The sequence below is a fragment of the Homo sapiens genome, chromosome 12 (genome assembly GCF_000001405.40).
Source record: "Homo sapiens chromosome 12, GRCh38.p14 Primary Assembly".
NCBI lineage: Eukaryota > Metazoa > Chordata > Mammalia > Primates > Hominidae > Homo > Homo sapiens.
In genome coordinates this window covers 52799544-52861077 of record NC_000012.12, presented here as the reverse complement: position 1 = coordinate 52861077, position 61534 = coordinate 52799544, and the positions used below count along the sequence as shown (strand labels likewise).

Here is a 61534-nt window from a genome sequence, read left to right as displayed (position 1 = left end):
GTGGGCTTCAGGGAAGAGCACATCAGCGGGTTTAGGGATTAGATTAGATATTAAGAGAATTTCCTCTCCCTTCCAGGATAGATTGGGAGAGATGCCTCAGTTTCTTGTTTCCCTTTTCTAACTCTGCTTTTCATTACTTCTCTCCTTTGGAAAAGTTTCCCAGACTAAACCTCTATGTTCTATCCCCAAGTCCTGACACCTAACGCTGCTCCTGTTTCTGGTCTTATTTTCTTGGGTTTGTGTGTGTTTGGGTGTGGGTACCACTTCCTCTGTCAGGGAATTTCTGAAACTTTTTTTGAACAGTGATCTCTAATAATAAATTCATTTTATATTACAGTTCTGCATGCGCGCACACACACACACACCCCAAACAAAATTTCATGGTGCAATATTACCCTTACTACCTGTGATGCACACTCATGTGCTGGTAAAGACTCATGCAATTGATTTCACAATCCACTAGTGGGTTGTAGCTTGCAGTTTTGAAAATACAGATCTCCTCTCAGATGGAAGTTCCTTGAAGACGGGCAGAACCTTACTTCCAACACCCAGGGCACAGCACTCAGATGGCCATGGGAGAGATGCTGGCGAGATGGTTGAGTGGGAGGGAGCTGGTCCATGTAATCCCCCACCCTGTCTCCCAGTCCGGGAGTTCCTGCTGCAGCTTCGACTGAACATCCTCAGGGTGTAAGAATCTTGGCAACTTTCCCCTGGAAGTTGCTCTTCACCCTCTGGGGTATTGGGAGGCTGTCCTTAGTAACAGGCCTCATAATATTTGCCAAATCAGGAGCTGTTGCTAGCAGCAGGGCACCCAACTGGCTGAACCTGATTGGGTCAGGGTTGCAGTGGCTGGGTACTAAGCCCTGGATGGGTGTGTCTGGACTCTCAACTCAAGTTCTTGTCTGAACACTTCCCTCTTCCCCTCTCAGGGTCCCCCAGAGTTGGAAGCTTTGTCCAATCCCCTTCCTCTCTCAGGCACCAGCAGTTTGTTCCTGGATGTGTGTTCCTGACTCCCAGCCTGGGACAGTCTCCCTTTCTTCACCCCTGGCCCATGGTGTGCTGGGCCTGCTTGAGCAAACTCAGGAGACCTGATTGTGTGCATCTCTTCCCAGCTCTGCATTCAGTGACATCATGGTGGCAGCTTGAAATCAGCCATGGAATATTTGCACCACGGAAAATGGCAAACACTACAGAACAGACTTATCTTCCCTCCCTGACAGAGAGCCCCTTGTGTAACAATAACACGCCACTGCCCCATCCCTGAGCAGAGTGCTGTGTGTTGCAGCAGAGTGGGAGCGGGTGTCCTCTCCCTTGGGCTCTCCCCATAGCCCCCAGCACCAGGGAAGCTTCTGGTCTCTTTGTTATACAGGAAACATGTACATATACATACTACATGAAGGCTGTACAGTGTTCCTGGGAAGACTATTGGGGCGGTGTATGTTTAGAAGATCTGGGTTTTCATCCTAACTTGGCCTCTTTCCATCTTTGAGATCTTGGACAATTGCTTTATTTCTGTGTCTGTAGAGCAAGGAAAAATAATACCCACATCTCAGATTGTGGTGAAGATAAAAGAAGATGAAGGATCTGCACAGGCCCAGCACAGTGATTGGCACTCAGAGAGTTCTCAATAGTATTTTTATTTATTTATTTATTTGAGATGGAGTCTCACTCTGTTGCCCAGGCTGGAGTGCAGTGGCGTGATCTCTGCTCACTGCAACCTCCACCTCTGGGGTTCGAGTGATTCTCCTGCCTCAGCCTCCTGAATAGCTGGGATTAGAGGTATGCGCCATCACACCCAGCTAATTTTGTGTTTTTAGTAGAGATGGGGTTTCACCATGTTTGCCATGCTGGTCTTGAACTCCTGGTCTCAAGTGATCTGCCCTCTTTGGCCTCCCAAAGTGCTGGGATAACAGACGTGAACCACTGCGCCCGGCCCCCAATAGTATTTTTTAAAGTGTGTTGTAGAACATGATCATGTTAGCCACCATGGGTAAAAGGGCCATTATTATTCCAAAGTTTGGCATCATCCCTCACTCCCACCCTCAACTTGGAACTTGGAGACATATACTTCAGTTCTGGACTCCCAGGCAATGTTTTGCTAATCCTTTCTCTCCAGGGTTTCTGCCTTAGGAATGCCCTCCTTGTAGGTTTCGGGGCCTCTCTACCTGGGCATGGGGGAGCTGCAGAGGCAGCAGCTTGGCTTACCTGTGGGGCACCCTTTCCCTGTTGCAGTGAACCCATTGCCTGGGTGGGTGCCACTTTCCTTCACTGCCAGTTCAGTGAGGGGAGCGGGGGCTACCTGCTGCAGCCCAGCAGGCAGGAGGGTACCGGGGCAGAGAATGCAAGAGTGTGCTCTGCCTGGGTATGGGGTAGAGAAGGGGTGCACTCTGTAATCTGCTCCCTCCTTTCTCTCTTGCCTGACAGGCCAAGATTGGTGCTAGAAGTCAGGGAATAGCCACATTCATCTTTGCCCTTCCTGGCTTTGGAGGAACTTAGAGCCCTTCCTCAAGGGTTTTTAGTAGAGAGTACTCAAGGGTACTGTGTAAGCCACTGAAGAAACACAAGATGGACTCAGATGGCACAAAGAAAAACGACTTACATTTTTTTTTTTTTTTTTGAGATGGAGTTTTGCTCTTGTTGCCCAGGCTGGAGTGCAATGGCGTGATCTTGGCTCACTGCAAACTCTGCCTCCCGGGTTCAAGCGATTCTCCTGCCTCAGCCTCGCTAGTAGGTGGGATTACAGGCATGCTAATTTTGTATTTGTTTTTAGTAGAGATGGGGTTTCTCCATGTTGGTCAGGCTGGTCTCGAACTCCTGACCTCAGGTGATCTGCCCTCCTCGGCCTCCCAAAGTGCTGGGATTACAGGCATGAGCCACCGCGCCAGGCCTTTTTTTTATTTTGAGATGGAGTTTCACTCTGTTGCCCAGGCTGGATTGCAATGGCATGATCTCTGCTCGCCACAACCTCCGCCTCCCAGGTTCAAGCAATTCTCTTGCCTCAGCCTCCCGAGGAGCTGGGATTACAGGCATGCGCCACCATGCCTGGCTAGTTTTGTATTTTTAGTAGAGATGGGGTTTCTCCATGTTGGTCAGACTGGTCTTGAACTCCCGACCTCAGGTGATCCACGCACCTTGGCCTCCCAAAGTGTTGGGATTACAGGCGTGAGCCACCGCGCCCGGCCAAATGTCATACATCTTAATAGTTATGTTTTTTTTGAATATGAATTAGAGCATTAAGAATTAGCACACAGAAGCCAAGATTTCAAGGCTGTCATTGTTTAGGGTCAGGATAAGAAAAAAGTGAATGATTTAGATTTGATTTAAAGAAAAATCTTAAGTACACCTTCATACCTATGGAATGTCGATGTGGCTTGATGGTAAAGGTTGAATGCGAATGACTCATGTTCAGGATAGTCAGGATATCCTGGGTTAGAATTCAGCATGTACTTCTCAGCTGCAAAAGCCAAAAACTGAGAGAAGCTTCCATGGTGCCTGGATCAGGGAGGTCACCGGGGTGTCAATGGTGAGGGAGGGGAGGCTGACCAAAGGCAGGGACAGGACACAACAGCCTTTTCTGTGCAGTCCCTCTCAAACAACACGACAGTAGCCAAGCCCTTCATTGGCCTGTGAAAGCCAGGGGACCTGAACGCGTGTGGGTGGGCCAGCCTCCCCTTCACCCAGGTGGAGCTCCATCCTCACCTCCCAGCCTACACTCTGCTCCCTTTGTGCCTGGAGGCTCTAGACCCCAGGAGATGACTTTTGTTTTTTCTTGGAGCATGCCAAGAATAGGAATGCCTGCTGCTTCTCCTTCAAGAAAAACTGCTGCCTTCCACAGTCTCTGAATTGGTGCCTCCAACACTCTATTGCCCTTACTGGTTTTCATGTAGATTCCCCAGTTCCCCAGCCCTTCCTCTCCCTCACCAGACTGCAAGTTCCTCCAATGCGGAGACTTTGATTAATCTTCATTGAACCTGGGCTCCCATGGTGCCTGGCACTTGGTGGTGCTTACTAAATGTTGAGTGAATGATTGTTGAGGGATGAGTTTCAGTTTGGGATCTGCTGTGTGACCTTAGGTACATTGCTCCACCTCTCTGGGCTTCAGTTAGCTAAGGTATCCTTTAACACTGACATTCCTGGGTCTCTGAGAGGAGCACAGTGTGATGGTAAAGCGCAAAGACTCTGAAGCCTGCAGCATGTGTCCAAATCCTGGCTCTGCCATTTACCATTATTGTTCTCTTCGTGCCCCTTTCTGTAAGTTTCCCCTTCTGTAAGATGGTGATGATAAAGTACCTACTTCATAGGGTTGTTAGCATTAAATGTTTTAAAGTTGGAATGTAAATGTAAACACTAAATGCTTATGATATGTAAGTTCTGAGAACCGGGCCTGTCATAAAGGACCCGTTTATTGTTTGATCTTTGGATAAAATAGCTCACTGACAATGTTATCTTTTAAAAATTTTTTATTATTATACTTTATGTTCTAGGGTACATGTGTACAATGTGCAGGTATGTTACATAGGTATACATGTGCCATGATGGTTTGATGCATCATCACCTCATCATTTACATCAGGTTATTTCTCCTAAAGCTACCTCTCCCCCAGCCCCCACCCCGCAACAGGCCCTGGTATGTGATGTTCCCCTCCCTGTGTCCATGTGTTCTCATTGTTCAACTCCCACTTATGAGTGAGAACATGTGGTGTTTGGTTTTCTGTCTTTGTGATATTTTGCTGAGAATGATGGTTTCCAGCTTCATCCATGTCCCTGCAAAGGATATGAACTCATCCTTTTTTATGGCTGCATAGTATTCCATGGTGTATATGTGCCACATTTTCTTTATCCAGTCTATTATTGATGGACATTTGGGTTGGTTCCAAGTCTTTGCTATTGTGAATAGTGCCACAATACACATATGTGTGCATGTGTCTTTATAGTAGCACGATTTGTAATCCTTTGGGTATATACCCAGTAATATACCCAGTAATGGGATTGTTGGGTCAAATCGTATTTCTAGTTCTAGATCCTTGAGGAATTGCCACACTGTCTTCCACAAGGTTGAACTAGTTTACATTCCCACCAACAGTGTAAAAGTGTTCCAATTTCTCCACATCCTCTCCAGCATCTGCTGTTTCCTGACTTTTTAATGATTGCCATTCTAACTGGCATGAGATGGTATCTCATTGTGGTTTTGATTTGCATTTCTCTGATGACCAGTGACGATGAGCATTTTTTCATGTGTCTGTTGGCTTCATAAATGTCTTCTTTTGAGAAGTGTCTGTTCATATCATTTGCTCACTTTTTGATGGGATTGTTTTTTTCTTGTAAATTTGTTTAAGTTCTTTGTAGATTCTGGATATTAGCCCTTTGTCAGATGGATAGATTGCAAAAATTTTCTCCCATTCTGTAGGTTGCCTGTTCACTCTGATGATAGTTTTTTTTTGCTGTGCAGAAGCTCTTTAGTTTAATTAGATCCCATTTATCTATTTTGGCTTTTGTTGCCATTGCTTTTGGTGTTTCAGTCATGAAGTCTTTGCCCATGCCTGTGTCTTGAATGGTATTGCCTAGGTTTTATTCTAGGGTTTTTATGGTTTTAGGTCTTACATTTAAGTCTTTAATCCATCTTGAGTTAATTTTGTGTAAGGTGTAAGGAAGGGATCCAGTTTCAGCTTTCCATATATGGCTAGCCAGTTTTCCCAGCACCATTTATTAAATAGGGAATGCTTTCCCCATTGCTTGTTTTTGTCAGGTTTGTCAAAAATCAGATGGTTTTAGATGTGTGGTGTTATTTTTGAGGCCTCTGTTCTGTTCCATTGGTCTATATATCTGTGTTGGTACCAGTACCATGCTGTTTTGGTTACTGTAGCCTTGTAGTGTAGTTTGAAGTCAGGTAGTGTGATGTCTCCAGCTTTGTTCTTTTTGCTTAGGATTGTCTTGGCTATGCAGGGTCTTTTTTGGTTCCATTTGAAATTTAAAGTAGTTTTTTTTTCCAATTCTGTGAAGAAAGTCAGTGGTAGCCTGATGGGGATAGCACTGAATCTGTAAATTACTTTGGGCAGTGTGGCCATTTTCATGATATTGATTCTTCCTATCCATGAGCATGGAATGTTTTTCCATTTGTTTGTGTCCTCTCTTATTTCCTTGAGCAGTGGTTTGTAGATCTCCTTGAAGAGGTCCTTCACATCCCTTGTAAGTTGGATTCCTAGGTATTTTATTCTCTTTCTAGCAATTGTGAATGAGAGTTTACTCATGATTTGGCTGTTTGTCTGTTCTTGGTGTATAGAAATGCCTGTGATTTTTGCACATTGATTTTGTATCCTGAGACTTTGCTGAAGTTGCTTATCAGCTTAATGAGACTTTGGGCTGAGATGATGGGGTTTTCTAAATATACAATCATGTCATCTGCAAACAGACAATTTGACTTCCTCTTTTCCTAATTGAATACCCTTTATTTCTTTCTCTTGCCTGATTGCCCTGGCCAGAACTTCCAATACTATGTTGAATATGAGTGGTGAGAGAGGGCATCCTTGTCTTGTGCTGGTTTTCAAAGGGAATGCTTCCAGTTTTTGCCCATTCAGTACTGTTATCTTTTTTTTTTTTGTTTGTTTTTTTGACAGGATCTAGCTCTGTGGCCCAGACTGGAGTGGAGTGGGGTGATCGTGGCTCACTGCAAGCACCGCTTCCTGGGCTTAAGCCATCCTTCCACCTCTGTCTCCTTAGTAGCTGGAACTACAGGCGTGTGCCACCATGCCTGGCTAATTTTTGTATTTTTTGTAGAGACAGGGTTTTTCCATGTTGCCCAGGCTGGTCTTGAACTCCTGAGCTCAAGCGATCCACCTGGCTTGGCCTCCCAAAGTGCTGGGATTACAGTTGTGAGCCATGGTGCCCAGTGACAATGTTATCTTGATAGTTATTGTAGGTCAGACAGAGGCTCTCTGGGATTCAATGAGACATTTGACAAATTTTCTGATGTTCTTGAAGGCAAGATGGGAAAAATGGGATCTGGGGAAAAGTACAGCTGGGTAGATTCCCAAACAGAGGGAGAGTTTTTAAGAAGAGCACGCCACAGGGCCCTGTCCTTGCTTTTCTTCAAGACCAGGCCACTGGAGCAATAGGAACTCCCCCACCACACCAACATGCCAACTTGCAATCAGGACAGACCCTCTCAGCTCCTTCCTCCTCTTGGTTTCTGTGCTCATGTGTGTATCTTCCATGAGACTGGATACTCCTTCAGGTTGGGGAGGTGGCTTATGCATTGTGTATCTCCTGTATCTCTTAGCTGAGTGTTCAGCCAATAGTAGATGCCCAATAACACACACTCATATGCACATAGAGTAATGAAACCACATTTCCCAAATGAATGGGATGCTCCCAGCTTGGGTGGGCAGGTTGCAGGGGATGCCTATTATTTCAGAGAAGATAATTGAGAATCAGAAGGATCTCCAGAGATTGGCAGGAAATCACCAAGATGAAACTGAATGGGGATTCATTCATTCAACTAATATGTACTGAGCACCTACTGGCTGCCAGGCACCATTCTTAAGTGCAGAGAAGACAGAGGTGAGCAAAAGCAACAAAATCTCTGCCCTCATGTAGCTCACATTCTAGTGCAGGAAAGCTGCCAAACAGAATGAGTGAGTAGAATACACGGTGTATGAGGAGGCGATAGATGCCAAGTAGAAAGAAAGCAGGGAAGGGGAGAAGAGTGGCAAAGGAGGGTTGGTCTCAGGGTTGCAGTTTTGGTTTGGGGCAGCCAGAGAAGGTGGATGAAGGCCAGAAGGAGATGGGGAGCAAGCTAGGAGGGTGTCTGGGGAGGAGCATTCCAGGAAGAGGACACAGTGAGTGCCAAAGCCCTGAGGCTGGAGTGTTCTGGAGTGTTGGAGAATAAATTAGGGGATAAACTAGGTTAGCCTTCTTTTGTGCCTTATACTTTTCTTTTCCTATTGTAATTACAATTAAAGACTTGTTTCGTATCTGTTTCCCCAATAGACTCTAAGGTCTCTTAGTTCAGGGGCTGGGGCTTGGTCTCAGGTAAATTTCTGTTTTTTTTTTGTTTTTTTTTTTGAGACAAATCTCCCTGTGTTGCCCAGGCTGGAATGCAGTGGCGTGATCTTGGCTCACTGCAACTGCTGCCTCCTGGGTTCAAGCAATTCTCCTGCCTCAGCCTCCTGAGTAGCTGGGACTACAGGCACCTGCCACCATGCCTGGCTAATTTTTGTATTTTTAGTAGAGACAGCGTTTCACCATGTTGGCCAGGATAGCCTCCAACTCCTGACCTCAGGTGATCTGCCCGCCTTGGTCTCCAAAAGTGCTGGGATCACAGGCATGAGCCACCGTGCCCGGCCTGGTCTCAGGTAAATTTCTAACTCTCAGCACAGGGCCTGAAATATGGTAGGTGCTCAACCATATGTTGTTGAATAAATGAATAAATGTGAATAAATGACTTTTGGGTGAAAAGATCGACTGCACAAGCAAGAACTGGCTTGACAGCAATTAGAGAGAAAGGTTGGAGAGTTGTAACTGTGGCCAATGGTGAACTTAGGGTGGTACAACGAGAGAAGGGGCCATAGGAAAGCCACAAGAAGCTGTGCTGAGATGCTGGGCACGGTGGCTCACGCCTGTAAACTCAGCACTTTGGGAGGCTGAGGTGGGCAGTTCGCTTGAACCCAGGAGTTCAACATGGGCAACATGACGAAACCCCATCTCTACCAAAAATGCAAAAATTAACCAGGTGCGGTGGTGTGTAGCTGTAGTCCCAGCTATTCAGGAGGCTGAGGTGGGAGGATGGTTTGAGCCTGGAAAGTTGAGGCTGCAGTGAGTAAAGATTGTGCCACTGCACTCTAGCTTGGGCGACAGAGCAAGAACCTGTCAAAAAAAAAAAAAAAAAGCTGTGCTGGCAGGGGTTTTCCCATTGACAAGGGCCAAGGCTGGGAGAGGCTGCAGAGCATGAGGTGTGGTTGAGAAGGGTTAACCTGGAGCAGGGGAAACTGAGGAAAGGTATGCCCATTAGAGCCTTGACACTGCAGGATTTAATATTAAGTCCATGATGTGAGCCAATTATACTTTTGCTGCTGCATGAATTGGGATCTCTGCACACCTTTGTGTGCAAAACCAAGTCACTCAGCTGCTGAGGGGCATGGTTCAATCTCCACACTGTTTTGTCATTCTCTCCATCACTGCATGACCATCTTTCTAAGTAGGGGAATTATTTCTAAGTAGCAGCAGTATCTGTTGCAGCAGCAATTGCAGATCTGGGGATTTTGCAAGGTCCCTGTGTATAATGGTCATGGATAAAAATTCATCTCTTTAAACAAATAGTTATTGATGCCTAGTGTATGCCAGACGCTGAGCTGGATAGAGGGGTGGACAGGACATACATCATGGAGCTGTGATTCAGTGTTTAGTGGTGCTGTCTTAGAAAGTTTGAAGGGCGGGCATGTGGAACAGGGAGGAGGTTCACTGTGGGCTGCTCCATGGGGCAGTGGTCTGAGTTGCATACAGGTGGTGCCTCCAGCCTGAAGAGCTCTGTGGTTGGCCTGGAGCAAGTCCCTAAGATCACAGAGGAATGGGCCAGAGCAGACTTAGAGGTCACCTGGCAACCTCTTAGGTTGCCCAAGAGTATATTCTCTATGCCCTGCTCCACACCTATGGGGCCTCAGGGTCCTCAAGTGTAAAAAAAGGCATTGGCTCAGATGACCTTGAAGCGCCCTTCTGGCTCTATTATCTATAAAATTACAAATATGGGGAAGTTCCATGGAGATGGATTGGGCCGCATCCCAAATGTGGCCTCTGTCCTCCACCCTTAATCCTGAGAGGGAGGGATGGTAGAGTTCAGTTCACGGAGATCTTTCTCAAGCACATTTGTGAGGTCTGGAAGGCAGGCACAGAACCTTGCCCCTGCACAGTGGTCCCCAGGGGGTAGGGCTTGGATTCCCCTGAGGAATCAGCAGAATTCAATGCATTTCCCAGCCCTCTTCTGGACTCTGGGGCTGCTCCACATTGCCTCCTCTCTCCTTGTTGCACCTAATTCTCCTCCTGGGTCTTTTCTCTCCTCTTCTCTTCCTTACCTGGTCCCTTGCTCCTTGAACTCCTTTGTTCTCCCCACTGAAGGCCCTGTCTCTTCTTCCTCTTGAGGTCACCTGCCATTCAGTTTCATTCAGGCGTGCTGCCGGTTGGGGCCAGGGGAAGGAGGAAGGGGCTTTTAATCCTCTGGAGGGAGGTGAGGTGCACTCACTGCTATCTGGCTTTGGGGTGGAGTATCTGTGGGATTGTTCAAATTGCTAAGAGTGACTTCCTCATAGCACATCTCTTGAGTGTTCAGTATTCTGAGCCCTCGTTTGTCCTAGCTTTGAGTTGCATTGTCAAAGCCCCGGTGTCCTTGCTTGCAAATGCGCCAGGCTCTAGAAGAGGGGAGGGGGACAGGGAGAAATAGCCCCCTTGCCACGTAAATAAGAAATTTTAGATACTTCCCCAAATCAGAGTGGTCCAACTCTGCCGGCCAGTGGTGGAGGGGCTTAAGTGGAGTCTACTGGATGCCTTCCTTCCAGGAGTCCTGCCACTCGGGAGAGGTTGTACTGAAGTATCAGATACCCTAGAGTGCTCCTTCACCCACCAGACTTTCAGGCCAGAGGCAGAGGCTGTCCTGTGGGGAACCCCAAATGTCCTGTTTCTGCTCCCAGTCCATCAGGAGTATTTTTCTTTTCTTTTCTTTTTTTTTTTGAGACAGAGTCTCGCTCTATCACCCAGGCTGGAGTGCAGTGGCATGATCTCAGCTCACTGCAGCCTCCACCTTCTGGGATCAAGCGATTTTCCTGCCTCATCCTCCCGATTAGCTGGGATTACAGGTGCCTGCCACCACGCCTGGCTAATTTTTTGTATTTTTAAGAGACGGGGTTTTACCGTGTTAGCCAGGATGGTCTCGATCTCCTGACTTCGTGATCCACCCGCCTAGGCCTCCCAAAGTGCTGGGATTACAAGCGTGAGCCACCGTTCCCAGCTTAGGAGTATTTTCTAAATGCACCTTGCTTTTTTTTTTGAGATGGAGTCTCACTCTGTTGCCCAGGCTGGAGTGCAGTGGTACGATCTTGGCTCACTGCTCAACCTCTGCCTCCTGGGTTCAAGCAATTCTCCTGCCTCAGCCTCATATGTAGCTGGGATTACAGGTGTGCACCATCACACCTGGCCAATTTTTGTATTTTTAGTAGAGATGGGGTTTCACCATGTTGGTCAGGCTGGTCTCAAACTCCTGACCTCCAGTGACCCACCCACCTCGGTCTTCCAAAGTGCTGGGATTACAGGCGTGAGCCACTGTGCCCGGCCCTAAATGCACATTTCATTTCAGAGCCTGGGTGGCTCTGATTTGTAACCTCAGGAAGCGGAGCCTGATGGCAGGTGGATGGGCCTGGCCCCAAGTGCTTGTGGAAGGAGCAGAGCCACAGGCTGGGTCAGAAACGTGCTGTCCCATGCGATCCTGGATGGAGATGCCTGATTTCAGTGGGTGGTGCCTCATGGATGATTGCTGGGTTGGGCAAGAGGAAGGACTTGGAAACCCTGTTTTTCTGTTTCATTTCCAAATCCTGGAGTGTCTTTTAGCCAACTATGGCAATAACACCTCCACTAACCTCCTCTCTTTGTGGCGCTGCAAGTGCCTTCCTTCTCCAACTCCTTGAGGCAGATTCTCCCTTGAGAATCCAGGGCACTCTGATGCTTCCTCTGAACCCCTTCTAGCGTTCTTTCCTCTTCAACCTCCTCTCGCTTCCCTGTCTCCTTCAGGAAGCCTTCCCTGAGGGCCTCAGTGACTTTGCTCCGGCCATCCCTCCCTGTCCCTCAGCACTGACATCCCAGTCTCCTGCCTGCTTCCTTGTCTTTGGGCATGCCTATTTCTCCAACAGCCTGGGAGCTCTGAGGGCAGGGTCTGGGTTTCCTTCTCCCTTGGCTCTGCACGTGCCGGACACTTATTCTCCAGGCACGTCAGAGTAAGTCAGCTGGAGCCAAGTGACAGACACAGTCAGGTCAAGAGTATCTTGCTCTCCAAGGCCCAGCCCAGGTACGGGAGTGGATAAAAGTCTCGTGCTGGGGCCCCAGGGCAGAAACTCACACACCTTGACAATCTGTCTGTCCGTCTGCAGCTGCGTGACTGTCTGTCTCTGCCATGTCTCTCTCCCCATGCCGGGCCCAGAGGGGCTTCAGCGCTCGCTCAGCCTGTTCTGCTCGCTCAAGGGGCCGCAGCAGGGGAGGCTTCAGCAGCAGGGGCGGCTTCAGCAGCAGGAGCCTTAATTCCTTTGGGGGGTGCCTGGAAGGCTCTCGTGGGAGTACCTGGGGGTCAGGGGGTAGGCTGGGGGTGCGGTTTGGGGAGTGGAGTGGTGGGCCTGGGCTCTCCCTGTGCCCTCCGGGGGGCATCCAAGAAGTGACCATCAACCAGAATCTGCTGACCCCACTGAAGATTGAGATCGATCCCCAGTTCCAGGTGGTGCGGACGCAGGAGACCCAGGAGATCAGAACCCTCAACAACCAGTTTGCTTCCTTCATTGACAAGGTGAGGGTCAACTCAGCCAAGCCCCTGTCTCTGTGCCTCCCTTGGAGGAGCTGCTCTTGATGGACTTGGAAATGGGAAGTTTGGCCTCCTTCTACCACTTTTCTAATAACTTCTGCAGCAAAGAAGTCCCTCCTGTGGACTAACTGGACTCTCTCTGGCTATGCTGAGGCCCTGTTGTTCCATGATTGGGGCTCAGGGACAGAGAACTGCCAGCCAGCGGGGGGAAGGCCCTGCCCCATTAGTCAGTCCAGTCATTTTGTTGTGTTCAGAGTGTCATGGAAGGTCATGAGGCTTCCCCTGCCCAGGTTGGGCAGGGGGACAGGGGAAAGGTGAGGCTGATGGGAGGGTCCCTCAGGCTTTACTTTCCAGAGGCTGTGCACAGGGAGTCCCACAGGAGCCTCAGGGATCCTCTGCTTTTGCTGCAGGTGCGGTTCCTGGAGCAGCAGAACAAGGTCCTGGAGACGAAGTGGCATCTGCTGCAGCAACAGGGGTTGAGTGGCAGCCAGCAGGGCCTGGAGCCTGTCTTTGAGGCCTGCCTGGATCAGCTCAGGAAGCAGCTGGAGCAGCTCCAGGGAGAACGAGGGGCTCTGGATGCTGAGTTGAAGGCCTGCCGGGACCAGGAGGAGGAGTATAAGTCCAAGTAGGCACACTGAAATTTCCCCATGCCATGTGGGCGGGGTCTGGGATGACTCAGTTTGGGTCTGTCAGCCAGGAGGTGTCCCACATACTGAGCACCCAGAGGCACATGACTGGCCTCCCCTCTACCCCTCCGCGTCCCCATTCCCCAGGCTCTCAGGTGCCCACCTGCTACAGGTAAACGAGGTGTCCCGCAGTCCCCAAGCAGATCTGGAGAACCTTGGAGGAAAGGCAGGGAGACCGGTGTCCTACATGCCCCAGCTACAAGGGCCCATGTTTCCGGTCAAGGCTGGGAAGGGCTTATTTAAACAATGCCCCAGTGGCTTTTTTTATTCTTGAGAAATTCCTGTTCAGCGGGCTGTGGGCTAAAGTGATTCAGATGTTCTCTGGTTCCAAAGAGGGAAGGGAATCAATTTAGTGGGGCTGTCCCCAGGCCTGTGACACAATTCACAGATGGGCTGTGGTTCTGGGCTCCACGCCTAGGTCACCTGGTGGAGTGGAGAGAGCCCTGGACTAATAGGGGGCTTGGGTTGGGGCAACTGTGAGTGAGGGGTAGCTGTGCATCCTGGGCAAGGCATCTCATCTCTCCCGGACTTGGTTTCCCTTCTGTAAACTTGGGAAATGTCACCTGCCCTTCTGGCCTCCCAGGGCTATTGGGATAATGGGATGTGAGGTGGAGGAAGGAAGGTTCTGGAAGGAGCCCTGGATTGGGGTCAGAAGACCTGGGCTGGCTCTGCTTTGTCTACCTAGTCATCTGTGGGGTCTTGGTCAAATCATCTAATCTCTCTGATAAAACCCAAACTGCCTACCTCAAGTGATGGGTGTGAGTAGCAAGTGGGAAAAGGTATTCGAATGTGCCTTATAAACTGAAACAATGTGGCTGTCGTCATCAAAAGGACATGGGCTGAAAGGGTGGCACAGGTACATAGCTAGGACGTGGCAGGAAAGGAGAGAAGGGCTGGTTATTGTCTTGTTTGGGGGCATTCTAAGGCAAGGAGTCCTTTTCAGGGAGGTCATGCTCGGACATGGGGGCATGAGCTCTGACCGTGGAGCCTCAAACTGCATCCTTCTCTACTTATTTGGCAGGTATGAGGAGGAGGCCCACAGGCGTGCCACACTTGAGAACGACTTTGTGGTCCTCAAGAAGGTGAGGGTGGGGGCCAGTGCTCCACTTACGTTCTGAGCATCCACTGTGCACGGAGCCTAGTCCTAGGCTGGGAGGGAAAAGGTGGGAGGTCCTGATTTAGGACAGGCTATCACTCTACCTGCAGGGGTCCCCTGGGAAAATGGGACATCTGCCTAGACACAGGGGCCCCAAGGCAAGATCTGACTAAAGGACTGCTTGACGAGCTCTTGATGTCACTGCAGGAGAGGGCGGGGAGGGAGAGGAAGAAGCAGAACTGGTTGTGATTAATCAGGGAAGACTTCCTGAAGGTGATGTTGGGTCAATGTTGGGCAAAGGAGAGAGCAGGACAGAGTGGGGCTGGAGGAGGAAGGAGGGGGTCTTGGGAGGCATGGTGGATGGGTGTTGAGCAGTGCATGAACAGAATTCCTGAGCCAGAGTAGGGACCCCAAAGAGGAAGAGGGGGTTACGTGTTCTCTCTCCCCTTGTCTCCAGGATGTGGATGGGGTTTTCCTGAGCAAGATGGAGTTGGAGGGCAAGCTGGAGGCTCTGAGAGAGTACCTCTACTTCTTGAAGCATCTGAATGAAGAAGTGAGGCTCAACCAAAGGGCAGGCTGCAGCCAAGAGAGAGGACTGGGTGGGCAGGCTTCCTGTGGCCATGAGGAGAATGGCCAAGAGGGGAAGTCTGTTAGGGTGGCTTAGATTCTGGGTCATTCAGTCACTTGACAACCAATTACTGAAAACTTACTATGTGAATTGCTAGGTCCTGGGGATACATCAATGAATAACCAGAAAAAAATCACTACAGATAAAAAAATTGCTTTTTTTTTTTTTTGAGATGGAATCTTGCTCAGTTGCCCAGGCTGGAGTGCAGTGGTGCAATCTCAGCTCACTGCAACCTCTGCCTCCCGGCTTCAAGCAATTCTCTGCCTCAGCTTCCCAAGTAGGTGGGATTACAGGCACCCGCCACTGCGGTCAGCTAATTTTTGTATTTTTAGTAGAGATGGGGTTTCACCATCTTAGCTAGGCTGGTCTTGAACTCCTGACCTCATGATCCACCCGCCTCGGCCTCCCAAAGTGCTGGGATTACAGGCATGAGCCACCACGCCCGACTAAGTTTGCTTTCTATTGGGAGACAGACAATAAGCAACAGACTTAGTAAATAAGGAAATCATATAGTATGGAAGAAGGTGATAAACGCAATGGAAAAAAGGAAAATGAGAACAGAGAAAGGAGGATTGGGAACATGGAGCAGGTGCCAACTTCAAATCATGTGGCCAGGGTAGGCCTTATTTAGGAGATAAAATCTGAGCAAAGATTTGGAGGAGGTGAGGAAGGTCACCACGCAGGTGGGTTTCTGGGATTCCAGGCAGTGGCTGCAGCCCACAGCGGGAGTGTGCTGTCTGAGGAAATGCAGGAAGGTCGGTGTGGCCAGAGTAGTAGGAGCGAGAGGGAGAGGAGTATGATAAGAGGTCTGAAGATGGCTGGGCACGGTGGCTCATGCCTATAATCCCAGCACTTTGGGAGGCTGAGGCAGGTGGATCACCTGAGGTCAGGAGTTCGAGACCAGCCTAGTGAAACGCTGTCGCTACAAAAACACAAAAATTAGCCAGGCTTGGTGGCAGGTGCTTGTAATCCCAGCTACTAGGGAGGCTGAGGGAGAAGAATGGCTTGAACCTGGAAGGCAGAGGTTACAGTGAGCCGAGATCACACCACTGCACTCCAGCCTGGGCAACAGAGTAAGACTCCATCTTAAAAAAAAAAAAGAAGAAGAAGAAAAAAAAAAGAGGCCTGAGGAGTGATGGGGGCTGGGTGATTTTGGGCCTTGCAGGCCATTTTCCATTAATGTCCAAGCTGCAAGAGACTTCAGAGACCACCTCCTATGGCTCTCATTTTTGAATGAGGAGATCGAGTCCCATGGTGAGCAGGGCATACTCAAAGCCACCTGGGATGAATGGGGGTCATGGCATGTAAGCAGAAATTCATCATCCTGCTCAACCATCCTAGGCTTCAAGGGGAGAAGGAGCTGGGGGTGAGTGGACACTGAGTCTGTCTTCCCTGCAGGAGCTGGGCCAGCTCCAGACCCAGGCCAGCGACACGTCTGTGGTGCTGTCCATGGACAACAACCGCTACCTGGACTTCAGCAGCATCATCACTGAGGTCCGCGCCCGGTACGAGGAGATCGCCCGGAGCAGCAAGGCTGAGGCTGAGGCCTTGTACCAGACCAAGGTGGTGGGACCTGGGGGGCAGCACCATGCTGGAAATGGCTAGGTCTCCATGCCCAAACTCTAGGGTGGTCATCCACCTCGATCCCATTGGGGCAGTTCCAGTTACCTCCCTGAAGGTCTGGGGCTGGGTGGGCAGGGCCATTTCCCCTCCAGGAGGGAGGCGATGCAGAGGAACCGTGGGAGATAAGCTTGGACTTCTGGAAGTATATCCCACTGTGTCCTGGCTCAGGCGTTTAACCCACACTCCAAATAAGGAGTGAGAGGTGGCTTTTCAAACATGAGGAGATGGTCAAAGGTGGCAGTCCTCTCAACTAATGGTGTCCCCTCTGTTCCCCTCTCAGTACCAGGAACTTCAGGTGTCTGCCCAGCTTCATGGGGACAGGATGCAGGAAACGAAAGTCCAGATCTCTCAGCTACACCAAGAGATTCAGAGGCTGCAGAGTCAGACTGAGAACCTCAAGAAGCAGGTAGATTCCCAGAGACCCCCAAATGTCCTCTCATTGCCTTTGTGCCTTCAACTCACTTCCCAGTTCCTAGCTTCTCTCTCCAGTTGGGTTGCCAGTGGTTTTGTGTCGAGGACCTTGATAACTGGCTGGAGCTTTGGATAATTTGGGGAGAAGAGAACTTCAAGCCCCATCTAGGGTGAATTCAGCCTTCCTGCTGTGACTTCTAGCCACATGTTGGCTTTCGTGGGATAGTGCCACTGGATCGCACTCCCCTGGCATCGGGGAGGGGGCTGACAGCATTGTAGCCTATGTCCAGGTGTACATCTTGCTTTCAGCCCCTTGGGGAGATGGTTAATTCATCTGTTTTCTCTTTTCTTATCTTTTCCTTTTCTTTTCTTTTTCTTTTTCTTTTTTTTTTTTTTTTTGAGACAGAGTCTTACTCCACTGCCCAGGTTGGAGTTCAGTGGCGTGATCTTGGCTTACTGCAACCTCTGCCTCCGGGTTCAAGGGATTCTCCTGCCTCAGCCTCTTGAGTAGCTGGAATTACAGGCATGTGCCACCATGCTTGGCTAATTTTTGCATTTTCAGTAGGGACGGGGTTTCACCATGTTGGCCAGGCTGGTCTCAAACTCCTGACCTCAAGTGATCTGCCCGCCTTGGCCTCCCAAAGTGGTAGGATTACAGGTGTGAGCCACTGCACCCAGCCTCATTTCTTTTCTTTTTCTTTCTCTCTCTCTCTCTTTTTTTTGAGACAGAGTCTTACTCCACTGCCCAGGCTGGAGTACAGTGGCGTGATCTTGGCTCACTACAACCTCTGCCTCCGGGTTCAAGGGATTCTCCTGCCTCAGCCTACTGAGTAGCTGGAATTACAGGCACTCACCACCATGCTTGGCTAATTTTTGCATTTTTAATAGAGATGGGATTTCACCATGTTGGCCAGGCTGGTCTCAAACTCCTGACCTCAAGTGATCTGCCCGCCTCGGCCTCCCAAAGTGGTGGGATTACAGTCGTGAGCCACTGCACCCAGCTTCATCTCTTTTCTTTCTTTCTTTCTTCCTTCCTCCCTTCCCTCCCTCCCTCCCTCCCTCCCTCCCTCCCTCCCTCCTTCCTTCCTTCCTTCCTTCCTTCCTTCCTTCCTTCCTTCCTTCCTTCCTCTCTCTCTCTCTCTCTCTCTCTTTCTTTCTTTCCTTTCTTTCTTTCATGGAGTTTCACTGTTGTCAGCCCGGACTGGAGTGCAATGGCGTGATCTCGGCTTAATGCAACCTCCACCTCCCAGGTTCCAGCAATTCTGCCTCAGCCTCCCGAGTAGCTGAGATTACAGGTGCCTGCCACCACACCCGGCTAATTTTTGTATTTTTAGTAGAGACAGGGTTTCACCATGTTGGCCAAGCTGGTCTCGAACTCCTGACATCAGGTGATCCACCAGCTTCAGCCTCCCAAAGTGCTGGGATTACAGGTGTGAGCCACCATGCTCAGCCCACATCTCTTTTCTTATCTCTTCTTTTGACTCTTACTTCTCAAGCCCAGCAGGGACTTTAAGGTCAAACACTGAAGGTCCTGGTGCCCTGTGGGGGAAGTTGGGAGCCAGGGCCTCAGAGAGTAGGTGAGGTGGGCGGCAGGGTGGGGCTAACTTCTCCTTAGGTAGATGCATTACAAGGGTCAGAAATAGAGGAAGAGATTGGCAAGGGGAGGGAGGCCGTTTCCTGCTCCTCCTGCGGTGTAGAGACCTCACTTCTAGATGTGAAGTGTTATGAATTCTCAAATTGTTAAGTATTCTTGCACTCATATTTCCTAAACCCAAAATATCAATTTGGGTGTCAATGGAGGATGGAGAGCAGAGACCACAGAGTCAGGCCATTTCCTCAAGCACTACAGCTTGATTCAAAAGTCACATGTGGTCCCTTGACTCCCAAGCAGAGCCCTCTGGGGAGGGTTCTTGGAGTATCCAGAACCATCCTCCTGGTTCTTGTTTGCAATGAGAAGCAGGGCTTGAGATGAATGTGATGAATCCTCTTACTCAATTTGCTGCCACTATGTTTCACCAACAAATTTGGACCCCTTGCTTTGGAGTCCTCTGGGGTGGCTATTAAGATCCAGATTCCTGGCCTCCTGGCAGAGCTGAGGAGTCAGAATCTCTAAGGATGGGGCCCAGAAACCTGCTTTTTAAATGAGGTTGCCCAGCTGGTTCTGAAGCATGTGGTCTTGAGAGTCCAGTGGCAGCACGCAGGAGTGTGTATGTGTACTGGGTACCTGGGTCTGGGAATCACAGCTCCTCACACAGCAATGTGCCTTTCCCAGGAGAATCCCTCCTGGAGATATAGCACTGTCCCCTGCTCCTTTTCCTGCACAAACATGATGAACTGGGCTCCCCTGTGCAGGCCCACGTGGGTTAGGATCCCAGTTCTGCCACTCTTCTTTCTGAGCCTCAGTTTCTTCATCTATAGAGTAGAGATTATGTTTCTATCCACAGAGTGGGAATCGATAATAACAGCCTTTAGACAATTCCTTCTTTCCTGAGTCAGATGTGAGGGCAAATCAACTGTAAGGCTGATAAAGACAGGGATCTCATCCTTCCTCTAGCTTTCTATTGTAAGTAAAAGGATTATATTTTCTTTTTTTTTTTTTTTGAGAAGGAGTCTCACTCTGTCACCCAGGCTGGAATGCAGTGGCGCGATCTCGGCTCACTGCAACCTCCGCCTCCCGGGTTCAAGCGATTCTCCTACCTCAGCCTCCTGAGTAGCTGGGACTACAGGTGTGTGCCACCATGCCCGGCTAATTTTTTTTTTTTATTTTTAGTAGAGACAGGGTTTCGCCGTATTAGCCAGGATGGTCTCTATCTCCTGACCTAGTGATCTGCCCACCTCAGCCTCCCAAAGTGCTGGAATTACAGGCGTGAGCCACCGCGCCCGGTAGAGATTATATTTTTCAAGTCCCAAATTGAGGCATATGTTTTGATGTACTCTGACAACAGGACAAAGTATTTGAAATGGGACTGTCTGAAAAAAATGAGAACCATTGTGACCCTCAGGGGGAGCCTTGCAGATAGTGATCCATGGTACAGGAAGAGCTTTAAGCACCCTGGGAGAGGTGCCGAGGGCTGGGGGTGGGAAGAAATAGGGAAAGAGCACTTGGGGAGGTGGCACAGGAGTTGTACTAGTGTCCTAGGCCTGTCATGACAAATCACCACAAATCGGGTGGCTTAAAACAACAGAAATGTAATCTCTCCCAGTCCTGGAGCCTTGAAGTCTGAAGTCAAGGTGTTGGCGGGGCCGTGCTCCCTCTGAAGGTGCAGCGAGAGTCCTCCCTGGGTCTTGCTAGCTTCTGCAGGCTTCAGGAGCTCCTTGGCATTTTTCGTCTTATTGCTGCATCATTCCCATCTCTGCCTCTCTCTTCTTCTTTCTATTTTTTGAGATGGAGTCTTGCTCTGTTGCCAGGCTGGAGTGCAGTGGCATGATCTTGGCTCACTGCAACCTCCACCTCCCGGGTTCAAGCAATTCTCCTGCCTCAGCCTCCCGAGTAGCTGGGACTACAGGTGCGTGCCACTATGGTCAGCTAATTTTTTTATTTTTATTTTTAGTAGAGATGGGGTTTTACCGTGTTAGCCAGGATTGTCTCGAACTCCTCACCTTGTAATTCACCTGCCTCAGCCTCCTAAAGTGCTAGGATTACAGGCGTGAGCCACCATGCCCAGCCCTGCCTCTCTCTTCTGATGAGCTCTTCTCTCTGTGTCTGTCTCTGTGTTCTCTCTTCTATTCATAAGGACACCAGTCATTGGATTTAGGGCTCACCCTAAATATGGTACGATATGATCATGAGATCCTTAATTAATTATATCTGTAAAGACCCTACTTCCAATAAGATCACATTCTGGGGTTCTGGGTGGACATGAAAGTTTTGGGGGATACTCTTCAACCTACTGCAGGAGGTAAGGAAGTGAGGGAAGCAATACCTTCCCTTAGAATGAGAGGAGCCTGTTGCAGGGGTGGTGTTGGTACAGACGGCCATGGATAATTTTGAGCTCATAAGATTATGATCCGCCCCAGCCTTCAAGTGATATCCACAGTGGGTGCTTTGAGAGGCTATGTTGGACTTACAACCACCTTCTCGCTCATTTCTACCCCGCTTCCAGAACGCCAGCCTGCAGGCCGCCATCACTGATGCTGAGCAGCGTGGGGAGCTGGCCCTCAAGGACGCTCAGGCCAAGGTGGACGAGCTGGAGGCTGCTCTGAGGATGGCCAAGCAGAACCTGGCCCGGCTGCTGTGCGAGTACCAGGAGCTGACGAGCACGAAGCTTTCCCTGGATGTGGAGATTGCCACTTACCGCAGGCTGCTGGAGGGCGAGGAGTGCAGGTGAGGGAGGCTTGGAGGGACCTGGGAATATGAGTTTGGGGAGGAGGATGGGATGCCAACACAGTGAGCTGCTTGCTAAAGAGGATTCTGAGAGATTTCCTGACATTGTGAGTTGCTAAGGGCAACCGACGCTGCAGAGAGGGATTTTAAGTTGGAGACTGTGGATTTTATCTGCTGAGAGGGTGGGTGACCTGCTTTGAGGGGCTTAAAAGCTCGTGGGGATGCATTCTTTGTAGTATTCCTTAGCGCATCCCCCTCTTGTCCTTTTCCCCCTAGGATGTCTGGGGAGTGCACCAGCCAGGTCACTATCTGTGAGTATCAGGGGACTTTAGGGATGGGATCCCCATGGGGAGCTGATGACCCTGCTCTGACCCGGTGCGTTTCTTGGCAGCCTCGGTGGGAGGCAGCGCTGTCATGTCTGGAGGAGTTGGTGGAGGCTTGGGGAGCACTTGTGGACTCGGTAGTGGGAAAGGCAGCCCTGGGTCCTGCTGCACCAGCATTGTGACTGGAGGCTCCAACATCATTCTGGGCTCTGGGAAGGACCCTGTTTTGGATTCCTGCTCTGTGTCTGGCTCCAGCGCTGGCTCCAGCTGCCACACCATCCTGAAGAAGACAGTTGAGTCGAGTCTGAAGACATCCATCACCTACTGAGCGACCCAGCAGCCACCTCCTTCCTGAACACATTTGGCCCACTCCCCCCATCAGCCGGCTCTGCAAGGCCAACTCCGTGTCCGCTGCCCACAGCCCAAGCCAGCCCACAGCGGATGCTGCAAAAATCAATAAAGTCTCCCCTCCTGCTGTTCTGAATGCTCTAAGTGCTTGCACACCTCACCCAGCAAAACAAAAGCTGTGTGGCTCCCCAGCTTCCTCTCCTCGGAAGGCAATTGTGGCATATCTGTGTCCAGACGTGTTCTATTGGTATCTCACTCCACATCCCAGCCACTCTATCAAGGGATCCTTCAAGCTCTCCAGTGTGTTCCTTGGGGTGCCCTCCATCTCCCACAACTCCACTGATGTTTTAGCTGTGCTTGTAGCTCACTTCCTCATCAACTGCCTGTTTTAAGAGGTTCTAGTCCTGACTGGGGCAGCCCCCTTCCTTCTTGTTCCTCCTTCTTCCTGACTGTGCACCAAAATTTTCTCCTTTTAGGAACCTTCTCTAATTCCCATGTCTAAACTACTGGGCCCTTCCTGTCCCTGGCAGTCTGGCTGCACCTGTTGCTGTCCTGGGTGCTATGTCTGTCTGGCTCTGGTAAGGGACTCAGCTTCTCTATTAGCCTGGCACTCCTGCATCCAGGATGAGGATGTGCTCAGCTTGTGCCTGGGGGCTCTGATGGAGATTGGGGTTCAAACTCTGCCCCTACCCCCTTATCTGTTGGCTCTCATCTTATCCTTGGGCAAGTGTGAACATGAGGCTGGAAACTTCTCCTCCTTCCTCTCCTTCAGGAAGCTCTGCAGGAAGCCAGGAGTGTGGGAATCAGGTGGGGTGCCAGGAGGGGCTGGAAGGATCACCTTTTCTACACACCCCCAGCAGCCTCATGGGTGCCTGCAGTTGCTCTTTCCCCATTCTCGCTTTCCAGACCCAGGTGGGGGACCTGGCTCAACCCCAAACTCCATAGTCTGGGCTGCAGGAGGTCACACTACGCCTCTCCTTGCTTTAGAGGGAGGGCAGACCTTTCCTCAGATTCATGAATCGCTCCATCCAAATTATGCAAGAAGGCTTTTCAGCTTTGTGTGAAGGAGACCAGAGCCGGTGAGGATGTGGCTTGAATCCCAGCTCTGCTGTTTCCTAGTGGTGTGACCTTGATCAAGCAGCTTGACCTCTTCAGTTACCTCATCTGTAAAAAGAGATTAATAATAATATGTACCTCACAGGGCTGTGTGGCGACAGTGCCACTAGGATCCCAGAAGGAAACTAAATTCATCCAAGGTAGTTCAATTAAATTGACTTTTTGAAAAAGTATAATTTCCGTTTTCTTTTTTCCCCAGAGGATAGTCTTTTCTTTAGTGCTGAGGGATTCGGCCCCTTACATGGGCTTTGGCGGAGATTGTGGGCAGCACCAGCTGTTCTGACTAGGGATATGGGTGTTGGGTCCTTCTGGGCTTCACAAGGCTGCTTCCTGCCTGGCCTGCTATGAGTGACTCACCTCACATGGTAATGCAGTTTCACATACAGCCTGGGAAGCACCCAGACATCCAAGACACTCGCTTTGGAAATGTTCCTGATGGCGGTGGACTCTACCACGTTTTTCAGACTAAGACCTCCTTAATGGCCTTGCCCTCGGGCACGTGTCAGGTGGGGTTTGTGTAGTGAATAGGCTGCACGTGGTCGTGGGCGTGATTGTTGTTCCTTCTTTTCTTTGTCTTCTTGGAAGTGAGGACCTGAGAGGGCTAAATTGACTTTAAGGAAAGGATTACTTGCAGAGGTGTGGTTAGGGCTGAGGGAACAGGGATGGAGAGGCCAGGGACCAGCAATGGCGAGAAGCCGTTACCACACCTAGAGTGAGGTCCACCCTCTCAGTGTGTCCAAGACTGAGAGGACTTGCAGTGCTAAAGCTGGGCAGTCCTGAGAAAATCAGGATGGGCTGGTCGCCTTATGTAGAGCTGAAGATCAAGAGAAGCAGTGAGGTGGCAGAAGCTGTAATCATGGGGAGATGTAGCCATGTCCCCAGACAGTGGTCTGAAGTGGTTGGAAGCAGGGAGGGAGCTGGGAAGAAACATCTGACCTGTCTCCTCCCTCTGATCTCCTGCTGGTGTCTCCCTTTGGTCAACTCAACTGGAAGCCAGAGTGCCAGGGAGCAGCCCACAAGGGTCAGAGGAAGGTGGAGAATGGAGCGGGAGGGAGGCAGATGGAGCATCACCCAGTGCGGAGACTCAACATGCCATTGCAGGGAAGGCATCCAGGCCACTCTGCTGCATAGTACGTGCTCAGTAAGTGTTGACTGTAATAATGATGATAATTAGCTCAGAAAGCCCTACCCTCTTGGGGCTCCTTTGTCCCTGTAACTTTCCTATTGCTCGGCACCCGGCCTGACCCATGGTAGGTGCTAGGTTGGCAGTATCCACTCTCTTGCCCCCTCCCTTTGGTGGCAGCAACCTTCAGTCCCCTCTGCTTTTGTGTCCTGCCATCAGGGAGGGACTCTGGGCAGGTGACAGTCTCCAGAGATGGAGCCCCTCAGTAATCAGTATAGCAGTGTGCAGCAGCTCTTCCTCTCTGTGGAGGGCAGGAGGGGAGGAAACTGCTCCTCCCTGGGCTGCAGAAAGAAGGTCTGAGCGTGCATGTCCTGTCTGAAGGTAGAGTGGAGAGTAGGGGCTGGTGGAGGCAAAGTGCCCTCCCAGGCTTCTGTCTGGGCCTGGGCTGTGAACCTGGGTGGGAGGGAGGCTGTCTCCAAGCAGCAAGCCGGGAGCTCCATGAGAGTGTGCCCTGGTCCCTGTGTGCCTGTCACCAGCTCCCAGCACAAAGCGTGGCCCAGAGAGCGTGCTTGGTAAATGTGTGCAAGGGACTGGCGTGAGTGTCGTGTCTGGGGTGAGGTGAGACTTGTGTTTATCGACTGCCTCTCACTCCCACCAGCCTGGCTGCCCTGTGACTCAGAGGGCTGACAACACTTCCTTGCCCAGGGGGCCCACAGCCACATCCTGGAGGCTAGGGCCCACTCATGACTGTTTCCTCCTCCCACGCCACCCAGGGAGAGATAAGGGAGGCTGAGAAAGTGATCTCAGCCTGGGGAAAGGAGACGAAGGTCAGTGGGAAGGGGCGGCTTCATCCAGGGATCACTTTTCGAAAGGTCTTCCACGGAGGGCCCTGCTTATAGGCAGAGAAAATGGGGCTCAGAGAAGTTGCGAGTTGCCCCAGGACACACAGCTCAGTGTGGGAGACGTCTCGGCTTGGCTCCCTGAAATGCCCAGTGTCCTAACTCCAAAATCTCCTCTTGGCTATTAAGGGACTAGTTCTGCAAGTGCTCTCACTCCCATTCCTTGTGGGAGCTGGGTTCAACCTCTTCAAGCAACGGGGAGCCACTTACAGCCTCCCAGGGGCCCTAGGAGAAGATCCCACAGCTCCCTCTGGTCCTGGAGCAGGCTGTCTCTTCACTTGCTGGGCTGTGGGGAACATGGGAGGGAGGCCAAGCCTTCTCCGTGGCAGTCCCATGTCCTCTCTGTTGGGATCCTGGGGACACAGCCTGGCTGGTTGTCCTGCTCATCTGATGGGGGTGGGGAGCACAGCGATGCTGTCCTCGCTCCTTTTTTTCAGGCAAGTCTCTGTTCACTTTGAGCCCATCTTCTTGCTGAGAGAAGGGGGTGGGGAGGGCCAGTGTCTAAAGTCACCTCCTCAGTCACCCCTCGGCCCTGACAGTTGACGTCTCTGTCTTTGCTTGGGGCTGTGTTTGGTCCCAGCAGACTGAGGTGAATAGGAAGTGGGCGGCGGGGACCATATGAGGTGATTTAAGGAGCTCCCCTGGCCCCTCTGAATCAGAAACATGGGCTCCTGCATGTGGGGCAGGGGAAGATGGGAGTGACGGGGCTGCTGCGTGGGCCTCCTGGGGCTTTTTTGGAACACCTGCTTTTTGGAGCTGTGCCTGTCTCCACCCAGGGTGGTCTGTGTCCTTGACCCACCTCCAGCTCCCTCCAAAGTGGCTGAACCTTTCTGTGGGGACTCTGCTGTGGGGTAGAGGCTCAGGGATCTCAGGTATTGGTTAAATCCCCTGCCCTCTCTTCAGCCTCCATAAGAATGTCCTTTGCTCCCAGGCTTCTGGGCCCTGCCTGAGGACCCCAGGCCTTTTCTACCTCCTGATCAAGGGCCTGGGCCCCACGATTGGGCAGGGATCCTCTTTCTGTCCTTGAATTCACTTTGCCAGCATAGGCTCACTTCCCAGAAGGCTCTGCCACTGTACGGCAGAGGCACAGGCTATCCCCACTCTCGCCCTGTCACCTGTGTCACACACCCTGGACCTGGGAGGAGTGGTGGGCCGTTGGCTGGGGGTGGGATGGGAGCAGGCCTGGATGCTCTCTCTGGCAGCCCATTGCCCAATGCTCCTTCTCCTACCACCTGTACAGCCCCAGGCCCTGCAGCCTTGGCTTACAACAGGGGCCTGGGACAAACCCCGTAGAACAGAGCCCTATTGACAGTGGCCTCTGGGGCTGGGTGGGAGGACAGCAAGCCAGCCACTGGGTGGTGGGGGTGGCCATGGGAGCCCGTATCATCCTGTGCCAACCGAGGAGAGCCTGGGGGCAGGGGGAGAAGGTGGCATCCTGCCCCAGACAGTCTCGGCTCAGCCCCAGCTCTGGAGCACAGGTGATAACCGGGAGGGCCCCTCCCTCCTGCTTGGGGAGAGGGCACTCCCCGTGGCCCTAAGGACCCCTCCCTCTCCCCTTGGGGCGATGGGGCAGGAGTGTCTGTGGAGCTGGGGAGCCGGCCCAGTTGGGAAAAGATAAAAAGCCCACAGTGGCCCAGCAGCTCACGGCACTCCCTTCCTGCCCTCTCATCCTGCCCTCCGGCCCCTCTGCAGCTATGAGGTCCTCCGTCTCTCGGCAAACATACTCCACAAAAGGGGGCTTCAGCTCCAACTCTGCCAGCGGAGGGAGTGGGTCCCAGGCCCGCACCAGCTTCAGCTCAGTGACGGTGTCTCGGAGCAGTGGCAGTGGTGGCGGGGCCCACTGTGGCCCCGGCACAGGTGGCTTTGGCAGCCGAAGCCTCTATAACTTGGGGGGCCACAAGAGTATCTCTGTCAGTGTGGCCGGAGGGGCCTTGTTGGGGCGGGCTCTGGGGGGCTTTGGCTTTGGCAGCAGGGCATTTATGGGACAGGGGGCTGGCAGGCAGACGTTTGGGCCTGCTTGTCCTCCTGGGGGGATCCAGGAGGTCACTGTCAACCAGAGCCTGCTGACCCCCCTCCATGTGGAGATTGACCCCGAGATCCAGCGAGTGCGCACTCAGGAGCGGGAGCAGATCAAGACCCTCAACAACAAGTTCGCCTCCTTCATCGACAAGGTGGGCCAAGCAGGAAGGAGGAAGGGAGCTCTTGGGGAAGAAGCGGGACCTCTAATAGAGGGTGGGCTGGGCCAGGGCTGCTGTAGCCCACTTGTACTAGGGTGGTGGTTGATAGAGCTCTGGAGCTCTCCCGGTCTGAGCCTGGGATGCCGAGACGTGGGTGGCTGGAGGCGGCCTTCAGGTCTTCACCGTGCCTGTGCGGGGGGAGTCTCCAGTCTACTCATGAGTCCGGTTTGCCAAGTCCACCTTGCCCGTGTTGAAGCCTGTCCTACCACCATGATTAATACGATTGATTGCACAGTAGCCTTACCTCATCATCAAAAAATGGATTGTCCTCATAGCTCCTCTTAGTGGGGTGGCCTGCATTGCCTTTTGTCATTTTACAGCTGGGGAAACAATGCTCAGGAGTTGAAAGAGTTGTTCAAGGCTAAGAGCATGGAGCCCTGTTTGTTCCATTCTTTCAGGCTTGGAGGAGGCTTAAGGGCAAGATGTGATCAAAACACAGTTGTGTGTGGGTGGGGTCCTAGGGGTAGGCTCCCTTCCGCTTCTCCTTTTTTTACACTCTGAGTGAAGAAGCTCAATTTGGGGTGGACAATGAGGAGGGTGGTCACCAGGTCACCAAGCTCTGGGAATGTGGAATTTGACCTGTTGCCCATAGGCATGCCCTGAACCTTGCCCTTGCCTCCAGATGGATGGGAGCAACACTTGTGCTGGGATTTCCTGGTCTGTTTCGCTGGCATTGTCCACCTCGATCCTGAGCCAAGGCAGCGGGTCATGATGGGGAAGGTCTGGCAGACAAATGTACCTTGGTTCAGTGATTTGTGTGTTTCCGAAGAACATGCACATCCCTTTTCTCCTGAGGTACCCACAGTGCTTCTATGAAGACTCAGAAATGGTGATATTGTGCCCATTTTTGAGATGAGAAAATTGAGGTCTAGAGAGCTCAAGTGATTTGCCCAGGATGATACAAGGAGTTGGAGGCAGAGGCGGGACTGGGACCCAGGCCCCTGGACTCTGTGGTTCTTGGCACTAAGAGTTGTTACTGCTCACAATAGGCACACCTGCTGCATGATGCTCCCAGGGCATGTGACTGAGGCCCAGGTAGTGTGGAGATGGGACCTGGAGATATTGGATGACAGAATATGAAGCAAGCCGTCTTGCCTGCCTCCTCACCCTCTCCCCTAGTGACTTTTGGTTTTCCTGTGGGACTGTCCCAGAGGCCAAACAAGCCAAAACCTTTCTCAGGATTGCAGAATCACAGCTTGGGAGCTGGAGGTCTGAGAGATTGTCTTGGAACCCCAGCTGGGCCAAGAACTCTCGGGGGTCCTGTTAAACCCACACCGTAAGCCTCCTTCTGAGTCTATAGAGGAAGGGCTCAGACATTGGTACTTTAAAAAAAGTTTTTTTTGGGAAAAAATGTTGAATTTACAGAAAAGTTGCAAGAATAGTACAACATACTCCTGTATACTCTTTCACCCAGTTCACCAATTTTCTTAATTTATTATTATTATTTTTTGAGACAGGGTCTTGCTCTGTTTCCCAGACTGGAGTGCAGTGGTACAGTCATAGCTCACTGCAGCCTCCATCTCTTGGGCTCAAGTGATCCTCCCACTTCAGCCTCCTGAGTAGCTGGGACTACTGGTGCATGCCACTACACCTGGCTAATTGTCTTGATTTTTAGTGGAGACAGTCTTGCTATGTTGCCTAGGCTGGTCTTGAACTCCTGAGCTCAAGCACTCCTCCAGCTTCAGGCTCCCAAAGTGTGTGATTTTAAACAGTTGATTTACATTTTAAACAGATGATTTTAATGCAGAATTAGGGGTCAGAAACATAGATCTAGTCCAGTTTATGCAGGACAAGTGAGAGAGGGAGACTCAGAGAGAAATGATTCGACCAAGGTTACCAACTAGTAAATTGGTACTGCTACTGAGCTGGGCTTTTGTGCTTATTAACTTGGTAGAGTTCTTTCCATCAGATTGGACGGTCGTTTCCAGCAGTCTATTCCCCTAAGGAGTGCCTCCCCACAGCAAAGTGTAGGTGCGGCTGCAGCGTCCCTATGTTGCCCTGGCCTTGGAGGGGAGGTGGCAATGGACCCCATCCTTGGCTCCTCTGGTGACCGGAGGGTGACATCAGCCCACCCTTTCTGCTCTGGCTCAGGTGCGGTTCCTGGAGCAACAGAATAAGGTGCTGGAGACCAAGTGGGCACTGCTGCAGGAGCAGGGCCAGAACTTGGGTGTCACCAGGAACAACCTGGAGCCCCTCTTTGAGGCCTACCTGGGTAGCATGCGGAGCACGCTGGACAGACTTCAGAGCGAGCGGGGGAGGCTGGACTCAGAGCTCAGGAACGTGCAGGACCTTGTGGAGGACTTCAAGAACAAGTGAGGAGAGCAGGCCAGGCGGGGCCATGTGGGAGTGAGGAGGGGCAGTGGGAAACCTGCCAAGAGGGCCACCCCATTCCCAGGGTCCCAGGCCCACCTGGGGGATGCACAGACAGAGCTGGCTCCCTCAGGTGCTCAGGTCCAGCACCTGCTGCCACCTGGAGAATTGGCAGGTTTGTTTGTAATTTAAAAAAGTTTTTAAAGTAGGGGGAATAGTATAATGAACCCCATGTTCCTGTCACCCAGCTTTAATCATTATCAACTCATAACCAATCTTGTTGCATTTTTTACACCTCCCCACTTCCCTTCTTCCCGTGTAGTCTTTTTTTTTTACCTTTGCCTTTTTCTACGTGTTCTGATTCCCTTGTAGTCTTGAAGCAAATCCCAGACATCTTGTCATTTCATTCACTAATATTTTACAAGTTATATTCATATATCTGCATGTGAATGTAGTTCATCTATGACTCAGTAAAACATACAGTGGCATAATCACACCTAAAAAATTTTAAAACAATAATTCCTCAATATCATTAAATATCCAGCCAGTTTTGAATTTCCAGTGACCCCATACATGTCATAAATTTAAAAAATACAGCTTATTTGACTCAAGCTCCAAAGGTTTATATATTATAATTGGTTGATATGCGTATTTATAACTTTTAAACACGCACATTTAAAAATGACTTTTCCCATAAATTGACCATGGCAATTTCTAAACCTTAAAATCTCATCAAAAGTGGTTGGGGAGGAGTTAGCTGGTTTGAATGACACTGTGTTGTTGAAAGTGATGGTAAAGGTCAGCCACTGTTGACACATCTTCACTTGTCCCTCTAAAGCCTCCTAAGGGCTTGGATCCAAAGAGATGGCAGCTCTTGATTGCCATATTATTGCACAAATTCTGTGCCTCTTTCCCTAAAATGGGGTGGGGAGAGAGAATGTTTAAATCAAGGCAGACCCCATGTTTCTTCACTGGTTGGCTACATTAAAGAACTGCTCCCCAGAGGTGTTCTTGATCAGTGAGGGACCCATCAGGGCTTCTGTAAGGCTGAGTGGGTCCCATGCCTGAAAGGCAGAGCCAGGCTGAGCCTGGCCTGAGTCTCCCATGTGTAACAGGTACGAGGATGAAATCAACAAGCACACTGCTGCAGAGAACGAGTTTGTGGTGCTCAAGAAGGTGAGCCGAGTGGAGTGGGGGAGGTGGTCCTTTGGCTGCCAGGGTACTGGGCTGATTCGGGGAGAGGGGACATCCCTGGGGCCTGAGGATCTGTCTTGCTCTCTCGTCCCCAGGATGTGGATGCAGCATACATGGGCCGGATGGATCTGCATGGCAAAGTGGGCACCTTGACCCAGGAGATTGACTTCCTGCAGCAACTCTATGAAATGGTGAGGTGGCCAATGGGCAGGGAGAGTTTGCATACACTATAAACAGCACTGGGCGTTTTCCATGGAGGTCTGACCTGAATTCACCAGTGCAACCTCATTGGTGGAAGATGAAACCTTAACACTTTTTTTTTTGAGACGGAGTTTCGCTGTGTTACCCAGGCTGGAGTGTAGTGGCACAGTCTTGGCTCACTGCAACCTCTGCAAAGCGATTCTCCTGCTTTAGCCACTGGAGTAGCTGGGACTACAGGTGCCTGCCACCATGCCCAGCTAATTTTTGTATTTTTAGTAGAGATGGAGTTTTGCCATGTTGGCCAGGCTGGTCTTGAACTCCTGACCTCAGGTGATCCACCCGCCTTGGCCTCCCAAAGTGCTGGGATTACAGGCGTGAGCCACCGCACCCAGCCTAAAACCTTGACACTTTAATTAATACTAGCTTCAACTTATTAAGTGCTTTTGATGGGCCAGGCACGGGGGCAAACTTTTAACATAATCTTCTCAATAACCCCAGAATGCAAGAACTATTATTGTCTCAATTTTATAGTCAAGGACCCTGGGGCTCAGAGTTGCTCGTGGTCACATAGCTAGGAAGAAGCATGCTAGAATTCAAATCTGGCTCTTGAACTCCGAAGTCTGACTCTTACCACTGTTATATTGCCCTCTTCCTGCCCGGTTTGTAATGGAGCAAGGGATGAGGGAGCAGGAATGGGCAGAGAGGAGGGACTGGGATTCCAGATTGGAGTAGAAGGTGAGGCGTGGGTAGATTAAAGAATCCAGGAGGGGTTCCAGGAGACAAGAGGGCTTTGGAGACTAGAGTGAGAGGGTTGAACTTAACATGAATTGACCGCAGAATCACAGACTCTTAGGGTCCGCAGGGACCTCAAGACCAACCTTCCATCCAGTGCAAGAACAATTTCTATGATATCCCTGACATAACCCTATCATATGTAACCTCTACTCAAATACTTCCTGTGGCAGTGAGCTCACTACTTTTTAGGGCAGGCATTACCATTGTTGAACAACTTCATTAGAGCACTGACTTGAATCTCCTTCTCATGACTTCTGCCCTTGACTTTGCCCAATTGTCTTCTTGTGACTTATGCCTTTCACATGATAGCCCTTTAGAAGTCATGATGATGACAGGATAAAAATCTGTGGCATGTGAGGACGTTCAGGAAACAGGGCTTTTAGTGAAGTATTCAGAAGATGGAGGGGTGGGGAGGGAGGTTCCAGATACAAACTTCTATTGATGCAGCCTAATAGTGCACTAGTTTATGTGTTGTTTTAGAAGTTGTTTCACAACGTTGGCTTTCTTAGAACCCCTTCTGGACTTTTTCACATAAATGCTTTCAAATGAGACATGTATCTACTCTCCTCCAACTTCCTGTATGTGGGTAGCTGAATTTTGCAATTGAGTGGAACAGTTAACCATTCCCTTTCTTTCCTATGAAATGCCACTGTGGTGTCATCCCAACATTTTAAGCTATGTGGGCTCTTAGTAACTTGATTCTTTTATCCAGTGTATTAGTGATGCATAGCTTTGTGTTATCTGCAGGTGGGATAAACTTTCAGTCTAGGTATTTGATAGCATCTCAGTGTAAATCATTGATACACATGTTAAGGCAATCAGGGCCTAAAACAAAGTCCTGTGGGTCTTCAGTGGTGATTTTCCAAGGGACTGTTAGTCTGTTAACCAATAATTTGTGGTTAAAGAGCCTCAGCTACTTTAAAATCCCCTTAACAGTACTGTTACCAGGATCACATTTTTCTGTCTTCTTTCAAGAATGCTATGGAAGGCTTGGTCAGACATTGTCTATGGCAGGCCTTTAGCAGTTTAATATTATAATCATGAAGGAAAATGAAATCCACTTGGTTCCACTTTTCCTTAGGGAACCCATGATGGCTTCATGCCTCTCACACACATTTAGGAATTCATTCTATGGGTCTGGAGGAGGTTGATGTCAGCCTTATTTGAAAAATTCCAAATCTCTCCCATTTGAAAATCAGGCCATTTGCTGCGTTTGGGGTTTTGGGGTCTCCTCCTCTCCATATCTCTCAAGGATGACCAGGGCGTTCCTTCCCTTGGCAGTCCCTGGAGCCTCTGAGTGTATGCTTTTCTAGCCTGGATCCCTGTGATCTCCAACAAGGCCAAGGTCTCTCATCTACCCTGTCTTGGGTTCCCATTTCCTCTCAAGCATATTTCTTGTGCTTTCCACTTTGATGACCAGTTTGTTCTTGATGGAAAAGAGGCAAATGACAAAGCAGCTGAGCGATTGGCCTTTCCTGGATCTTCTGTAGGGATCAGCCCAAAGGGACCTCCGTGTTATTTCTGCCTAGAGTTCATCTAGCAGCCTCTGACCCCTGGCTTTGGTGTTTCCCGGGCTTATCCTTGGCTGGATTGCTTGCCTTCCAGCATCTCTGCACGGCCTGTCTGGATGGAACTTACTGGGAAGTTTTCTGGGCTGCCATGCTGAGTTTTTAGGTGCTTCCCCAGTTTCTACTTTGCCAGGGTCATTGATAGTCATTCATGGTCTGGGGCCTCCTTGTGGTCCATTAGGTTCCATTCTCTCTCCCCCTCTTTTCTGAATGTTTAGGAATTGGCTTTTCTTTGGTCTAAGGACATGGCTGGCATACTCAGCATTCCTTTCCATTGCTATGCCTTGTTTATTTAACAAACATTTACTGAGCACCTTCCACATAGCAACAAAGACAAAGTCTCAGCTCTTGTGGGGCCAGGTTATCAAGTGATGAGAGCTGTGGGGGACAGGCACAGGTGCAAAGGCACATGGGACGCCATGGCTGACCCTTCCTGGGAGGGCTGCGGAAGCCTTCGAGGGAGGTGACTTCTGAGTTGGATCTTGATGGAAGGGCTAGACTTCTAGAGGAGGAGCAGGAAGGACTTGGCAGCCTGGGGCCCAGCCTGTGCAGTGTCATGGAGGCATGAAGGAACATGGTGCTTGGGGACCAGTGGGTGGTGAGTGCCCACATCGAGTGTGTGGGCACAGTTAGGTGAGCAGGAGGCAAGGGAAAGAGTGGTAGGGACCAAGCCTGGGCCCTTTCCTGTCAGAGGTCCTCACGGCCCAGCAGTGCCTCCGTGGGGTGAGAACAAGGATCAGCACAATTGTTCTGTTGCTGCCTCATGGGCTCGATCAGTCACGGAACCAGCATGGCTCTCAGTAACCAATGCCATGATCTGGTTTTGGCCAAGCCAGATCCCACGGCAATCTGGGGGATGAACCACCTATCACTGGGTGTCTCATAGGGCAGGAAGGCAGCCTCCATGGTGGCCTCCCTCTGGCCTGGGGCATCTGTGGAACCCAGTCCCTCTTCCGCTTGTGCCACTTCTGCCCGCTGGCTCCCTTTACCCTTGCCTAGAAGTCTCCACTGTCTTTCCCCCTTAGAGTCCCTGGTGTCTAAGGAGACACACACCTTAGCGATTCACAGAGCTCTTTCTGCTCTGATTTCACGAGCTCCCTTTCATCGGAAAGCCTGACTTTTTTTTTTTTTTTTTTTGAGACAGGGTCTCATTCTGTCACTCATGCTGGAGGGCAGTGGCGCAATCACAGCTCACTACAGTCTCGACCTCCTGGGCTCAAGCGATCCTCCCACCTCAGCCTCCCAAGTAGCTGGGATTACAGGCGCACGTCACCATGCCTGGCTAATTTTTGTATTTTTTGTAGCGACAGCATTCACCATTTTCCCCAGGCTAGCCTTGAACTCCCAAAATGCTGGGATTACAGGTGTGAGCCACTGCACCTGGCCAAGCCTGACCTTTCTATCCCCTTGTTCCAGCAAGACCATTGCATCACCTCATCCACTCTTGATGCCATCCAGTGGAGAGATTTTGCCTCCTTGTCTTAAAAGTTTCGGGTTGATTTTCCTGAGGACTATGCTCTGACATGGGGCTAGAGACCCTGAGCTAAGGAGGGCAGGGGCAGGATGCGTCAAGATGATGCTGACAGTTCATCTCGGTGGGGAAGGAGACAAAGCAGCTGTGACAACACAATCTTATCTGTGACAAATAGACCTTATGGGCACCTCCAGTGGCCTTCAGAGAAGTCTGGGAAAGTAAGAATGCACTTTACTCAGCACATGCCATGGGTCATACATGGATCTTAAGCCCCACAACCACCACAGGAAGAAAGTATGATCAGGCCGTGTTACAGAAGAGGGAACTGAGGCATCGCAAGGCTCAGCTGCTACATCAGCTACACAGCCAGTGCGTGTTAGGCTGGGGACTTGATCTCAGGCTTGTCTATCTCCAAAACTCATATCTTCCCAAAAACCACAAGTTTTTGTAGTGACTAGATTGATTGCATCTCTAAACTCCTCATCCCACTTTTTGAAAGACAATCTAATTTAACAATCTACATCTACATCAGTATGGATATCAGTTTTGCCTTTGGTATTTCTCTTTTCCCCCTGTCTCTCTTTGTTCCTGCCTATCTCTATTTTAGTCTACGTCCTCTCAGCTTCTGATGTCAGACTCCTGGGGTTTGAAACTGAGCTCCTCACTTACTGGCTTGTGATCTGGGCCAAGTTACTTAATCTCTTTGTGCTACTGGAAAAGGGCATGTAATGAGTTAGTACCTGCCACATGCCTAACACAGAGCCTGAATCACAGTGATGCTCAGCATGCGAGGGTTGTTATTATTATTCTATTATAATTCCCTGGGCTGCCATGAAGGGCCAGTGTTTGAGAAAGGATGGAGACAAGACCAGGATATGGGAGGTGTTGGGTTTTAGGGGGAAGGTTCTCCACCTATCAGGGAGCCTCTGAGGACTACTGAGTGAATGAGTGATTTGTCAGAGCTGGAGTTTAGGGCATTCTATGGGCAGCCCAGAGCAGGAAGGACCATGGGAGAGATGGAGGCAGAGCCCCACGTGGGAGCCATCACAGTCCTGGCCCAGCGATCCCACTGGTCCCAAGGCCAGAACAGAGACCTTTGATTCCCCATCACCTAACCCGCCATTCACAGCATCCTGAAGCCTACTTATGTGTGAAGGACGATGGTTCTAGAAACAGGAGGGCCCAAGAACATCAAGACAGTCTATACTTTTCAGTGTGCTCTAGAGGAAACCACTTGGGCTTTGTGGTGCAATTGACTGGTCCCAGGCTGGGTCCCACCCTGGACCTGGTGCCCTTGGATGCATCACTTCTCCTCTCCAAACCTCTTTCCTCACTTGTCCATGGTCAGGACTACTGTGGATGGTGGTGCAGTTGGTGACTTGGCTGGTGCTGGACATGCTGTTTCCACCTGAAGGGGTGTCTTTCCCCAATTTGCACAAAGGCACCCTGTGAGCCTGCCATGGGCCTGCCAGCTGCACAGGGTGTTCTGAGGCCTAGAGGGGTTAGTGAATGTGCTAGCACAGTGCCGGGCACCAGTGTTAGTGCAGAGAGTACACATTCTCTTTACCCTCTCTAATCTTTTGGAAGCCTGCAAACCCATAAAAATAAATGAAGTCTGTAAAAATGGGAGCTTCATTTTATAGCTGGGGAGACTGAGGCCTTTCCTTGCAGTTTTCCTTACTTTGCTCTAGGCTGGAGCCTGGACAAGAGCACAGGCCTCCTGATGCTACCTGGGGGCCCATGTCCTTCACCCTCTGATGCTTCCTGGGGCCTGGAGCAGGGGTGCTGGTGGCAGCTGTCTCTGATTCTTCAGGAGCTGAGCCAAGTGCAGACCCACGTGTCTAACACCAATGTGGTGCTGTCCATGGACAACAACCGCAACCTGGACCTGGACAGCATCATCGCCGAGGTCAAGGCCCAGTATGAGCTGATTGCCCAGAGGAGCCGGGCTGAGGCCGAGGCCTGGTACCAGACCAAGGTGAGAGGCATAGCTGGCTCAGGTGTGAGGCCTGGGGTCGGATCAGATCTCCCATCGTGAGAGGCTTGGGCCTCTGGGACCCTTGGAGTCCGGGGGGCCAGATATACTCAACTTGCATGGGGCCTCCAGCTGTGAGGGTGGGCTGGGGCCATTTGAAAGCGCACTGCCACTTCTTTGGTCCCCAGTATGAGGAGCTGCAGGTGACTGCTGGGAAGCATGGGGACAACCTGCGGGACACCAAGAACGAGATTGCTGAGCTCACCCGCACTATCCAGAGGCTGCAGGGGGAGGCTGATGCAGCCAAGAAGCAGGTGGGACTCTACTGGGGGCTTGGGGGTCTGGCCTAGGTGTTGGCAGGGCCTTCTCATTGTCACCCCGAGGGGCTAGGCCTGCTCTTCTCCTGACGGACACAATAGAATGCTAGGCCATTGATCACAGGCTCCTTTTACATGGGGGGAAACTGAGGCACAGAGCAGGAAGGAGCTTGTCCAACGTCACATGGTATATGAGTGGTAGAGCAGGTGGGACAACCTTCTCCAAGGAAACTGATCCATCCCATCTCCAGGAAGTCAGAACAGGAGGTAGAGGGTTCAAGGGGCCAGGTCACAGATGCTGATGCCGACTCCACCTTTAGAACGGCTAAAAAGTGTGGGTTCTTTCACAGATTAGAATGAAGCACCTGGTTACTAATAAGGCTGTGTTATTTATTTCATCTCTTCTGAGGCATTGGGCTGATCTGCAGCAGGAGGGGTTGAGGTTAGACTTCAGTAAGGACTTTCCCAGTGGCCTTACTTGATCCTGCTTGTGTAATAGCATCTCTTCAGATGAATATTTCTCTTCTCTCTTTCCCAGCTGGTTGGGGGCAGGGATGTGGGAATGATGATGTCTCCATGGCTTGAGGGCAGAGAGATGAATGGGATGACCCCGGAGGGTGCTTCCAACACCTTTCTCCCCTGGGCAGTGTCAGCAGCTGCAGACGGCCATTGCGGAAGCGGAGCAGCGTGGGGAGCTGGCACTCAAGGATGCTCAGAAGAAGCTTGGGGATCTGGATGTGGCCCTGCACCAGGCCAAGGAGGACCTGACACGGCTGCTGCGTGACTACCAGGAGCTGATGAATGTCAAGCTGGCCCTGGACGTGGAGATTGCCACCTACCGCAAGCTTCTGGAGAGCGAGGAGAGCAGGTGGTGGCCCCTCCTGCCCGACCCAGAAAGCTGGGTCGGGCCTGCCCTGGGGGAGAGCCCAGGGAGTCTGCTCCGGGGTCAAGAGAGGGAGAGAGGAACCAGGGAGCAAGATCCTGACTCACGCGGGGGGAAAATCTGCTTGTGCCCACTGCCTCCATCACTCCTCTCCTTGGTTGGCACAACTCTTGTTAATCTTTACTGTGGCTGACAGCCCGGTAGGAATGGAACTTCCTCTTCCACCAGCAGATTTCACCAGCAGTGGAAGCTTTGGAAAAAAAAATCCACCATCTCTGTCCTTAGGAAAAGCATGAAATAGAAAGTGGGCAGAAACTAGGCAGCTCTGTCTGGTCGTGGGCTTGTTTCCATTGGGGCAGGGATGCTGTCCGTAGCCCACATGGGCAGAGAGGAAAGAAAAGGGGAGGATGGGAGTTGGCACAGCCTACTGGTGGCTCTGCCCTTTCTGCAGCACTGGCTTTTGGACCTGGGCACAGCCCTATACACATACTTCTCATGTTTCCTGGTCTTGTCATCAGGATTCACTGAGTGGATCCAATGTAAAGGCAGAGGGAAGGAGAGGGTTTTCATGTGGGCACCAGGGATAACTGACTGCTCTCCTGGCCTTTCTGTGTCCCCTAGGATGTCTGGAGAATGTCCCAGTGCAGTCAGCATTTGTGAGTATTTACTCCCCACTTCCTGCTCCACCCCTGGCCAGGCCCCAGAACTCTGCTCAGTTTATGCAACCTGTACCTGTCCTAAAGCATGCTCTCCTCCATTCGAGCCCCTGGAGACAGGTTCAGAGGGTCCTAGTTCTGGGCTTCTCTATCCATTTCCCATAGCTCTGCTGCTTGATTTTGTTCTGATTCCCCACTGATTTCTGGGTCTCCCCCAGCCCTCTCTGGCATGGCCGCCCTGACTAATCCAGACCCTTTGCTTTGCAGCTGTGACTGGCAACTCCACCACTGTGTGCGGAGGTGGCGCAGCCAGCTTTGGAGGTGGCATCTCCCTGGGTGGGAGTGGGGGGGCCACCAAGGGTGGATTCAGCACAAATGTGGGCTATAGCACCGTCAAGGGAGGGCCAGTCTCTGCGGGCACCTCCATCCTGCGGAAGACCACTACGGTCAAGACGTCCAGCCAGAGGTATTAGCTGCTGAGCCCTGCAAGGGCCCCTGCAATCCTGTCCCTGCCCTCCTCACCCCACCTCTGCTGTCCTTTCCAGTCACTTCTCAGGAGCAGGAACAGCCAGGGGACCTCAGACCCAGGGTATTTTCATACCAGACTATTTGCATCTTGGGAAGCGCTCAAATCTACTCAGGTTTTCTCCTTGGTCCTGCAGTAGGATGGGAGGGAAGGTTAAAGTTGCCAGCTTGAGTGATGTGCTTGGGTGACTTGGGGGTGACCTTTTGACCACCGAGAGGAGGCTGAATTTCTCAAGCCATTAGGAGAGAGAGAAATTGGGAGTGGTCCCCAAAGACCCTTCAACCTCCCCAGTCCCCCACCAGACCCACCCTCTCCCTGAATCTACCCACATCCCCCTTCCCTGTCTGTGTCTCAATAAATGGTGCAACTGCAGCTAGCTGTCTGTGGCTGCAGTCTGTCCTGCCTGGGGAACTGAAATTGTGTCCATTGATTAACATCCTGATGCCTGACACAGCAATAATCACACACTCACCACATCCCAATCGCCATGCTTACTTAGGTACATTAGTTTGATACCATCGCCACTCCAGGGCTGTACATGGCTCACAAGAGGAGACCAAGGCTCAGAGGGAATATGTAAGCTGCTCAAGGCCAGACCTGGCTAAGTGGCTGCCTATTAACCAGCCACCCCTGGTGCCTGTTCAGCCTCCCACTAACTCTGTAGGGGCAGACAGCATGCTTTGTTCAGTGGAGAGGTCTTAGGCTTCAGAACTAGGCAACTTGGGTTTAAATCCAAGTTCTGCCACTTACTAGCTGTATGACCTCGGTCAAGTTACCTAACCTCTCTGAGCCTTAGTTTCCTCCTTTGTAAAAGTGGGTTGTGATAAGAACATGTGTAAAGCATCTGGCTTATAGAGGCCCTTTCAGGAATCAGGTTTCTTTGCTTTCCCACTCCCTGACTTCTGGATTCCCAGCTTATCCTCTTGGCCTCAGTGATGTCTCTCTCAGCCCCCACATCCAGTCGGCAAGAAAAATCCACACTTAATTGGGTTTTGTGGTTTACACATACATTACTTTGCCTGTGACCATCACCACAGCCCTAGGTTCAGTAGTGGGCATGTGGTGTTCCAGTTTACAGGTGAGGCGATTCACGCTCACAGAAGTGACCTCTCATGCTGTAGTCATCCAGCTGGCTGGAGGTGGGTCAGTAGTGTCCAGGGCTGCAATTTCAAGCCCTCTGTCCTGTCACCCCAGAAGCTACCTCCGTCCTACTCCTGCCTCCATCACTCGCCAAATCTTACTGCTCCTCCCTCCATGCGTCTCTTGGTATCACCTTCTTTCCTCTTCATCTCCACAGTTCTCTACTTTGAGTCTGGACCCCACTCCTCAAGCTGTACCCAAGTGATTCCCCAATTGGCTGGCCTCTCAACCCTGCACCTCTCAGGCCCTCCCCACCCTGCTACCAAACCAGTTGGCCCGACCCGAGGCTGTCACCACTCCGCTCCCTTCCTTGGCAACCTTAGGGCTCCTGGCAGTTGCTGGGATGCATCCCACACTCTTCCGGCCTGATCACTCTGTCCTCCTCAGAGGAGCCCCGAAGAGCCCTGAGAAAGCTTCCTCCAGGGCTGTGGAAGGCCAGCAGAGGGATTTTCAGCCAAACCCTAACCTCCAGCTTAGGAACACAAAGGCCTAGCGGTTTAGGGTCAGCTCTGCCTCACCAGCTTGGGTGGTCTCTAGCTTCCCTTCTCAGACAGATGGAGTATAGTCCACCCCATGTACAACACTTTGAGGAATACTTGCTAATGCTCACTGAGTGCCAACTGTGTGCCAGAACTGCTGTCAAGCCTTTAACTGATTCTCTTCACAACAGCCTATAATATAAATACTATTATCATTCTAATTTTGCCTATAAGGAAAATAAGGCACAGAGTGGTTAAGTAACTTGCCTAAGGTCACACAGCTAGGAAGTAGCAGAGCTAGGTGTGGAATCCAAGCAATCTGGTTCCATAGCCCAAGCTCTTAAGCACCAGGTTATTTTGCTTATATAGAAAAAGGAATGGAGACCTGGGGATGCTGGAGCTAGAAGGGGCATTGGATGTAATCGACTCCAAACTTTTTATTTCATAGATAAGAAAACAGGTTGAGGAAGGGGAAGAATGTATCCAAAGCCACGGTAACTTAGTGGCAGTGTTAAAAAAAAAATCAGTTTTAGTGAGATCATAGGCCAGGTGTTGTGGCTCCTGCCTGTAATTCCAGCACTTTGGGAGGCTGAGGCAGGTGGATCACTTGAGCCCAGGAGTTCAAGACAAGCCTGGCAACATGGTGAGACTCTGCCTCTACAAAAAAATACAAAAATTAGCTGGGTTTGATAATGCATACCTGTAGTCCCAGCTACTTGGGAGGCTGAGGTGGGAGGATCACTTGAGGCTGTTGAGGCTGCGGTGAGCTGTGATTGCACCATTGCACTCCAGCCTGGGTGACAGAGGGAGACCCTGTCTCAAAAAAATTATATTTAGGGCTCAAAAACTGAACAATAGAAACTTTTGATTGTCATGGAAAAAAGCCTCAGAGATTATACTGCAGCCCAGGGGGGCCCACCAACAATAATGCGCTGCTTAGACATACTTGTCGAAGGAGGGGAATGGCCCAGACCCAGGGGTTTCCAAACTGAGGACCCTAAGGGCTGCTTTCAGGGGTGCAGGGGGAGGTCAGCAGGTGAGAAGGATCATGGTCCCTCCTCTGCACCAACTGGATCATCTCTCCTTATCTGTTTTACTCATGAGGCTGTGCACGTGATTTTGTTTATGAGGGTGCTTTTGCTGCCAGAACATGCTGGGAAGCCCCTGCCTGTATATGCCTGGGGTAGGAGGCCAGCAGGGGCAGCTCTCCGGCCCGGGGAAAGAGGAGCCCCTGGGTACAGACCCCCATACCTGGCTCTCAGGAGTGCCCGTCCTCTCATTGCCCTCACTGGCCTCTCCCTAAAACGCTGATGGCCCTTTTCTGCAGAATCTCTGATCCCCGTGTTGTCTCTGGTTCCCCAAGAATGACTCAGGCCCGGTGGGGCAGTTGAGGTTGGGTGACCGAATGGAGTGAGGGTGCCCGCCTGGCCAGGGAGGGCAGGAGCACTTTCCCACACCACACAGTGGGTTTGGAGATGAGAGTGACAGAAGCCCTCAGGATCCCTTAATCCCAGGGCTGAATGTAAGGGCTTGCCTCCCTTACCCAGAAAGCCCTGAGCAAACACTCCCTCCGCCTGGCTCCACACCCCTGTCGGCTGCTCATCCCTCTGTGAAAAGATTGGGAACAGCTGCCAAACAAGGAAGGGTCACCGAGGGCAGTAGCAGAATCTGCGTGTGGAGGTCTGGGGAGGGGCAGGGGACAAGCTTCCAGCTGTGGCTGCTGGGTAGTGGCGCCTTGTTCAGCCACCTGCCTCTGGCCCACATATGAAGGCAATGTCTTTCCCCGTTTTCAGGGAAAGAAACTCATCTCTCTTTCTCTCTCACTCTAGGGTGTAAAGGCGCTCTTGCATAGGAAGTTCTTCCTTAGGTCTACCTTCGGTTTCTCAGGCTCAGTTTGAAGATTTTGTGAGCTTCTTGCAATTCTGATTTAATAATAAGGACACAGAATGTGGCTCTAGACTAGAACTTTCTTCTTGTTTGGATTGGGTTTATGGTAGGGTTTGTCATGAAATTAATTTGGATTTAGTTAATTGGAGGATACAAAACTGGCCCCTCAGGACAGTGTCATACCTTATTGGGTACTTGTAAGGACAGGGCCACATCAACCAAGCAACTGACCATGTGCTGAGGGTAAGGACAAAAAGGAGCGGAGCTGCATCTGCAGAGCTTGCAGCCTGCTGGCCAGACCCCATGGCTGTCTTGGTGGACCATGAGGTACAGGGCTGTATAAGTTGCTGTGTATTTTTTTCCCTGCATATTCTGTGTGGGCCAGTCACTCATATAAAACATTATACCTACCGTTTTATACATTGTAAGGTCACAAGCTTTGAAGTCAGACAGATAGTACTGACTTCCTATCTCTACCACTTCCTGGCTGTGTGATCTCAGGCAAGTTACATACCCCTCTGAGCCTCAATATCTGCAGCTCCAAACTGGACATAGCAAAGCACCTCTTTGACTGGGTTGTTGGAAGAAGCACCTAGTGTTCAGCATATAACAGTAGTTCCAAGAGAGAATCCCTTCTACCCAAGAGGCACCGCTGCCTTTCCTTCATCTTCCTTCTTGTATCAGCGATGGCACACCTCAAGTCACCTTCATGAGAAGTACCTCAATCGTAGCTCCATGGTTTGGGTGCCCCACAGGCACAAAATAAGACTGATTACATATTCTATATTGTTTCCCTGAAAATCCCCTTGGCTCCTGGCTTGCTTTTTGTTCTAAGCAGTAGACACAACTCTAGGGGCAGTGAACCCATGCCATTTTCTCCTAGTGTTGGAGTGTTACAGCCATAGAGTAAAAGACCCAATAAGCACACTATGAGCCATCTCAGGGATTCACTTGTGCTCAGGCAAAGCCTACCCCGGCCTGTGATAGTCCCCATCAAATCCCAGGGGCTACCAGAGAAGAAAGCAGTGAACGGCAGGTGCAGAGGCTGAGGTGAGGCAGCCGGGGGGTGAGCTCCAGCCATCACTCAGGGTGAGATCCTGATGGCCCTGCCATGTCCTCTGGGGCAGGTAACCAGTCAATTGGACCTCAGCTTCCCAAGTGGGAGGCTCACATGTCTCCTCAGCTCCTGCAGCTGCAGCCCGCAAAGACCTGCAGTAGCTCCCACCCTCCTTCCAAGCCATGCCCACCTTAGGAGCAACAGTGGAAATCGATAGACCCTGGGATGCTAGTGCCCCCAGAGCCCCTTTGACCCGAACAGTCAGTTCCATCAGATTTATTTGGGTGCACATTCTGGATTGGTTGTGACACAATTTAGACAGAGTGGCTTTATACCAGGCAGAACAGTGTGAGTGAGAGGCTATAGAATATGGAGCCTTTGGGCCAGGTGCAGTGGCTTACGCCTGTAATCCCTGCACTTTGGGAGGCCGAGGCGGGCAGATCACGAGGTCAGGAGATGGAGACCACGGTGAAACCCCGTCTCTACTAAAAATACAAAAAAAAAAAAAAAAAAAATTAGCTGGGCGCGGTGGCGGGCGCCTGTAGTCCCAGCTACTTGGGAGGCTGAGGCAGGAGAATGGCGTGAACCCAGGAGGCGGAGCTTGCAGTGAGCCGAGATGGCGCCACTGCTCTCCAGCCTGGGCGACAGAGTGAGACTCCGTCTCAAAAAAACAAAAACAAAACCCAAAACAAAAACCAAAAAAAAAAAAAAAGAATATGGAACTTTTGGGACCAGACTGATGTAAGTTTAAATCCTGGCTCCACCACGTGCTGCTGTGTGACCCTGGGAGCTACTTTACTTCTCTGAGTTTCTGTAAGGAAGGCTAATGGTGCTGACTCCATAGAGCCTCTAAGTAGACTAGTTGATCAAATGTAGGTAAAGCATCCAGCACAGAGCTTGGCACGAAGTCGGCGCTTGGTGAATCTGGGCAGAAAGGATCAGTGAAAGTCCAACCCCTTCCTTCTAGGAGATGGTTCTGGCTCTAGAATGCTCACCTACTGCAGGTGGACTGACCCATGACGCGGGCATTCTCCTGTGATGGGGCCTGGGGCCTCCAGTCCTCATGGCCACAGCCCCTCCACCCCCTCTCCACTTACTTAGAGGCCATCTTGGCAGAGACAGACCCGAGGTAGGGGAGGGAGGGGTTGGGGGAATGGGGACAAGGGAGGAAGTGGCTGGAGAAGGAGCTGGCTGAACTCCCAGCCAGCCTGGCCTTCCCTGCAGCCCTGCGTCTGGGGTGGGATCTCCTGACCACTCTGTCCTCAGCACTGGCCCCTGCCCTCTCTCTGTGCATGGAGGCAGCCGTTCACTCTCTCCCTGGCCAGCTTTCATTCAGCTAGGGGCAGCTTGGGTCTGTGGGATTATCCAGGTGCTGGTGACTGCTCTTCCTCAGACCTGGGGTCATTTCATCTATGAGGAATTGAGGAAAGGAGGGAGAACAAACACACCAGATTTCTCCCTGTAAATGGCAATGGCAAAGCCTGGGAAAGAAGAGAATGAATGCCTGCTGACCTCCTATATGCCAGGCACCATGGGGACATTGTCTAATTCCTTGTGAGGCAGGTGTCCCATTTGGTAGATGAGAAGATGGATTGGATGGTGTATTAGGCCATTATTACGCTGCTGATAAAGACATACCTGAGTCTGAGCAATTTACAAAAGAAAGAGATTTATTGGACTTAACAGTTCCATGTGGCTGGGGAGGCCTCGCAATCATGGCAGAAAGCAAAAGGCACTTGTTACATGGTGGTGGCAAGAGAGAGAATGAAAGCCAAGCAAAATGGGTTTTTCCTTATTAAACATCAGATCTCGTGAGACTTATTCACTACCACAAGAACAGTATGGGGGAAACCGCCCCCATAATTCAATCATCTCCCACCGGGGCCCTCCCACAATGTGTGGGAAATATGGGAGTACAATTCAAGATGAGATTTGGGTGGGGACACAGAGCCAAACCATATTGGATGGGTTTAGAGTGCTTAGTTGGCCCACCCAAGGTTATACAGCTAGTTAGTGGCAACAGGAGGGATTTGAACACAGATCTGTTACTGTTCAGTTGGGAAGAATTTAAGTTATGGCTTAAAACTAGGATTTTGCATTTAAAAACATTGCTCTGAGAAGGGATCCATAGGTTTCATCATTCTGCCAAAGGGATCCCCAGCAGCAAAAAAGTTATGAACTCCTGCCCTGAATTCTGCACCATTACAGAAAACCAGAACACACCTAGCAAACAACTGGACAGCAAATGGAGCAGCAGAGTGCACACCACCAGACCCCGCTGGAGAACGCCCATCTAGAATTGTGCAAGCACAGATTGAAGGGAGGCCTGCGGGGCAGCATGGGTACCCAGGGCTGAGAAAGACAGTCACGGTTTTCTTTGGGGAGGTGTTTTGTCTTCCCCCATCTCCTTAGTACCTAGCTCCATGCCTGGCAGTTTCTCAGTAGCTGTTGGCCAAGTTGAAGTGAATCTGGATCTAGGTTGGAAGGCTAAGGCTGGAATACAGAATATTTCCCCTTTTTATAGGTACATGGAGCCAAGAACATGTGGAGGAATAAGAATGCTAAGAATGACAAATATACATGTGGCTTTTGACAGTTTACAGAGCACTCCATTAATCACTAGCTCACTCTATCCTGAGAAGTGGCAAGGCAAATATTTGTATTACTTCCAATTTACAGGGAAAGCAACTGGGCCTCAGAGGGTGACTTGCTCCGGTTTGCAGAGCTAGGAGGTGGCAGGCTGTGCGCTCAAACTCAGGCTGTCTAACTCCACATTCTGTGGGGTGAGAGGATGGGTGATGGGGTGTCTTTTCTGGAGGAGGGAGGTGCTGTGAGCCTAGCGAGATGGAGGTACAGTGGGTGTGGGCCTGGAGCGCTGGGCCCAGGCAGGGGCTTCTGATTAGGAAGCCCTGGGGCACCAGTTCAGGTTCTCCCAGAGAGTAGTGTGATGGGATCCAGTAACCTGTGCCCTCCAGATGACTTCTGTAGGTGTGTTTAGTGACATGCTCAACGGGTGCGGGAAGGATGGGCTTGTGCCAAGGGCCAAGCCCAGAGATGTTTCAGATTTTTCCCTTTATGCCCCTGCAACCAAGCCCTGCTGCTCCAGGACATATAAGAGACGAAGGCTGAGGGCTCCAGCACTCACCGGCCTGGGCCCTGTCACTTCTCTGATAGCTCCCAGCTCGCTCTCTGCAGCCATGATTGCCAGACAGCAGTGTGTCCGAGGCGGGCCCCGGGGCTTCAGCTGTGGCTCGGCCATTGTAGGCGGTGGCAAGAGAGGTGCCTTCAGCTCAGTCTCCATGTCTGGAGGTGCTGGCCGATGCTCTTCTGGGGGATTTGGCAGCAGAAGCCTCTACAACCTCAGGGGGAACAAAAGCATCTCCATGAGTGTGGCTGGGTCACGACAAGGTGCCTGCTTTGGGGGTGCTGGAGGCTTTGGCACTGGTGGCTTTGGTGGTGGATTTGGGGGCTCCTTCAGTGGTAAGGGTGGCCCTGGCTTCCCCGTCTGCCCCGCTGGGGGAATTCAGGAGGTCACCATCAACCAGAGCTTGCTCACCCCCCTCCACGTGGAGATTGACCCTGAGATCCAGAAAGTCCGGACGGAAGAGCGCGAACAGATCAAGCTCCTCAACAACAAGTTTGCCTCCTTCATCGACAAGGTGAGCTGTGTCCTCGGCTGGAGAGGGGCAGTTAGAAGAGAGGGGTCCTGAGTCCTGGGGTCTCAGACCTGAGCCTGCCACAGGTGCTGGGGAGACCACTGAACTTCCCTGGGCCCCAATTCTCCAGCTGTTGAAGGGGCATCATGACTTTGAGCCTTCCTTTTTGTCCCGTGGCTGGTGGGAAGGTGGGATGCTCAAGGCAGTTAAGTGTTTGGAATTCCCTAGACAGGCTGTGGGATACTGGACAAATCATTTGGCTTTTCTGGCTCTAGTCATCCCAGCTATAAAGGGGGTTCATTATTTCTCTGCTTTTTCTCAGATTTTGGTTTTGAATATAATGCAGTTAACCCCATTAATCACTTAACAGTGGCCACTTCTGTTCTTAGAACAGAAGACAACTAAGCTGATTTTGCAAATGAAAAAGGGACTGGCTCCAGTGGCAGATTCTAGGTCTCACCAAGGCCTTGGAAATTTACTTTTTTCATTCCTTTGACTGGACAACACTGCTCATGTCTGGGTCTGTTTGAAGAAAGGAGACAGGTCTCTTTTCTTTTTGTAGCCCAACTTCCTTTTTCATGCAACGTCTAGAAGTTCAAGTTCTTTAAGCTCAGTTATGGTCATGCATGATGGATGATAGTGAGCAGTGCAGCCCCAGAGAGCCGAGTCATCCAAAGATTGATGACTGGGTGGATGAGTGCCTCCCTTTGGTCCAGGTTGCCCTGGTTCACCAGGCATCAAAGTCTTGGGCAGCTTCGACATATGGGGCAAGAATGAACACTTTTGGAATAGAATAAGGTGCATATTTGTTCTTCTTGCTAGTTTGAATAAACCCATAGTAACTTAAAGAGGTTTTACTGTGACTATAGGACATGCAGATGTGATAGCAAAAACTCAGGGCTCTTTGATGCATCCTTGTCTCATCTCATCTCATTTTACCTTTTGGGTTCAAAATGTGATCGGTCTGCCTTACCTGCTTTCCTTTCAATTCTGAGGCTCATAACATGGAAATGTCATGCTAAGCTGCTGTCCTGGTTTGTCTGGCTAGATTTTTTCATAGAGAGAGGGAAAGTTCAGGAAAGTCCTTTGCAGAATGGAGTTTAGGTGAGACAATGCGTACAGGGCCCTTGTTTTAAATATCTATACTCAGTTGTTCACAGGTTCACAGGGACACGCCAGATCCATTGATAAGTAAGCTTATTTAAAAAGTCTGTAGTGACTTTGTCTTTCATTTGCCTTGGGTCAGGATCACTTTGAATGCAAGAGCCTCCAGATTGTGATGTCTCTTAATTTTATTTTGTTATTTCATAGAAGTTTAATGTTCTTTGGGGCTTTGGGTGCCTGCGGCTAGGAAGTTGTTCTTGTTGCACTGTTAGGCCCTGCTTCTCTGGCTGTGCTCTATTCTCCACAACCTATGTGACCCCTTGGTGCTATGGGCTCGAGAATGGGGCCATCATGTCAACCCGAGTGAATGGTGCCCTGGAGATGCAACATAGTGGCCCTACTTGGGTGGTTCTTGGGCCGTGTAGTTCCCTGGGATTGACTGGGTTGGTGTTGCCTTGGCTGGCCCTCCTGCCACACTTCAGGCCCTCATCACTTGGCTGGTGCCTTTATCAACACAGGTGCAGTTCTTAGAGCAACAGAATAAGGTCCTGGAGACCAAATGGAACCTGCTCCAGCAGCAGACGACCACCACCTCCAGCAAAAACCTTGAGCCCCTCTTTGAGACCTACCTCAGTGTCCTGAGGAAGCAGCTAGATACCTTGGGCAATGACAAAGGGCGCCTGCAGTCTGAGCTGAAGACCATGCAGGACAGCGTGGAGGACTTCAAGACTAAGTACATGGGGAGGAAGGAGGGGACGCCATCTGACACATGTGCCCAGCCACACCCAGGCTCCCGGGGCTCTCTCCAGTGGCTTAGAATCTCAGGCTCTGAAGGCGTCTAGGAAGGCCCTCTAGTCTGTTTTGCTACATCCACATAGTCACGTTTTCTCAGGGTGAGGTCTGGTAACCACAGATTTTTCCGAAAGGAAATTTAATGATAGATTCAGGGATTTGGGTCTGCCATATACGAACAAGATCAGAACCCAAATAGATGAAAAGCAGTATAGTATGATTAGAAGAATACAGACTGTAGAGACAGATGGAGGTGGTTTGCATACTGAGTCCTCACTTACTAGCTGTGTGACCTTGGGTAAATAGCTGAACCTCTCTGAGCTTCAGTTTTATTCATCTTTGAAATGGGGATAATATTCCTACTTTATGGGTTGTGAGAATTAAATGGAATTAAATGAAATAGAGAAAGCATGTGGCATATTTCAGGACACAGAGTGAACACTGAATACACAGCACCTCTCATTAAACTCACTATGGGATAGGACTGACAAAATAAATACCAACCCTGTCTCTCAATTCACTCACCCACCAAACAAAGGGAAATGGAGTGTGCTGATGACATTGCTGAGAATTTAATCTGCCAAAATGGCCAAAAGGACAGCCCTTTCAGGGACATTAAATCAACTACATCATTGCTGGGTTTTCTATCGAAAACAGTCTCTTTAAAGTTTGGTTTTCATGTATCTGAATAAACCCTGGCCTAAACGGGTACTTCCTATATTCAATGAATATAGGTTAAATGAATATCTGTATGAATATGGGAAATGCAACTAATTACGTGGATATTTCCAAATTTGTTTGGAAATGCTTGAAAACAAGCAGCAGAGATCTGAGAAACACCAGCTCACTGTGGGTTTTTGTCTTTTTCTCCCCGTGCCCACCCCCAGGTATGAAGAGGAGATCAACAAACGCACAGCAGCCGAGAATGACTTTGTGGTCCTAAAGAAGGTAAGAGACGAAGGATGGTAGGGAGTGCCTTCAGGGTGCCCCTTCCCTTGGGGAGTGGTCTTTGGCTGAAGTCATGGGTTTGGTCCATCTCTGCCTCATCCCTGCTTCACTTGGAACTATCTAGATCTATATAGTCAAGGAAAGTGGGTAACCAAACCAGGTTCTAAGAAATTAAGGTTGGGAGGAAAGCCTATTTGCTTTTTTTTTTGAGATGGAGCTTCACTCTTTTTGCCCAGGCTGCAGTGCAATGGCGCGATCTTGGGTCACTGCAAGCTCCACCTACTGGGTTCAAGCGATTCTCCTGCCTCAGCCTCCCGAGTAGCTGGGATTACAGGCATGCACCACCACGCCTGGCTAATTTTGTATTTTTAGTAGAGACAGGGTTTTTCCATGTTGGTCAGGCTGGTCTCAAACTCCTGACCTCAGGTCATCCGCCTGCCTCAGCCTCCCAAAGTGCTGGGGTTACAGTTGTGAGCCACCGCACCCAGCTGATTTTTATTTTTATAAATTCATGGGGTACAAGTGTAATTTTGTTACGTGGATAGTTTGTGTTGTGGTGAAGTCAGGGCTTTTAGAGTATCCATTGCTGGGATAACATACATTATATCCAATAAGTAATTTCTCATTATCCAGCCCCTCCCAGCCCTCCCTTTTTCAAGTCTCCATTGTCTATCATTCCATGCTCTATGTCCACATGTACACATGATTTAGCTCCCACTTATAAGTGAGGACATGTGTTATTTGTCTTTCTGTGCCTGAGTTGTTTCACTTAAGATAATGGCCTCCAGTTCCATCCACATTGCTGCAAAAAGACATAATTTCATTCTCTTTTTATGGCTGAGTAGTATTCTATTGTGTATATGTATCATATTTTCTTTATCCAATCATCTGTTGATGGACACTTAGGTTGATTTGGTATCTTTGCTATTGTGAATTGTGCTGCGATAAACATGAGTGCAGGTATCCTTTTGTTACAATGATTTCTTTTCCTTTGAGTGGAATTCCAGCACTGGGATTGCTGGATCCAATGGTAGTTCTATTTTTAGTTCTTTGAGAGATCTCCATACTGTTAGAATAGCCTATTTGGATAATCAACTTCCATGTCTTCAGGTGGCTCTAGGGAAGAATATATAAAATAATTGGTCTCCCACCAGCTCCCCTGCTGCTGAGTAGTCTTTCCTAAATGCTGCTGAGAACACCTGTCGGTGTCACTTAGTAACCCGTCCTCCTACTGGCATTCCTGCTCCTCATCTCTTATCCTCCTTACTCCTCTGCAGGACGTGGATGCTGCCTACCTGAACAAGGTGGAGTTGGAGGCCAAGGTGGACAGTCTTAATGACGAGATCAACTTCCTGAAGGTCCTCTATGATGCGGTGAGGGCTCCATCCTCCCCTCCATCCAGGGAAAGGGAATCCCCCATCTGTGACGCTGCTGGTTGGGATTCACAGTTTTTTGAAAGGACTCCAGCTCCCTTATTTTAGGGCAGTGGGTTCTCATCAAGGTCATGCATAGAAAGGTTTGAAGTGGGAAATTCAACTGGGAGATTCTTAGAACCAGATGTGGTCTTGGTCTTAGACGGGGTGATTAGATCTAAAGAGTGCTTGGAATAGAATTCATTGCTGTCTAGCATTTTTTTTCTGGTGAAATGGATCCATTCCCTTCCCTTCCATTCCAACACACCGGCACTCACTGCATTAGAGTGGCTTATGGTTCCTGGGGACCAGTAAAGACTAGAAGCATTGCTCTTCCATCCTGAACTGTCACAACCACTTGATTTCTCCTTAGAACTTTACCTGTCTCTCCCCTTCCTACACATTGTGAATGCCAGCTCTGCTCCTACTTGAGCCTGTATCAGGTCAGTGAAGGCTTTCCTGGGGGGGCTGATGTGAGACATTTGCCCTGCAGGAGCTGTCCCAGATGCAGACCCATGTCAGCGACACGTCCGTGGTCCTTTCCATGGACAACAACCGCAACCTGGACCTGGACAGCATTATTGCCGAGGTCCGTGCCCAGTACGAGGAGATTGCCCAGAGGAGCAAGGCTGAGGCTGAAGCCCTGTACCAGACCAAGGTGGGTGGTATGGATCTCTCAGGAGATGGGGCTGGCTCTGGGGCTCTGCTTTTGATGTCTGTGAACAGGTGATCATTAGCTCAAGCCCAATAGAAGTCAGATATGAACAGACTCTCCCAGGCATCGTTGGTCCTGGTCTGATTTGAAACTACTTGACATTTGGTGCTATTCTTGCCACCTGTGGCAATTCTCACTGAGTTCACTTGAGAATGGACCCTACCCAAATGCCCCTAACACCTGGTTCTCTGTGTCTTCTTGAGTCTTAGGTCCAGCAGCTCCAGATCTCGGTTGACCAACATGGTGACAACCTGAAGAACACCAAGAGTGAAATTGCAGAGCTCAACAGGATGATCCAGAGGCTGCGGGCAGAGATCGAGAACATCAAGAAGCAGGTGGGTGTCACTCCCTTCCAGATGGAGCACAAGGCCAGGGGCCTCAGGCAGACATCTCCAGAGTGGACAAGCAGATAAAGCATCAGGCCAGAAGACCCTGAGCTTGTTGCTGGGAATTCATAGCTCTTTGTGCAAGGCATACCCAGATTTTTTCAGCAATATCCTAGTTGGCACACCATGACGCTCCTGTGCATAGGTTTCTTGGCTCTTCTTCATGGGTTTTTGCTCATTTTTATTTAATCAGTCTGGTGGAGGCATTGGTGGGCTATGGCTGGAGTGAATGAGATGCATAAGTCTCAGGGAAAGTGGGCAGAACAGATAGAATCTTGACATCCTAACCCAAGGAAAGCTGGACCAGGGGAGGGGACAGGTGTAGAGGCCTTGAAGGCAGGGCACTGCTGACCACCTATCTAATGCCTTTGTCAATAGTGCCAGACTCTTCAGGTATCCGTGGCTGATGCAGAGCAGCGAGGTGAGAATGCCCTTAAAGATGCCCACAGCAAGCGCGTAGAGCTGGAGGCTGCCCTGCAGCAGGCCAAGGAGGAGCTGGCACGAATGCTGCGTGAGTACCAGGAGCTCATGAGTGTGAAGCTGGCCTTGGACATCGAGATCGCCACCTACCGCAAACTGCTGGAGGGCGAGGAGTACAGGTGAGGGGTTAGGCAGGGTGTGAACATGAGGGCCAGAGAGGTCCAGGGCCATGAGCTTATTTATGCCTCTGCCGGGCTGCAAGCATCAGTGTTGTGCCGGTGCATTACGAACCAGGACAGCTCAGCTAATAGGTTCACACTGGGCCCTCAAACTCAGAGGCTGCTCAAGGATAAGAGAGGTGAGTGAGGCATGCTTATTGAACAAAATTCTGTGCTCCCTGAGGCTCACCGCCTTTTCTTTCCCCTACAGAATGTCTGGAGAATGCCAGAGTGCCGTGAGCATCTGTAAGTACCTTCCACGCCTGCTGTAGTTGTTCATTCACCCGGGTCTTGCCAGACCCCTGGGGTGCTGGCAGCATTGGAATAACTGTGTCTTTTGTGTCTTTTCTGCAGCTGTGGTCAGCGGTAGCACCAGCACTGGAGGCATCAGCGGAGGATTAGGAAGTGGCTCCGGGTTTGGCCTGAGTAGTGGCTTTGGCTCCGGCTCTGGAAGTGGCTTTGGGTTTGGTGGCAGTGTCTCTGGCAGTTCCAGCAGCAAGATCATCTCTACCACCACCCTGAACAAGAGACGATAGAGGAGACGAGGTCCCTGCAGCTCACTGTGTCCAGCTGGGCCCAGCACTGGTGTCTCTGTGCTTCCTTCACTTCACCTCCATCCTCTGTCTCTGGGGCTCATCTTACTAGTATCCCCTCCACTATCCCATGGGCTCTCTCTGCCCCAGGATGATCTTCTGTGCTGGGACAGGGACTCTGCCTCTTGGAGTTTGGTAGCTACTTCTTGATTTGGGCCTGGTGACCCACCTGGAATGGGAAGGATGTCAGCTGACCTCTCACCTCCCATGGACAGAGAAGAAAATGACCAGGAGTGTCATCTCCAGAATTATTGGGGTCACATATGTCCCTTCCCAGTCCAATGCCATCTCCCACTAGATCCTGTATTATCCATCTACATCAGAACCAAACTACTTCTCCAACACCCGGCAGCACTTGGCCCTGCAAGCTTAGGATGAGAACCACTTAGTGTCCCATTCTACTCCTCTCATTCCCTCTTATCCATCTGCAGGTGAATCTTCAATAAAATGCTTTTGTCATTCATTCTGAGCAATGGTCTTTTTTCCCTGGGGAGAGGTCTCTAGAATCCTGTATAACTAGATAATTTTGGTGAAGGTGTATGCTTGCGGGTGTGAAGGATCTGTTTATACAGATCTGGGTCATCGACTAGTTTCTCAGGTCTCTACTTCTAAGTTACTCAAATTATTGGGGGAGAAGTACAGTGTACAGAGGCTGAAGGTTGCCTACAGGGCAGTTGTACAGATTGAAGGGGCATCCAACAATTATACACACATTGTCCATTGTAGGGCACCCTGGGGTAGCACCATTTCAATGCTGATCCTGGAATAAACCTGGAGGGAAGGGGTTTAAGTCTGCAGGTGGGGGGCATTTGATAGGTGTGAGAGAAGCAGGCCAGGGGTCTCTGCTGAATATAGAGCAAGAAGTTATGGAGCTTATGAGAGTGCTTATACTCTGTGTCTAGCAAGGCCTCCCTATTTTCATGAAATTCCATGCATGGGGCTAAATCTCACTGGCCCAACAAGGCTTTCAGGAACCTGTTCCAAGAATCAACAAGGTCACGGTTGTTGGAGGGAGGTGTGCATGTGTGTCATTCTCCTAGAGTTTTCATGAGCTGCTCACTTCCCCAGCTCCTCAGGGGTGCCTGGGGTTATGTCTGTGGTGCTGTCCCTGAGTGGCGAAGAATGTTGGAGGTGGAGCAGGTCTTCTGGAGCAGGAGTGGAGGGAGCTGTCTAATTACAGAAGCGGGGAGAGGACAGTCAGAGGTGGGGGTCTGGGTAGATTTGGGGACACCCTTTTTCTATATTGGACCAATTCCAAGTACCTGGAGCAGCACAGTCTCCCCTCTTCCAAAGATTTCCCAGCTCCTGCTCTGCAGTCTGACTCGAATCAGTTTGCTGCAGATGCAGAATGCACTCTCTGCCTTGGCCACCCTACTGTGCCTCCCACCCTTGACTGCCGCAGAGTTCATTCAGACTCCAGTTCCTCCAGCCCTGTGTCCATGGGGCCTCATGGTGTGCAGGCAGAAAGGCACGTCGTTTGCCCAAGACCAGTCCTTGCCCATGGGAGTCTCGTGCAGATCCAAGGTAGGCTCAGGGTTGTTCTGCCTTTGGGAAAGCGGGGACAGAGTAGCAAAGGGTTAATCTCAGGGGCTTGTGCTCTCTGGGCAGGGGACTTTGCCAGGAGCAACCTGGGCTCTGTCCTTCATCAGCCTGGCCCTAATATCCCCATTGTCTTAGGGCTCATTGAGCCCCATGTGTCAGAACAGGAAGTCTCTGCAGCTGCATTTGGTGGCTTTGGCTTCTTCCAAGGGCTGCACTCCTCCCCTGGCAAAATGCAGATGGGCTCTTTTTTTTTTTTTTTTTTGAGTTTCTGGGAGTGGTGAGGAGGAGTTAAAGGTTGGAACTAGGGGTGGAGCTTCTCAGGTTCACCCACCAGGAGGCTGCAGGTTGTGTTGGGCCTCACAGAGAGGCAAGGGGCAGGTTAAAGCATTTCTCATGCCCCCTGAGTGTGGGAGCAGCCAGCCTGAGCAGCCCTCCGTGCCTCTCAGCATCTCTTTGGTTGAACTCAGTGATTTACACTGCAAGGTCAGGCCGTAGATTATACGCGTGTATGTGCATCTTAGAATAAATGTGTTTGTATTCATAGGCACATGGCTATGTGAGTGTGTCAGCGTTTCTTATTTATATAAAAAGTCTCTTAGGTCGGGCACGGTGGCTCACACCTGTAATCCCAGCATTTTGGGAGGCCAAGGGGGGCGGATCATGAGGTCAACAGATCGAGACCATCCTGGCCAACATGGTGAAATCTCGTCTCTATTAAAAATACAAAAATTAGCCTGGTGTGGTGGCAGGCGCCTATAATCCCAGCTACTCGGGAGGCTGAGGCAGGAGAATCCCTTGAACCCAGGAAGCAGAGGTTGCAGTGAGCCGAGATCACACCACTGCACTCCAGCCTGGCGACAGAGTGAGACTCTGTCTCAAAAAAAAGTCTTCTATTTTACATAAAAAGGAAAAGCCCTCATGTTGGTCTCTGTTTCTAGAACAGTCCAGGAGAGTGGATCCTGGCCTTGATTCATATGTTTGAAACTGGCTGGCTAGTCAGAGGGGATTATTTGGGGTAAATATACTGCTGAGATAATAGACACCACCCTTCTCTCTGATCCTTCGAATTGGATTCTGGCCAGCTCCTAGTGCTTAGGAAACAGGGAGACATGGCTTGCATTATTTACCCCGTTGGAGGCCCCATGCTCTCCCTTTTCTTTTAAATCCTTTACCTCTAAGTATACGGAAATCACTTTTCACATCTGAAGAGCCCAACTGCAGGTTGGCAAATCTCTAACTTGGTTTATTTGGCTCATCTGCCCTGACTCCATTCCCCAAGATCTTGGCTCCCAGCCCTGGCTGCAGCCCCACCATCACTTTGGCTCAGGCACCTGTCAACTCCTGAACAACTGCTATGTTTGCATAGATCCCTCCCACCTCACCAAGACCCTCCGCTCTGGGTTCAGCCCTCTCAGTTCCAGAAAGTTCTCACCAATACTTCTGAAGTCTCCCTACCTCGTTGCTAGTAAACCCAGAAGGTTATAGCAAAGAGGGGCTTATTTCATGTCCCACTGTGGGGTTTTGTTTTAACTTGCTGACGGGGCCCAGGCTTTGTGTTCTAAGACCAGAGGACCTCAGAATAAGGCATGGCTGCTCCCATGTCTTGGGTGGATGTTCAGGGTTTAGTGAGACAGCTACGTGGGGAAATAGTTGAGGGGGCTGTGCCCCCTTTGTGGGCCCTCAGGACATGGTAACAGTGGGCCAACGAGGGACAAAGGGAGGGAGCAGGCTGAAAGGAAAAAAGCCATTTTAGCACCTGTTCCATTTTTTTTCCCGTGTTGATGGTAGGGTCTGAACAGTCATCTCGTTATTCCACTAAGAGGGCTGGGAGTGTAGAGTTGTGGCCATGAAGGGTCTTGGTGGTGGGAGCCCCAGGACTCAGGCTCATTGCTGCCCATGGTTTTCTGGTTTGGCTTTGGGTCAAGGTAGGATTGTTCTGCATCTGCAGTTTTTTTACTTTGAGTGTTGTGGATTTGATCCTTAAAAATTCGAGAAAGTGGGTGAGAAGCTAGATAAGCTGGGAAGACATTTTCTGGAGAAAGTGTTTGGACTGTCATTTGCCATCCACCCATTCATCCATCTACTCATCCATCCGTCCATCCATCCATCCATCCATCCATCCATCTATGATCCATCCATCATCCATCTATTCATCCATCCATCCACCCAGCCATTCACTCATTTACTCAACAAACCACTAGTCTATAAATTATTTATGGGCAGGAACCATGACTTTATTCATCTTGACATTCCAGGGCCACTGTGCTTGCCATATAGTAGCTGTTTAACAAATGTTAATTGAACAATGTTTACCAAGTGCCTAGTTTGTGCTGGGCAATGGGGACCCATTATACAAAGAAGAATTAGACTCTGTTTTCAAGGAGCTTTTAATACAGATGATAATGTCTAGATAAAAGCATGCACATAAAGAACTTGGTAACCAGACAGACAGATGAATGCCTTTGGAAGTTACAAATGAAGGACATGACAGTCCAGAGGGTAGCAAAATTACTTCTAGTCTAGAGTGAGGGGTTGGCAATCACAGGAGGCTTCATGCAGGAGGCGGTATTGAAGTGGGGTCTTGAGGAAGAAGCAGGCCCTAGATGCTAGAGACAGGGCAGGTGCTCTTCTTACAGAGGGCAAGATTCTGATACCTAAGAGGAGTCCTTTCGTCTAGAAGTCTTCTAGGAGTGGCTCCACCCCTTTGGAATATCCTGCTGTTCTGTCTCCCTTAGGCCTCCTCATACTGGATTTTGGTCACACTCCTTTTTCTGTGTCGTGTCCTGTGAAGCTGCAGCATTTCTCCCATCGGGCTGGTAGCTCCTTCTCCTGTGAATCCACCACCCAAGAGCACGGCAGGGGCAGTTGCTTCAGTTCGAGAAGCATTGTTGAGCACCTACATTGTGTCAGACTCTGTGTAGGGCCATGAGGATATAAAGCTTATTGCAGCGTGGTCCTCACCCTTGAGAAGGGCAGAGTTTAATGTGAAAATGGTGAGTGAGTGTGGGGAGTGTAGACACATTAAATACACATTTTCCATACTTTCAGGAAAATGTTAAAAGCAATGGTGTATGCAAGCACTGAGACTCTGGAAGCCTAAGGGAGAATCATTTGCTTTTGCCAGGGATTCAAGGAAGTCTCCCTGGAGGAGGTGACAGCTGTGAAGTCAGCCATGTAAAAGGGGTGTGGACCTGGAGCTTGCAAGAGGGGTGCAGGGGAACAGGGTGCTCTAGGCAGCAAGAATTGCAGAGTAAAGACAGGGAAGTGTGGCTCAGTGCAGTACCAAACCAAAAGCAGCTTAGCATCACTCAAGACAGGGCAGGGAGTGGTGGGAGAGGACGCTAGAGAGCAAGGTTGAGGCCAGGATGTGGAGGGCATGGGTTGGCCCATTGTCCAATTTGTTTGGGGTTTGGGCTTTATGTTCTAAGACTAGACAAGCTCAGAACAAGGCGTGTCTGAGAGATTAAGCTCAGAAATGGATGAGGAGATAGCTCTGGGCCACCTGCTCTCAGGGTGTGGCCTGGAGGCCCATGATGTGCTTTGAATTGCAGTCTGGGAACCACCACTCTGCACCTCCCTCCCCTGCCACGCAGCTGTAATGCTAAGCCTTGCCATGGCCATGCCTCCTTTCCCACTCTTGTTTCCTATGAGGGTATGTTTCCAGGAATGAAGAGGTTTGCTGTCATTCCTTTGTCTCTTGGCAGAATTGTCTCTCACCCCACACGCTGGCATCCATTCCTTTGATATTTATTGAGCATCTTTCATATGCTAGGGGCTATAAATTGCTATTTTAAAAATCCCCTTGGGTTACTTACAGTGTCCCCTGGTCCCCTTATTTTCACCATGATTGTACCCTTTGCTTTATGTCTAACTGGATCCCCTCAAATTCCTCAGTGGAGAGAGATCCATGCTTTTCAAATCATTGCATTGAGAAATAAATGTATTTTTCCTCTTAAATGCCTTTCCCAGGTTAAATGACCACTTAATGACTTTTTTCACCTCCCCTTCTATCTTTTTTTTTTTTTTTTTGGAGACAGACTCTCGCACTGTCACCCAGACTGGAGTGCAGTGGCGCAATCTCGGCTCACTGCCATCTCTGCCTCCTGGATTCAGCCATTCTCCTGCCTCAGCCTCTGGAGTAGCTGGGACTACAGGTGCCCGCCACCACTCCTGGCTAATTTTTTGTATTTTTAGTGGAGATGGGGTTTCATCGTGTTAGCCAGAATGGTCTCAGTCTCCTGACCTCGTGATCCGCCCGCCTCGGCCTCCCAAAGTCCTGGGATTACAGGCCTGAGCCACCACGCCCGGCCTATCTTTTGTTTGAAGACAACTGTTTAATAACTTCCTAAGATCTCTTGGGAATTCTCCAGCGAGGACAAGGTTGTGATTTCTGCTGTGTACAAGCCTCTGGTTTGAGCAGGCATGCCAGCCAGACATGATTCAGCACAAATATAAATGGACAGCTCTTATCCATGCAGAGGAATCTTATGTAAATAGAGGCTTATTCAGGGCAAACCTTTTTTTTTTTTCATTTTTACTGTTATGTTTATTTTCTCTGTAAGTGCTTTGTGAATGCTGTCCCTTCAGTTTATTCTTACAGCAGGACAAGGAAGTGAGTTATTTAAAACTAGGAAGCTGGCTGGCATGGTGGCCCATGTTTATAATCCCAGCACTTTGGGAGGCTGAAGTGGGCGGATTGCTTGAGCCTAGGAGTTCAAGACCAACCTGGGTTACATAGAGAGACTCTGTCTCTACAAAAAAAATAAAAAAAGTGTTAGCTGGGCATGGTGGTGCATGCCAGTGTCCCAGCTACTTGGGAGGCTGAGGTGGGAGGATGGCTTGAGCCTGGGAGGTTGAGGTTGCAGTGAGCTGAGATTGCACCACTGCACTCCAGCCTCAGCAACAGAGTGAGGGGCTCTCTCTCTCTCTCTCAAAACAAAAACAAAAAAACAAAAACAACCCCCTGCCCCCACCACCAACAAACCCATGCCTTACCATTCCTCCTCCCCAGGCAGGATTGATGGAAGTCAAGAGCTAAAGAAGGGAACAGAATCTTAGCTTGCATTGAAAGAAGCACAGTGCCCCCATCACAGACAGGAAGGGGCTTCTTATTAGTTCTGGTGCACATGAAGCCACCTTAAGTATCCTATCTTAGCAAGGCACTGTAGTTTTAAGAGGTCCATTAACATATTAAAGTGGGTGCAGAGAAGATTCCCGGAAACCATCTGTACTGAGGACTGGGAGAAACAACTGGGTCTATCTAACTGGGAGGTTGGTGTCTGTGAATTCCACAGTATTTTCTAATATTGGAAGGGTTGTGATACAGAAACCAGGGGAGTGTGTGTGTTTTACTATGGAAGGCCAGGCAAGAGCAAATTCATCGCAACTCAGTTCCCATCTGCTGAAGGCCTGCCAGGGCCACAGGCTGATGGACACAAAGGCAGGGAAGACAGGTGGTAACAGTGCTCAGTGGGGAATCTCAGCTGGGGGCAGGTGTCCAGCCGTGGAAGGGGCAGGACCTTGAGACCTGAGGCTGAGAGGCCCCAGTTAGGGTTGCTGTTGTGTCAGGACTGCAAGGATTCTGAGAATGCACATGGATGCAAGTGTCTCTCGACTGAGTGAATAATGTGTCTTTTTATGTATATGTATTACCACTTTCAAATGTATATGACTATGAACTGCACTTTTATTTAAAAGTGTTGCTAAATTCATAGTAAAAAATGTATATTCTCAAAGGATACTGGAAGTATGAGTTCTGACATGTGTGAAGGTCAATGTAATTTTTTGTGTGTTAAAAGGGGCCTTCACAAGCAGAGAGGTATGGGTGCCATGCCATGACGGACAGGTGACTGGGCCTCCTGCTGCTGACCACAACTTCACTGATCCTTTAAGAGGAGTTAGGCTCCCATGAAATGGAGTGGAAGGC

General features: G+C 50.3%; 3 protein-coding genes across 5 annotated transcripts, besides 4 other annotated features; all 3 read left to right on the top strand.

The window, feature by feature from the left end:
• On the top strand, positions 12084-23274 carry KRT78 (keratin 78). Of its 3 annotated transcripts, none has more exons than NM_173352.4 (9): positions 12084-12531; positions 12957-13171; positions 14254-14314; positions 14786-14881; positions 16355-16519; positions 16860-16985; positions 21094-21314; positions 21591-21625; positions 21706-23271. In NM_173352.4, the coding sequence occupies exons 1-9, from the start codon at positions 12148-12150 to the stop codon at positions 21963-21965; spliced, it is 1563 nt and encodes a 520-aa protein (NP_775487.2). In that variant the 5' UTR covers positions 12084-12147; the 3' UTR covers positions 21966-23271. The 3 variants fall into 3 exon arrangements, with proteins under 3 accessions (NP_775487.2, XP_011536312.1, NP_001287743.1); NM_001300814.1 differs by lacking the exon at positions 12084-12531 and adding an exon at positions 12795-12860 and having other exon boundaries at positions 21706-23274; XM_011538010.2 differs by lacking the exon at positions 14786-14881.
• Positions 23096-24295: an enhancer, noted in NCBI's record as "BRD4-independent group 4 enhancer chr12:53230567-53231766 (GRCh37/hg19 assembly coordinates)". NCBI's record gives its function as "activates an origin of replication core promoter dependent on BRD2, P300/CBP, MED14 and CDK7 cofactors, and independent of BRD4, by STARR-seq in HCT116 cells {active_cell/tissue: HCT116}" and the evidence as "EXISTENCE:reporter gene assay evidence [ECO:0000049][PMID:35650434]".
• KRT79 (keratin 79) lies at positions 26767-39670 on the top strand. Its single transcript, NM_175834.3, has 9 exons — positions 26767-27294; positions 29452-29672; positions 30786-30846; positions 30960-31055; positions 36716-36880; positions 37066-37191; positions 37842-38062; positions 38699-38733; positions 39001-39670. Exons 1-9 carry the CDS (start codon positions 26818-26820, stop codon positions 39204-39206), a joined length of 1608 nt encoding a protein of 535 aa, NP_787028.1. The 5' UTR covers positions 26767-26817; the 3' UTR covers positions 39207-39670.
• Positions 42358-42859: an enhancer, noted in NCBI's record as "H3K4me1 hESC enhancer chr12:53212003-53212504 (GRCh37/hg19 assembly coordinates)". NCBI's record gives its function as "activates a minimal SCP1, AML or CMV promoter by ChIP-STARR-seq in naive H9 embryonic stem cells {active_cell/tissue: H9 hESC(naive)}" and the evidence as "EXISTENCE:reporter gene assay evidence [ECO:0000049][PMID:30033119]".
• Positions 46962-54529, top strand: KRT4 (keratin 4). The gene is made up of 9 exons (NM_002272.4): positions 46962-47481; positions 49101-49315; positions 50262-50322; positions 51600-51695; positions 52228-52392; positions 52659-52784; positions 53214-53434; positions 53685-53719; positions 53828-54529. Exons 1-9 carry the CDS (start codon positions 47020-47022, stop codon positions 54007-54009), a joined length of 1563 nt encoding a protein of 520 aa, NP_002263.3. The 5' UTR covers positions 46962-47019; the 3' UTR covers positions 54010-54529.
• Positions 47390-47891: an enhancer, noted in NCBI's record as "H3K4me1 hESC enhancer chr12:53206971-53207472 (GRCh37/hg19 assembly coordinates)". NCBI's record gives its function as "activates a minimal SCP1, AML or CMV promoter by ChIP-STARR-seq in primed H9 embryonic stem cells {active_cell/tissue: H9 hESC(primed)}" and the evidence as "EXISTENCE:reporter gene assay evidence [ECO:0000049][PMID:30033119]".
• Positions 48057-48257: a silencer, noted in NCBI's record as "peak1735 fragment used in MPRA reporter construct". NCBI's record gives its function as "represses an SCP1 promoter by STARR-seq MPRAs in K562 erythroleukemia cells {active_cell/tissue: K562}" and the evidence as "EXISTENCE:reporter gene assay evidence [ECO:0000049][PMID:32103011]".

Bases quoted from the DNA above. Each gene is read 5' to 3' on its own strand.
- KRT4 (NM_002272.4), top strand. From the start codon at position 47,020: ATGATTGCCAGACAGCAGTGTGTCCGAGGCGGGCCCCGGGGCTTCAGC. The intron at 51,696-52,227 runs GTGAGGGCTCCA...TTTGCCCTGCAG, and splicing joins TGAAGGTCCTCTATGATGCG to GAGCTGTCCCAGATGCAGAC. The intron at 52,785-53,213 runs GTGGGTGTCACT...CTTTGTCAATAG, and splicing joins TCGAGAACATCAAGAAGCAG to TGCCAGACTCTTCAGGTATC.
- KRT79 (NM_175834.3), top strand. From the start codon at position 26,818: ATGAGGTCCTCCGTCTCTCGGCAAACATACTCCACAAAAGGGGGCTTC. The intron at 27,295-29,451 runs GTGGGCCAAGCA...GCTCTGGCTCAG, and splicing joins TCGCCTCCTTCATCGACAAG to GTGCGGTTCCTGGAGCAACA. The intron at 36,881-37,065 runs GTGAGAGGCATA...TTTGGTCCCCAG, and splicing joins AGGCCTGGTACCAGACCAAG to TATGAGGAGCTGCAGGTGAC.
- KRT78 (NM_173352.4), top strand. From the start codon at position 12,148: ATGTCTCTCTCCCCATGCCGGGCCCAGAGGGGCTTCAGCGCTCGCTCA. The intron at 14,315-14,785 runs GTGAGGGTGGGG...CCTTGTCTCCAG, and splicing joins ACTTTGTGGTCCTCAAGAAG to GATGTGGATGGGGTTTTCCT. The intron at 14,882-16,354 runs GTGAGGCTCAAC...TCTTCCCTGCAG, and splicing joins TGAAGCATCTGAATGAAGAA to GAGCTGGGCCAGCTCCAGAC.